This window comes from Electrophorus electricus, chromosome 11 (genome assembly GCF_041902795.1).
Source record: "Electrophorus electricus isolate QZ-2024a chromosome 11, ASM4190279v1, whole genome shotgun sequence".
NCBI classification, from domain to species: Eukaryota; Metazoa; Chordata; class Actinopteri; order Gymnotiformes; family Gymnotidae; genus Electrophorus; species Electrophorus electricus.
In genome coordinates this window covers 11,666,777-11,726,887 of record NC_137507.1, presented here as the reverse complement: position 1 = coordinate 11,726,887, position 60,111 = coordinate 11,666,777, and the positions used below count along the sequence as shown (strand labels likewise).

The window sequence follows — 60,111 nt, the reverse complement described above, 5'->3', positions numbered from 1 at the left end:
TTTACTATTATTTATGTACCGCCGCATGATGGCCTACATTTGTCACGGGCGCAGACCGTGCAGACAAAAAAGTAGGAAGCAAAGGTACACGTCTCCAACTGAAACGTTTAATGAAAGTAACGAAAAGAAACGGTGCACCAACTACAACAAAAGAAGCCACGTAATATAAAAATGACCTACAACGGTCATGAAATTAAAGACGGCTTAAATAGAACTAAACATAATAACCCCCAAATGGTGTGACTACTTATGTTTAATACCCACCACCTGAGGGAGACGTGGACAAACAAACGAAACGTGAAGCAAACATAAGCGCAAACAGAAGTCCACGTTTTCCGTCGCATACCGCTAGCCGTCAACAGGGGGGCCCGCACCGTGACAATATTTATTTATTTGTTGATTTAATTTTGTCCCAAAAACCCTCCATACATAAGCATGTTCCGCTTGAACCTGTTAAGTAAAAATTCGCGTTACATATTACCCCGCGTTAGTTTGAGCTTCCTTCCCCAATTTATTACTGTATCCTTGCTATTGTACCTTTTATTTAATGTTTCTGTTGTAGTAGTTTCGTAGTTAACCGCTATACAACCTGCAATGTGTTAAAAGTTCAAATGACTTATTTTTATGGTTGAAAAAATAATTTATTTTATATATATATATATATATATATATATATATATATATATATATATATATATATATATATATATATATACACACACACATATGCTGTCAAACGTGTGTAAGAGTTCCCCCTAGCTGAACTGTACCCCTCAGGTAAATGATTCTGATAAAAATGGTCCAGGACTTCTCCATTTATAAATAGCGTGTTTGTAGCCACTGTCTGCTTTCATAAATGAGCTGTTGCATCTTTGGTGTAATGCCGCACCCCTTACCTGTGTTGCTCTCCACGTGGTTCCCTCTTTTTTTTTTCTCCTATCATTTCCATGTGTGTTGTATTTAACCTTTTTGTCCCCTCATACAGGTTTCCCTCTGTCCTACTTGTGTTTTCTTTCTTACCTGTATATATCCCTCGTCTCCTAGTCTCTCTTGGCAGTCAGTATTTACATTTGGAGTTTACTGTGTTTGTGTACACCCATTATTGACTATACATGCACCTGCCTTCATAATCTGTTCCCTGCTTTGTTTTCCAATTTCTGTTCAATTTAGCGGTTGAATAAAACAGCTCCCCTGAAATTTATTGGGCTGGGGGGTTGGGGGGTGCCTGTGTGCTCATGCCAACTAGTCCTTGCCTGACTTCTATCTAGATGGGCCAGTTGGTCTGGGAGGACACCCAGGAGTCTGTCTGGCATTGTCTATGTTTCCAGCTTCCAGTGTTGTGTCCTCCACACCATAGCAACCTGCAGGCACTCCCCAGTAAATAGTGAATTTTGAATACCAATTTAATTTACAGAAGATCTATACTGTAAAGTGGCATTTAGTATCTTTTGACAGACACTGAAAAATACAGGATTTCTTTTTAAGAAATGAATTTTGTGAACCAGGAACAACCCATGTCTGACCTGCACCTAACCTGTATCAGAAAACAGGTGCAGAGCATAGAAACGGGCTCTTACTAAACTCTTCATTGTTCAGAGTGACCAGCTATGTACTATGACTATGTAGATAATTGCTAAAGTTAATGTATATGCATATATAAATATATCTTTACTGCAATAATGTAAAGGGAGTTTGAGTCCAAAGAGTATACTTACCTGTTTTATCCAGTGGTGCACAGTATTGAAGGGATTTGAAATTTTTGGTTCACGTTATCGGATCAGGTAATTTTCCAAGCAGAATGGGGGAGGACAAAATCTTGGTTAATGGCTCTATATATTTAGATATGTATATATTTATTTAATAAGGAAGTGCTGTATAACTGGAACATGTTTTTGATAAGCCTTTATCAAGACAAAGACAATATGGGGGAAATATTAAGAACGTAATAATTTAACTACCTGTAAATAGTCCGGTCCAAGGGGCGAAAAGTATATATAAGGAGCGAGGTATTGTAATGGCCCGAGTGCCGCAGGGTGCAGAGCAGGACGCATAGACTCTCTTGACAGTGACAGACGTTTATTGGTAGCCGCACACAACAGTGGCACTTACACATAATGTGAACAGTGAACACGAACAGAAACAATGACCGACCGTGATGCACACAATGACAGGGGTTTAAATACATAAACACAGAACAACACTAACTAGGTACAGGTGTGTGCTAACATGAAGACCCACTGCACGTGACAGGTATAGACACAGGCATCTGGAAGTAGATGGTAGATATGCGCTGATATACTACTATAACTGGAATGAACGTTGAGCTACATTTATTTGGGCTTTTTAATTTTTTTGTTGACTGAATTTATTTTCTTTCTTTGGTAGTTTTCTTTGAAATTTAATTTATTCTATGTCTGCTTATGGCATGATGCCCCCTGTCACAGGAGTTTTGGGAAAATAAATCCCCATCATTTTCAGAAATACCACCTGTATCGCACTCTGTTTGATCTCCCACTGCAATCTTGTTACATTCCCCATCTACAATTTGTAAAAGAAGTTACAGAGGAGGCCCCTACATTAGGACGTGTACAAAATGTTTGGCTTTTGTTTTGTTTTGAGAGGGAGTATGGTCGCTTCTCATAAGTATTTGTGTAAAAAATGTGAAGACACCTAAGAAAAAGCCTGTCTTTAACCTACAGTTTATTTAAATACCTGTGACTAATAATGTTTTAAGGGAAGAAGATGGCTTCATACACCAAGCTCATACTGTCACGGAATGTTCACCTCCCGTGAGGCACGTGGTTTGGCCAGCCATGTGCAGTAGGAGGACCTTTGTTTGTGGCCACATCTGCACACACCTGCACCTCATTTGTTAGTGTGTATGTAAACCCAGGTCAGGGAATGCAGCTGGTCATTGTTACCGTAACGTGTCAATGTGGTGTGTAAATGTTCAATGGTGATGTTAAACATTATGTTTGTTTTTCTTGTTTAATGTTGATCATTTCTCATTTGTATTTATTGTTTGTGAATCTTGTGAGTGCCATTAGTGTTCTATGTTAAATGTTAATAAATGTATGTCCCAGACGTTGTAGTCTGTGCGTCCTGCCCCTCGCCCTGCGGCACTCGGGCCACCACACGTTACACATACCCATTTCTGGAGAGTCCTCAATCTTGATTTTATGCTTTTATTTCGAAGTGTTGATTATAAACTGGACTTCAGTTATTTGTTGACTGTGATGTGCAGAACAAGATGAATTGGAAAGTTCAAATTGAGCATAGGAATACTCCAAAAGTTGTACTTGACATAGAACTTTACTAAACATGTGCAAATCAATAGATTAAAACTTTTGCTATATAAAGTGTTATCATGGCTGCAGATTTGTTGGTTTAGAATATAACCTCAGTTTATTGGAAGCAGAGTACACAGAATACCAACCTCAGAAACATTGAATTGCTGATTATTATCAATGAATCTGCAGACATTTGAATTGTAGACTTGTATCAGTTCCATAACAACACAGTCACAATTATTGTTTTTTTTAGCATAAAGGTTAGCACACTGGTCAATGATGCACTTTGGTTAGAAGGACATTGGTTAAAATCCCATATCAAATTATTATTGGGAAGTATCAGGTACTTTTTTAAATTAATTTATGAGGTGCATGTGTGTTAAGTACGCTATGAATATGTAACCAGTAGCTAGAGATAGCTGAATTAAGGAAGCAGCATTAATCTGTAGATATGTGTATGGAGAGTGTATGTTCACAGGAGACCTCAGAACAGTCCCCAGTGCAAACTTGCCCAGTGCCTGACTGCAGACAGGTGGCCAAACATGTTTCTCTGTTATGTATGTATTTTTCATAAACAGATGTAAAATATCCTATATATTATTTATGAATAATGCAGAAAATATAAAAAGAACATCAATAACTGTTCAGTACCATGGACAGTTCTGAGATCATCTCACCTTTGGAAATAATTACAATATAAGACAATGTCCCTGATCTGTGTTTTTATGTGGGCTTATCTGCTCATTAAAATGTCTGTTTTTACATATATTTACTGCAATTTTGTGTTGTGTTTTGGTGGTTTACGCCAATTATGTTTAGCACAATTTGCAATTATGCAAAGGTGCTGATATTGAAAGGTCACCTTACTAAATTTGCACTTTTAAAACAAATTGCAATTATGGCAGAAGTTATGGCTGTGCAGAAGGTCAGGACCACGGACAGTTCTGTGACCATGTTCAGGACCATGGACGGCCTAACACTATTATTCTTATAACCAAAGGTAATTTAATCATCTCATCATCTTCATCATATAAATTATGTCTAGAATTTGTAATGTAGCAAAATTCATATCAATGATCAATTTTAAATGATTATTAAAAAAAAACCTGATTTCGGAAATTATATACCATACCATGTGAAAACACTTTCACATGCTAAAAATTACAGCCAGATATCATGTGTTATGACTGCTGAACATTTAAATTCGACTTTTGATAATCAGCCATGTTTTTGTTATGAGTTCTCTCCTCTGGGATTGCGGTTTCTGTATTGATGGTCTCCTTGTGGCCTTTGTTTATGTTTTTGTTTTGTTCCTTGGTTTCACTTCTGATTTTGGTTTTGTTCCTGGTTTTCCTTTTTGTTATGTTTTGTTTATCCCCTGGTGTTTCCTGATGTCTTGTAATCCCTTTGTGTATTATGGAAAACAACATAGTGCATCTGAATCAACCATAAGAAAAACTTTGTGTATGTCTTGGATTGGGTAAAAGGAGGGTGGTATATGACATCACCTAGAAATGGCAGTTGCCCAGAAGAGCTGAATATCCTAAAGTAATGAGTGTCTGAGGTCTAATTTGTCTATGATACAATGTTCTCATGTGTCCCATGATTATATAGGTCTGACATATGGACGCAAAATACCTACTGGCTATTTGGCAATAAACAGGATTTGGGCTGCTGTCACGGTACAGCCCCTCCCGCCTCAAGCGTGTGTGTGTGTGTGTGTGTGTGTGAGTGTGTGTGTAAATGTGTGTGTGTGTGTGTTTGTGTTGCCATGCCCTCTCGTGTTGTTCACCTGATCCTTGCTGTGCGTAATTGTCATGCGTGTATATAAGTCTCGTGTCATATCGTCAAAGCTGTCGGTGCTTGACCCAAGTAATGTGTTAATGTGTTTTGAGTCGTGAGTGTTAAATCAACATTAAAACATATGTCTTTGTTTGACATGCCTCGTCCTCGCATCCCTTTAAACCTTAAACGTTACAGAAACACCGACCTACCAAGGATGCCTGAGAAAGGCAAAAAGAAGAAGGGGAGGAAAGGAAGTCAATGCCCTCCCACAGCATGTGCAGTGAAGTCTTTAGTGTTCTTGGGCACCCTCCTGACTCCAGGTGCAGGTCCATGTGCGGAAGAAGGGGAGTCATACGGAACCCCGGCGGGCAACCTGGACTGGTATAATGAGTTCTATTTCTCGGAGTCGGAATCTATGGACTCCTACTGTCTAGCGGAGAGACCTTCCCTCTTCCTGGCCTCGCTTCAAGGATCTACAGGGAGGGAGGAACCCACTGAACAATTTTGGGGGGCCCTGTGCATTGTCTGGGATCGGACATTGTGGAGTCCTATGGAGAACAGCTGGAGCAGGAGGAACAGTACTCGGAGATGGACTCTGCTGGGTCCTACGACCCCTGCCTGGACGATCAATGGGGCTACACAGATTATGGAGAGACAGGGGAGTGCAGCGATTATATACATGTATTGTCATGCATGTATATAAGTCTCATATCATATTGTCAAAGCTGTCGGTGTTTGACCCAAATAGTGTGTTAATGTGTTTTGAGTCGTGAGTGTTAAATCAACATTAAAACATATGTTTTTGTTTGACGTGCCTCGTCCCCGCATCCTCTTTAACCCTTAAACGTTATAGCTGCCCTTTGCAAAGTTTTTAAAGACAATAAAGGACTATATTGCTAACTTTAGACTGTTTCATATATGTTTAGGGCTGCAGTTGATGCTCATGGAATGGGATAATGTGAGTATAAACAAGGTTTCCAGTGGGAGAGATATGCTGGCACATTTGTCTACAACTTATCTGCTTGTGAAATTTTTACACCCAAGTCAGCTGTCTACAGGCTGATCTCAAACCTTAGATTAATTTCCAAGATCCTAGAAAAAGCTGTATCTCAACAGCTAAGCTCCTATCTGAATCAGAACCAGATAGATGAAGTCTTTCAGTCAGGGTTTAGGCATAATTGCAGTACAGAAACTGCACTAATTAAAGTAGTTAATGACATGTTGTTGGCTTCTGACCAGGGTTATGTATCTTTGCTTATATTGCTTGATCTGAGTGCAGCACTTGACACTATAGATCACAACATTTTACTAGATAGACTTCTTTATATATGCGACCTCTATGTGTCATTTTACATGAACACTGTGGTAGTTTCCACTGTTACGCTGATGATGCTCAGCTGTATGTCTCAGAAAAACCAGAGGACATATATCAGCTTAGCATTATTGACGAATACATAAAGGACTTCAGACACCAGATGTTGAGGAACTTTCTCTCACTTAATCCTGACAACAGAGGTGCTTCTATTAGGCTCAGAGACAGCTGGGTACTCACTCTCTAATTACTCAATTAACCTCAATGATCTCCAAATCACATCTCTAACAGTTGAAGCTCTTGAAGTTATGATGGGTCCCAGTCTCACATTTAAAGCTCATGTAAATAATATTTCTAGGACTGCCTTTCTCCACCTTAGGAACATTTCAAAGATTAAGAACATGCTCTCCTCATAATGCAGAAAAGCTAGTCCATGCATTTATTACTTCAAGATTGGACTACTGTATTGCCTTACTGTCTGGCTCTACCATTAAGTGCCTAAACAAGATCCAGCTAGGTCAAAATGCAGCAGCCAGAGTTTTTACTTAAACTAGAAAATTTGATCACTCCTATCTTAGCTACTTTACGTTGGCTCCCAGTAAAATTTTGTATTGATTATAAAATACTTCTAATCACCTACAAAGCACTGAATGGTCTTGCCCTACAGTATCTTAGAGGACTCTTAGTGCATTTTAATCCACCACGTCTGCTTAGATCAAAAGGTGCAGGCTCTTTACTAATAGCGGGGGCAGAGCCTTTTCCTGTAAAGCTCCCACACTATGGAATAACCTTCCTATAAATGTTCAAGACTCAGACACAGTCTCAATATTTAAGGCTGTACAGACAGGCATTTTATTAACTACTTTCTATCTTTGGTAAAGGTGTAGATCTAGGGGTACTTGGGCATTCAGAGTTATGGTAAATTGGGATGTTATGATGCTGTCAATTCAGCTCTATTATTTTTGGAGGAAAAATCAATAGGACTTGAGCCAGATGTGCAGATGAGCGAGCTTTAGTGGTTCTGTCCCTTATGCATCAAGGGAGAGAAGCCTCAAACTTCTCTCTCACATGAGTTCATATACCCCCACCATTCCCCATTGTTCTCTCATGAGCTAATCTCTTGACTCCAGTTGCCAGGCCTCCCAACTGTCCTTGAACATTCTTTCCACATCTGCACACACCTGCACCTCGTTTGTTAGTGTGTATGTAAACCCAGGTCAGGGAATGCAGCTGGTCATTGTTACCGTAACGTGTCAATGTGGTGTGTAAATGTTCAATGGTGATGTTAAACGTTATGTTTGTTTTTCTTGTTTAATGTTGATCGTTTCTCGTTTGTATTTATCGTTTGTGAATCTTGTGAGTGCCGTTAGTGTTCTATGTTAAATGTTAATAAATGTATGTCCCAGACGTTGGAGTCTGTGCGTCCTGCCCCTCGCCCTGCGGCACTCCCTGCTGCTGCACCCCTGCCCAGCAACAGTTTAGCGATAAATGTCATACTCCATCACTTCTCTATTCGCCTTTCTTGCAGACTGGTCAAGATGAGGGCAAAGGTCACATAAAGGTCACATATTCCTTACTTCCTCCTTTAAGTAAGCATTAAGCATTTTCCCTCACAAGGGCCGAGTGCAGTTGTCTGGAGGGAGTGAGTGTGAGTGGCAGGTGGAGGCTGGAGGAGAGTTCTCCTGGACTCCTGCAAACCTCCTCGACCTCTCCTGCAGCTCCAGGGAACAGCTGTCAATCACCTGCTCTGGTATTTGTTTTATTTAACATTCTTAAATAATCTCCTCTAGAATTTGCATTTATTGTGTGATGATTTATGATTTATGAACCTGGAGTTTTTTGTATGGATAAAACATCAGAATTGACTATTTTGGATATCTAAGGTGTAATTGTATATCTACACACAGCGTGCGTGCGTGTGTGTGTGTGTGTGTGTGTGTGTGTGTGTGTGTGCATGCGTGTGTGTGTGTTTAACTCAGCTCACAGCTCTATCAGACTGGTTGGTTCTGGGGGAGACTGTGCAAAAGGGCTGGAGACTTTCCTCAACGGCTCATAAGGGACAGTGTGTAATGACTCATGGTATATTGAGGATACCCAGGTGGTGTTCAGGCAGCTTCAGTGTGGAGTGGGCCTCAGTGCCCACGTACCAGCTTGGTTTGGTCCTGGAACTGGGCCCATATGGCTGAATGAGGTGCAGTGTGAGGGGAGGGAGACATCCCTCTGGAACTGCAGGTATCAGTCTGGAGGATGTAGGGGTCATGTGCTCATGTAAAGTGTGCTCACTGCAGCTGTTTGTCATTTTGTTAATTAAATTGAATAGTGATCAATAAGAATTTAAGTAAGACACATAAGTAGACAAAAGTTTCAAACCTGGATCAAAAATTGCCAAATGCTCAGTTCAAAGACAAAAGTCAAATCTAAACGTTTTTGAAATTTAAGCACACAAGAATGATATATGGTCATTCTGAAGGAAGATGGCACAAAACTGTATGCAATGTAGTCACACTCATTTTATTTTGCTTTTAACTATTTAAATGTTATTATATTAACAAAGCTGAGTTTCATATAGGTTTAGAGCAACATACAAACCAGTAATTAACAGTTATTAACAGAAATGATAGCAACTGTGTATATATGGAAGGCGAAATGTAAGCTCTCACTTAGAAAAAAAAGCAAGAATCAGATGGTATTTTAATGGCTGAGAATGTTAGAGAGACTTACAAAATGAATTTTGCCTACACATCTTTTTCTCACTAGATTTTAAAGAAATGTGTGTGAATGGGTGTGTGAATGGGATGAATGAAAAAACAGTAAATTTGGTTTGTCAAGAGTGGAACTGTGGAAGAACCGGCAGGGAGTCTGGGGCCAGAGCAAGAGTGGAATCATCTCCTAACTGGCTGGATCAGGTGAAATGTAGGAAACATGACTCCACTCTATGGCACTGCCCAACTGAACCCTGGAGGCAGAACAGCTATAATAATCACAATGAGGTGGCTTACATTACCTGCTCAGGTAGGCAGATTCTCTCTTCATGTATTTGGTTTCAAAGTGCATGTGAAGATGCTTGCAGATATCAAGGTCTGATGTTGCAATAAAAGTAGCGGAGAGAATTTCATAATTGAATACTCTTGAATGTTAAATATATAATAATTTATCTTGCCATACTCACTGCAGAGCAGCAATCTTTACAAAAACATGTGAAAAGCTCTTTATTTCCCCATCAAAGACTTCCACTATCCTACTAGTCATTGTACATATTGATGGAATACTCCATATCAGTACTTTATGCAGTGAGACTTGACAAGAAATGTGGTATCTGTTGAACCCAGACAGTTGTGTTACTACACTGTCCTGTGCGATGGTTTCTCCTCATGTCATATATCTGTGGTGTAGATCACCTGCCTCTCAGGCTGAGTGGACCAGAGGGAAGCTGCTCTGAGAGGCTGGAGGTTTATTATAACGTTGTATGGGGTTCCATCTGTGATGATCAGTGGGACATCAGGGATGCTGAGGTGGTCTGCAGACAGCTGGGCTGTGGGAAGGCACTGAGGGCTGATGGGAGTGCTGCCTTTGGTCCTGGTGAAGGGGTGATTTGGCTGAACAGAGTGGAGTGTAGAGGGGATGAGATTCACCTGTGGGACTGCAGTTAAGAGGATGCTGGAGTCACCTGTGCAGGTCAGAGGAGATTGTAGTCATGGTTCTGGATTCAATAAATAACTGCATTAATAAATTCAGTAGCTAAAAAATACAAATTGTATATTTAATGTTTTGATCAATGTTTGTTTAGTGTGTAGGATAATTTTACCTTGTTATGCATCTTTGGATGCTGAACTTGGTGATGGGGGAAACACCTGTGCAGCACATCATCAATAAGTGATTTTGCTTTAAACTGGTGTTTCAGTAAGCAAGGACTCTCATTGGGCAGAGGTTTTGTCACTGAGCCCTCTGTCCGCACATCTCATCCTTGCATCTCTTTGTCACGTCCTTAGAGGGAGAAGCTAAGTCATGAGGAAGAGGTGCAAAGAACTAAGAAAACAATTAACCAAATGAGAAGAACATAGAAATTAAGTTCTTCCTTTCTGACTAATGTACAACCTTGAATATACAAACACTCCCTCTTATTCATCAAAGTAGTATACAATAAACATCTGATCAAAAAATGAGCAAATACAAATGTCATCATCATATAATGCTTCATTATTAATTAAATGCATTTTTGGCTTGTCAGAAGGGTAAAGCACACATTTGGTCAGTGACAATGTAAAGCAGAGTATAACTTTTTAACTACCTAAGAAATGCTGGATTTTTCTATTGAATTTTTATCATCATTATTACTATTATAATTACCATCATCAATAAAAATTATTTAAAAAAACAATAATTACTGGTAAGAAATGTAACTTCAATCATATTTGTAGACAATGTAATTGCTAGGGGCAATCAGAATTTGAGATTGGAGCTAATTACGGATTTATTTAATTAGGGACTTAATTAATTAGGACTTTGATTTTTGATCTTTTCATTCCTGTCTCTCATTTTTTTTTAAACTTTTAAATTAAACTCATGAGTTGCACAGTTTCTCTTCTGCAATTCCCTGCCCAAATGATCAGTCAGAGATGATAACAACCAGTCATCCACTACCTCCACCAGAAGCTGTTCTGTCCACCACTACAGTGGTCCTGCTGGTACTGGGAGTGCTGCTCTTCCTGGCCTTAGTGCTTCTTGCTGGGCTGGTTTACCAGAACACAGTGCTCAGGAGAGGTGAGACACATTCACATATCATCTACTGTTTCCTTAATCCTTCAGTCTGTCACCAATCTTCTGGAACCATGTTTCTGTCTATCTTCTCCTCCAGTGATCTCTAAGAGGAGGCATAAGACTCTGCCTGAAGTAATCTATGAGGAGATTGACCACAGAGTCATCACTAAAAGCACACCTATCTCAGCTCAAAAGCGTGATTGATATGGAAGGGTCATATTCCAGGCAATCATATTGAGGAGGGATAAAGAGATAAAGAGAGAATGACAGATTGAGAGGAAAAGAGAGCGCCTGTGTGTTTGTTCATTTGAAGCTGTGACTATATTACTATACACTTCTTGCTACATTAAGAGATTTGAGCAGTAGCATGATAGAGGTCTGTCTTATCACTGTAAAGCAAGGCAAGTGTAAGGTGGACTTGAGCCCAGGTCAGGTAGGTGATGACACCAACAGCCTACTGGGTGAGCAACCACACTCTAACAATGGTGGGCCATGTGCAGAACAGTTAGATCTTGGATCAGGTAAAACAAAAGGAAAAAAACTAAACACCACGCCGAGCATGGAAAAAGGGAGAACAAAGGATGCCATGGGAAGAAATGGCAACCTCGATGCACTGGGGAAAACCAAACTAAAACATCCGAAACAAAACCAGAAAACAGGGAGGAATTTGAATGGCTAAGGGAAGCCTCAGGAGAGAGACAGACTCGAGAGGGAAAGGGATGTGTAAAACCACGAACACACTCGCAGACAAGAAGTGAGGTGTAGCACAAGGGCTCACAGACCTCAAGACCTGAAGTTAACAGCTATGAGCTTGGCTCAGAACTTTAGCAAAGCTCCAACACTGAATGACCTGGTCACTGGGCTTATATAAGATCTAGCCCAGCTGTTGGGTGTTAAGCCTGATTAGTGGTGTAGTTGACTCGAGGCCTCCCTCTGGTGGCCAGAAGGGGCCTCGGCCTGGTGCCAAGCCTTACAGCAAGTTTATATGTATGGTATATTTCGTGCACAATAGGAAATCAAGGAGTTTTACAAGAATATATAGAAACAATGAATGGAATAAAGTGTTGAATAATAGGCTATTTATATGCTGAGAACTATCACCCCAGAGAGGATTTAAAAAAAAAAAAAAAAAAAAAAGTTAAAGTAAAAACAATTACAAGATAAAGGCACACAAAAACAAGAATGTTGTCCATTGGTAACTTACCAGACTAGTTTATGTTTCTGTATCCTCTGTAAGACTGCAGTCAGCTAGTCAAATATTCTATATTTCTCACAGCTACCCAGCTTCATTATTATCTGTAGACATAGATACTCATGATTTAACATTTCAAACATGTCTCATGATTACTCTGTTCACCTCTGACAGAACTTATCAGCTCTGAAGTACAACATTCTGGTGATGAAGATGTTGGTGAAGAGCTTCTGTCAGGTAAGGGAGGCAGGTACAACCCGCAGAGAAATACTGAAAATTATAGAGGTTATAGTATTAATTAATCAGTCTGCTATAGGTAACTGACTGGAAACATATCCTGATATTTGTTATCTCAGTATGAGATTCTCTTTAATACTGTTGCTCTGTTAGGTTCAGTTCTTCTGAAGGTACTGTAAATTGCCTGTCGGCAATTAGTGAAATGATGCATGTTTACATTAATGACAGTATCCATCATGATTGATCCCATTTCTAAACTTCATCATAGACGAGTTTACATTTGTCATGTTTGAATATACCACAGCTTCTACTGTGAGCCACATTTGCTACCTTGTGGACTTGTGGAGTTTTGGAGCTTATTCTCATAGAATTCACTTTTGGTGCAAAATTTATTTTAAGTGATTTACAAGAAATTCACTTTTTTCTTTTGGTTACAGCAAAATCTGTCAATGAAGAAAAGACTGAATATTATGATGATGCCATCACCAGTAGTGGTCCTACAAGTAAGTTTGTTTAATTCCTCACTTCATTAAAATGAAAGAGATGATGACTGAAAGTACTCTATCAGTTCATTGTATTTGATTTAGGTGACCTAGGCACAGAAAACCTACAGGATAATTATAATGACATCACACATGGACAGACACCTGATACTTCTGGAAAATGTAGTTCTACTAATAACTTCATTACTCACACTACTGCCCAAATAGGTAACTGTAATTTGCAGTCAAAGTTTTGCAGCTTTTTCTGCAAGACTGATATGACTTCAACCTGCTATCAATTATTTTTCTTAAGATATTTTTATTGATTTTTGCATTAATTTGCACTGTCAGTTTTAAGCACATTAATAACACTCAATGACACTAATGTCTGATGGCATTTATATTACATTTTTATATTACATTACATTTACAAGCCCCACCACTGCCAAGTTGCCACTGTTGTCCCCTGAGCAAGGCTCTTAACCCTCAATTGCTCAAGTTGTACTCAGTCATAATTGTAAGTTGCTTTGGATAAAAGCATCCGCTAAGTGATAATGAAATTCTAGGCACAAGAACCAACAGGTTTATAATGTCAGACTTGTTGCTCATGGGCATTAAAACTTGTTTACATGTGCTGGTGTAGCTCTTATGCCAGAGGACTATGATGATGTCATCTCCCCTGGACAGGACTCAGGAGGTGGTACAGGTGAGAATGCAATTTAGGTGGAGCCCATTATAACAGGTTTATGTTTCTCTTTACCTATACATTCTAACTGCATTGCTTATTATTTAATGACTGGACTCTCAATAGCATCTGATGTTTGATGTATTATTGTGTAATGATAATGCTGATGTAAATTTTGAAGAATGTTCTGGGTGTTTAAGGGAATCACCACTTACTGAACAATAGTAAATACTGTACCAAACTGGGTCCTTCAAAGTGGTTTTGCATATGATAAAACATTTGATTACAGCTGAATAACAGTATTGTAATGGTTTGTTACTGTCACAATATTGTCGTTTCGATGTTGGCTGATGTCCTAGAAGGTTTCGATATGCCAAATCCTCTAATAAATTACTGAAATTTCCTTAATTTGTGCTATGAGAATACTGACCTAAAACATTCTAAAACATTCTAGATATGTGTTCTGTGTCCTGAGATTCAGCTAATTTAAAAAGCACCAATAATGTATGTTAAAAATAACTTTAACTATATTATACCCTCTGTTTAGCAGTGTTTTATTACATTGTATAGCATACTGTAATTAGACCATATAGGACTATTACCCAATACAATTTTTTTTTGTCCTCAATTTGCAAATCTAAATTGGTGCATTTCCTCTTGTTCTTTTACTTACAGTCTATGATAACCTGTAAGACACAAAGGAAAGGCTTCAATCAGAGAAGAATGAGAGTGCTTTTGCTCAGTGTCCTGCTGTGTAAAAGAACACATTTGTCAAAATCATTATAAGCATGGAAGCATCATAGAAATACAATAGTAACCCTTTTATATGCATATATTACATACATAATGTTGAATGTGGTAGCATATTGTGGAATTTTGAATAAACAGCAAGTCAGACGTGATTAAAAGAGTAATTTAATAAAGAAAATAAGACATACAAAACACAGCTGTGTGAGAGCTAATACTCTGAAGCAAAGCTCTAAAGGGGTAGACTGGCTCTGCTCCTTATATCTAAACTTCACATCCCGGAAGGGATGTCCTGTCATCCTGTTTACCCGTTTCTTGCTCCTTATCGCGCTAAACACTTTTGCACATACCAGAATGCTCTGTTCCACCAGGACGGACACCGTTTGCTAGTTCCTCTTTATCAGCATTAGTCGCACGACACATGCAAGATCACGAAACAGCTGATTCAGCAGTCGTTTTGTTCACACAATATACAAAGACAGAATGTGCAGACTAAACTATTCATATAGGATTACATAGAGAAAGGATTAACATGATTAAATATGAATCACATGATAATACATGATCGAATAATAATTTCCATCACAATATCTAAGTTAATTCATTCCATGGTTTATTTACAGCCTTTTCTTGCTTCTTTACTTGCTATTATTTACTCTCTGTAGTTACTCAACACTCTTGTTCACCAGTGTAACAAACTCACCAGTGTTACAGGTTTGAATGTTTGCATTTCATTTCTGTGCATTTCAATGTCATATGCTCATAAAGAACTCACATATTGTACAAAATGCAAGTAGAATGTTTATGATTAAAACATTTAGTGTTCGATTTCATATCTGATTAATTGCTGGCCTTCCCAAAAAGAACCAGCTAACTACTGTCTCACACCTTAATCTAGATCACAATTCTATAGTAAATTGGCATGAGGTGCTGCTGTTTTCTTGGCACAAGGCCAAAATAGTCAAGTCAAAGTCATGTGAAATTTATTTACATAGTGCTTTTTACAACTTTGTTTTCATAAAGCAGCTTTACAAATGTTTGAGTACAAGCCCCCAGTGAGCAAGCCAAGGCCGCCAGTAGCAAGGAAAAACTCCCTAAAGCATGAGGAACAAACCTTGAGAGGAACCGAGACTCAAAGGCGGGGCCCATCCTCCTCTGGCCGACAACAGTCACCACAATAGTAACAATATAGACAATAAGGAGCGGAATAAGGAGCGGTGAAATAGAAAAATAAATAAATAAATTTAAAAAAACAGCAATTAATGTCTAGTCCATCCTGCACAAGAATGTCCATGTGGTCCATCCTCACCTGATCCCACATTCTATGGGCTACATCTGCATCCATGTTTGAAACTTAGCCTCATGTTAGTAGTATAGTACCTTATTATCTGTGATGATACAGACCTGTAGCACTGTAGCATGAGCAACCATTTTGTTGTTAAACCCATGCACAAGCATGACATTTGAGACACTGAACATAGCTAGCTTCTCATTCTGATCAATATTTAATTTATTACCGACATACGCAAAGTATGGGGTTTGGGTTTCTGGGTTCCTAATAATTCAGTCTTTTTCTCAATAATACCTACTTTGCTACATTTTGCAACTTTAAAAAAGACAATTTTAGCTATGTAGCTCTGTGATGGATAGCCACTATTCAGTTTTCAGATGCACAAATCCCATTTATTGCCAAATAACCAGTCAGCATTTTGAATCTATATATCAGACCTATATAATCATGGGACAAATTAGATTATTGTATCATAGACAAACGAGACCTCCGAGACTCAAGACTCATGTTTTTAGGCTACTAACAACCATGCAATCTTACATCATGGGCAACTGCCACTTCTAGCTGATGGTCAGATACCATCTCCCTTTTACTCAATCCAAGAGATGCCATTTTCTTATCGTTGATTCGGGTGCACCATGTCCTCCAGCTGAAAAAACAGCTTTGGAAATGTCTACATACATAGCTCTATAGTCCATCTGTGTGTTTAATAATACCTTTTATCTTTTTCAAATCTAATTAGAGGGAATCTGTGATTTTAAAAATGCATATTGAGTTATTTGTAATGAATAAAACATTGACACACTGTATAGATGTCATTGTTGAGGTCAATGAATGAGATCAGTGAAAAGGTAAATACAGTACAGCTGTACTGTAGACATTTACATATAAAGCTGTGCATATGTATGTCCATGTAAAATTGTTTTGTTGTTGTTGCTATTTGTTTGGGGGTTCTTTTTCTTCTCACTCTAAGACTATAACAGTGGGTGAAAGGAGGTAGGACTAAGTAGAGTGATATTAATTAAGGGCAAATCCATAATTGTTGTAGTGACACAGAACAAGGGTGAAAGCCAGCAGTATCAGATACAGAAACAAAGGCAGAGTACATAACAAACAGAAGAAGCAAAACACAAAAGCTAAACACAGAAAACTAAACAGGCTGAAGGAACGAAGCATAGTACAGATGTAGTACAGCTAACAGTGAAACAGGCAAACAAGGCAGTAAGAACACAGAAGCAAAAACACTTGCGACATTGAACAATGACGAACATAAACTAGAAAACACAGGGATTAAATACACGAAGGGTTACAATACAACAAGAAACACCTGCAGATAAACAAAAAAGGAAACAAGGAAAGGAAACCAAAAACATAAACAAAGACCATGAGGTGAACATCACCATGGGAACCGTGGTAATATTTCTTAGCTAGTATAAAGCTTTCGCTGCAATATTAGTTCAATTTTCACAATTTTCAATCAGGATACAATTTCTTAAATTAGACTTTATTATTATTATTTTGAAATATAAAATTGAGCTTTCTAATGAGTTCTGGTGCATTAAGAATTTTACACATAAGTTTTATGATAAAGATGAGATTAAATAACTTTGAATCTTGGCAGTAGGCTGCGTCGCAGTTTATCCGAATATGATGTCATCAAAAGATGCAGAACTGTCCATGGTTCTGAGGTTCTGCCCTTCTGTACTAATTACAAATTGTATTAACAGTGTAAATTGTATAAAAGTGAAATTTCAATATCAGCACCTTTGCCTTAATTGCAAATTGTGCTAAACATAATTGATGTAAACTACCAAAACACAACACATATACACAGTGTGTCTATGAACAAATGCAGCCAAATATTCCTAAGCAGATAAGCCCACAGAAGAACCACACAGGGACACTGTTCTAATACTCTAATCATTGCCAAAGGTGAGATAATCACTGTCCATGGTGCTGAATTGGCAGTTAACGTTGCTTTTGCATCTGCATGCTTGAGCATCTGCATGCTCAGTGCGAACTTTTGGACTTCAACTTTCTCTGCTCATCACAGGCAGCAAGCGTTGCATAGTCACCAATGTCCTATTTATAATCAACACTTGAAAATAAAACCATACCATTCAGGACTCTCCCAATGATAGGCTGAATAATCTGAGTTTGTATTCATTATTTGGTAATAAGGAAACAAAGTCGAATCCATTCTTGACAAGACCCTCTTGCTAGCAGAGCTTGTATTAAACTATAGAGAGTGAATGAAGGGACAATAAGCTAAATGGGTAATTGACCGCACTGCTGATGGTTTACTTAGATAAATCGAATAGCCAGTGTAGAGTTGACCAGTACTTGATTGCTAACAGAGAGCAAGTTATTTTGTACATTTCTTAGTTATACATATCATGCATGAGTGCATCACACAGTATATTAATAATAACCTTTATTTATAATGAACTTTTACAAAAAAGCTAAAACATCAAGTAATATTAAAAATAAAATACATTGAAAATTATGTGAAGTCAATTGAGGTTAAGGATCTGTTATTGGCAGCTGTTGCTGGCCTAGTGAACATCCTTGTCCTCATAGATCTTACTGCACTATTTGATACAGTCTGTCATGACATTTTGTGGCATAGGCTAGAGACCTGGACTGGTGTCACTGACACAGCAATTGCTCGGTTTAGGCCGTATCTCACTGACAGGCAACAATTCATCACTCTGGGTAGCCTCAGGTCAGATACTTCTGCTCTCACTCATGGTGTCCCCAGGGTTCAGTTCTTGCCCCCCTTCTTTTCATAATCTACTATCTTATGCTGATGGTGCACAAGTTTACATCTGCACCAAGCCCTCTGATACCTCCTTGTGCCCCCTGACTCACTGATCAGTTGCCTGGTTGACATTAAAAACTGGACAGCTATGAACTTCCTCAAACTTAATAGTACTAAATCTGAAGCCACTCTCATAGCATCTACCTTCCACACTGATGAAAATTGGTCAACCCAACCTATCTAACCCAGGTTTTATGACGTTCTCTGTGACTCAAATTAACTACCTCGGTGTTATCATGGACTCTACACTCTCTTGAGGCCCACATTAATAACATCATTATAATTGCCTTTTTTCATCTTAGAAATATTGCCAGACTGCATCCCTCACTCCTTGATTCTGTGTCTGAAACTCTAATTCATTATTTTATTACATCCAGACTGGATTACTGCAACTTGCTTCTGGTTGGGCTCCCTGTTAGTCTTTTCAAGAAGCTCCAATATGTGTAGAATTCATAAGTAAAAATTCTCATGTGCACTAGATGATGGAAACACATAACCCCCAAGTTAAAAAACCTACACTGGCTCCTGGTCCATTATCGCATACAGCAACTGCTGATGCTCATTTGCTCTCTGTTAGTCCTGCCAAATTATGCTCTAATGGTGAAAGAGCATTTAGCGTTGCATGCCCAAAGATATGGAACCCCAACGCCATCACTATCCACCTTCACAAAGCTTTTAAAAACTTCTCTTTCCAAATGCTTTTCCTAATTTGTAAAACTTATTTTCTTCTTATTGCCTCACATCTTTTTTATTTTATCATAGTTATGTTTTGTATTGCCATTTTCTTACTGTAACCTTTAAAATGTAATTGTAATCTGTAATTGTATTTGATTTTATTTCCCCACTGCATTATAATTTTATCATTTTTGTTTTTTACTCTGATATTCTCTTCTTATAACACTTAACATGTTTTCACTTGCTCTAATACTGTAAGGTGTCCTTGAGTATCCTGAAAGACACTTACATTTTATTTATATTATTTTTATTATTAATTAGAAGCAAACAGGTAGCTCTAAACAGACTAGTATTGACCTCTAAAGGTGCCTTGATTGTCAAATAGCCCTCCAGTCACTAGACAACGAATTCCACAGCTGTATTAGCAGGTGGTCAATTTTTGTACCATGTATCAGTTATGACTGTTTAATATGTATTTTTCAGAAGTGGATGCAACTGTCCTAAATATTATGCATTTATGTAAGATATAAAAAGAAGTTTTATTCTGCAGCATGGACAGTTCTGAGACTTTGGATAACCTCACCTTTGGCAGTTCCTGTTCTGAATGGTGGTAGGTTGTTTTGTTTTTTTCTTTTTGTTTTTTGTGTGTGTGTGTTTGTGAAAGCATTTTGGTGGTTTGTTTCAGGAGCTTCACAATTATTATGTTAGGTACAATTTGCAATTTCAAGTAAAAAAAAAAAGTTTAACTTATACAGTGCCTTTCACAGACTCAAGATCGCTTTACAATCACAAAGATTGAGAGAATGAAAAGGCATTAATTGACAATCAACAAATTAATTAACAAATATGAATAGGAAGAGATGTTATAAGAAATGTTAAGACAAGTGGTATGTTTTAAGTTGTGATTTGAAAGAGGAAAGTGGAGAGCAGGGATGGAGAGATTGAGGTAAAGTGTTCCGTATTTGACAAAGGCGTGAACCGGTGTCTCAGCATCTAGTTTGGAGAGCATGGGCCTAAGCCTAATGAGGTGAAAAAGCCATTTCACTTTAAAAATGTGCATAGGCCTATTTAAAACAGTTTGCAGTTACTACTAAAATGCTGATACTATTTAGAGTTCAGGACCATGGACCTGCGAATTTGGAAATGTCACCTTGGACAGTTTGTGATGTAGCCCAATATTAGACATGAGAGGTATGAGACATGTATGTATATAAGATGTTGACAATCAAAACTTTCATTAACACTTTACTGAAGGGTAACATGACCACGTGACACCTACATAAACCTTTCATGACACCTCTCTAGACACCCCTCCCACCACTCCGCTCCCCTCCCCTCCCCTCCCCTCCCCTTTCCTTATGTATTCTATTTTAACATTGTGTAATACAAACAGAGGATTGGTTTCTTGGTTTACCAGTCCTGAAGAAACTTTAAGGGTTTTTCAGCAGGATAGGCTCAGCTCATTCAATGGACTTGACATCAGCTGTTTTGTCTTCCCTCAGAGAGCACCTTATACTGATGATTCTCGTACTTTGTGTGGCTCATTTGATGTGCTCATGACACCTCCTCTGGGGGAACACTGTATTCTCTCAAGCACAACAACACTTTGCCTCAAGCTCCAGATTTTCTTGACTCTTTCCACTGCATAGAAGAAAGTTTTTTGGTCAGTATCATCCTCCACTCTTGGAGTCTGTACCACTGTACCTGATACCTGTGACGATGGCCGCACAGGGGAAGCGAGAGGCAGGGTTGAGCCAAAGTGCTCTTTATTCTTCATTGAAAATATGTGACAAAACCACAACAAATAATAAATGAAACTCGGTCCTAACACTCTGTGTAGCGATGTACAGGGTGGAAGTGAGTAGTCCGGCATTCCACTAATGTGCAGCACTTTCTCTCGGGACCTGTGAGTTTAAATAGAGGTAGAAAACAAGGGACAAGTGAAAGTGATTAGTAGGCAGGGGACTGGGAATGAGGCAGGTATGTAATACGATCCCTAGCAGGAATGGGCATGTCCCTCCTTCTGGATGCCCGGCCAACCGTGACAATACCTGATACAGGTATAGCCAAGCTTCAGATATGATTTCACTGACATAAAGCAGAAAGTGAAGCACTGTTGCTGTTTCTTTTTTTTTTCTGACATTAGAGGTGCACACAAATGTTTTATTTCATAAGAAATAAAAACATATGCACTGAAACATTATGTACTTGTTTATTTTTATGACTTAAAAAAAGAAGCTGGGCAGATTGTACACTCCCTAATGTGCGGTCTTCTCTGGAACTTGTTTTACAGATTGTAGATGGAGAATATGACAGCCTGAAAAATCAGTCTGAAGGTTTTTTTTGTTTGTGTGTTACACCTCTCCCACAATGGGCAAGGGTATTCTTGTAACTCCAGAGGTCAAATATTTCACACACTCCTCAGGCAGCATTTTGCAAGTGTTTTCATTTTTACCCCTAGCACACCTTCTGTAGAGGGGCATCAGGCAGGCAGGGGACACCTCCTGTAGACAGGTGGGGATCTGTCATGAGGGAGTAGTAGTCCAGTTCCTTCTCATGAGAGGAATGAGACGATGAGCAAATCTGAAGGAGGTGAGCCTTGTCCCTCCATTGGGGCTTGCAAATCCACCTGCACAGGCAAATCTCAGTCCATTGGCTGATCCAATCTGTCTGCAAACCAATGAGCTGCATGCTGTTTGTTTTTGCTTTCCTCAATAATTTCTGGCATGTCAGCTCACAGCCAGGTATCAAATGACCTGGCAGTGAGTTGACATCTTTTTTTAGGGTCAGTTAATCTGTGACATGCACTTTACATAAAGCAGAGGCAGGACACAGATGCGAGTCATATTGGTTTATTCAATGAATGAAAGGTAAACATACAGGAAAACAAGGCATAGAACAGACTGAGTCCAGTGGTTCTGGACCAATCTTCTGTGGCCAGTCCAGGGCCCCTCCAGAGCTGTTTGGTGGCCCTTGGTGGCCCTTCCTGAGGCGCCCCATCTCATCCGCACTGTTCCTGGACTTTTGCAATCATGATTGTTTAATTTTTGCATGCATACAACCGAACATCAATTTTGTCTTCACATTGTTTTTCTGCATTTTTAAAAAATATATACCAATTTTTATATGTTAAAAGTGTATGTTAATTTAAGAATAGAATTAAACTAACAATCAATTAAGTCAACATCAAGTTAATTTACACGTGAAACTGAAGTGTTTAGATAGTACTTATTTATTTGATGAACAATAAACTTTAATCAAAATGACAAGTGCAACTTTTGTAAGAATGTGCCTAATTACCACAAACACACTCATTCACTTCATTAAAGAACAAAGCAGTTTAAATCATTGCCCATTCACTTTGTGAATTACAAAGCAGAATAAATCAGTGGGTAGTGGTAGCTCAGTTTAGGTACTTGACTTGTAACTGGATGGTTGCTGGTTCAAGCCCCACCACTGCCAAGATGCCACTCTTGGGCCCCTGAGCAAGGCCCTTAATTGCTTGAGCTGTACTCGGTCATAACTGTAAGTCACTTTGGATAAAAGTGTCAGGTAAATGTAAATCAGGGCTCATTCACTTTGTGAAGTATAATATAGTATTAAACAGTGCTCATTTATTTTTGAAAGTACAAATGATTATGAAACAGTGCTCATTCACAACACACAGAACAAATCATGAAAATAGGAATACATATAAAACTATATACAACTATTTACAATGGGGTGAGTGGGGTGGTCAACAGATCACTGACCCTGTCCAACATCTCCTCTCTTCATCTCCTCCATCCACTGCTCCACTGTCTTCCCTGCTGTTGCTGCTGCGCAGAAGTGCACCCCACGAAACCTGCTGTGTCCAAACTCTTTAGTCTTGGGTTGGCCACACTATTTGCAGGCATAGCGTTCATGCTTGCACCGCTTCGTGGGGACGGCCTGTCCATGGGCAGCGGCGGCGGCCTCGGCCTCTGCCTTTTTCTTTCACTGCCATGCTGTGGTCTGGGGCCCAGCCAGCACAGGAGTGGCATTGGTGGCAGAAGCCACGTCGCCTTCTAGACCAGAGCATGTCAGGGTCTCACCAGGAAGAAGAGGAGGCTGGCCTTGGACACGCTGAAAAGCCTGCCCAGACACATCCTGCTGGATGTTAAAGTCAAAAGCAGGGTGTCCGTCAGTCCGACGCTCCAGGAGCTTACTCAGTGCGGGAGGGAGGGGTTCTGGGGCCACCATCGGAGTGTTGGACTGGCCAACGCTCAGGCACAGAACATCCTGTTCCTGCTTTTTCTTCCTGGCATTGGTTCTGTAACACAGAATGCAGCACAGCCTCTTAGGACTCAGCCTGTATAGTCCACAGTGCAAATAAGATCAATCTAAGACCTGGAAAATTCACCACTGGGTCAGTGTCCGCTGATTCAACTAAAAAAAATTGAATACAGGTCCAGGCCATGAGGCCGGGGCTGCCGAGGACTACGTCCCTGATGACACCATAGTCCCTCATGATGGCAGCCCACCTGTTTACCCTGATGCCAGTGATGGTCTGACCAGCCAGGTGAAGCCAACAAGGCGGCTGACGCTGGGACACGAGGAAGGCCCACTGCCTTGTCCAGGGAAGTAGCTGTGAAGATACAAAAGGAGAGACAAACAGACGGACAGAATCAATTAGTCACACAGTTAGAAGTCAAACTTAAGGAAACGTATTACATTACTGTGAGTGTGCTTACCACTTCAGACTCTCTGTTCAAGCTACAACAGAGGTCTTAGAGTGGCTGCTTTTTAAACCATTCCTTGACAAGTCACTCTCTGGCAGTTTTTCCCAGAGAGCAACGATGCTGTCTACCCTCTGCTGTGTCACAAAGGCCTGGTGACGCAGGTCCACCAGACTGTTGGCCAGGTTTACTACGTGATGGTAACCTAGAACAGCAGCAGGTCCCAGGCTCTCCTGAAAATAAAAGAAAGAAAAATACACTTTTTGACTGAAGCACACAAACATTTAATGCTCTCATATATAGTTGAACACCATTTATTTTGGATTGGTTAGGACTTGTGTTGTACTGTACATGTAAACACAAAGTGAACAGAAAGAACTACAATGTACTTATATCCTCCTCATCCCCAGACAAAGCCTGAGTCTGGGTAGCAACAGGGCCATCAGGCACGGTCTGCTTGGTCAGCCCAGACGCAGAGGACTTGGCTCGCTACGACCGGGTCCGCAAAGAAGCAGCCAGAGAACGAGGTCCCACTGCTGCGTGATGGAGATGCGGCAATGGTTCAAGACTCATTGAACCCCACGTCCACATCCTTGAATCCATCGTCCTCCAGCTCTGGAAAGTCCTCATCGCTAAGCCCATCTGGAGCATCTGTATCCCTGCTGACGTCCTAATGCACAGGTACTCCACCCCGATGAGTTCACCTATACAAGTGTGTTGAATACATCCCAGAGGGGAAAAAAGGGCTATATGTGTGTGTGCGCGTGTGTGTGAATATGAGAGAGAGAGAGAGAGAGAGAGAGAGAGAGAGAAAGAGAGAGAGAGCAAGAAAGATGAGAGATTGAGAGGATGTTACATGTATACTTTCCAGGCCTAGTGTAGTCCAGCTGGAGCCTAAGGAGTTGCTCGCTCAGCTGGTTGGCATAGTCCTGCAGCTGGCCGCTGCAACAGACCTAAGTAGGATCACTTCCCTCCACTGCTGCTGCTACTCAGTCCTCGTTCCACCTCACCAACCGTTCAAGCAGGTATGCCTGAAAGTGCAGGGCACTTGCACTTGTACCTGCAGCAGTCAAGGAAAGGAGGCTTTTACTAAACAGTGCTGACATGCATACCGAGAGCAAGAGAGAGGGACTTACCAGGTATGAATGGGTTCAGGTGCAGGTGGAATGACTCCAGAGAAGTGGAACCGTGTGCACAGCGATACACGGGCAGGACGACCCCTCCCCTGGTCACCTGCCCCACCCTCCTGTACAGCTGTACATCAGGAGGGTCCTGAATGCAGTGGAGGTGGCGCCTCTGGGTCTGCCACATGTCCTCCATCTTCTTGCGGTCCAGAAGCCTGACACCCATTGTGTCCGTCACATCCATATAGTCTTCCATCAGCTCCTGGATGAGCAGCTCGGTCTCCTGGGCCCTGTGTGTGCGGCAGAGATGACAGCGCCAAGCCAGCTCCTTGACGGTGGGTCTGCTGAAAGACCCGGCGTCATTCAGGCGGCCTCTGGACTGAGGGGGCCTCCCCGCGCTCCGACTGCTTGGCCTCCTGTAGATGGGCCACATCATCCACGTCCCACTCGAAGACGCAGAAGGAGAGGTAGCCTATGAAGAGGCCGTACAGCTGGTGACTGTCCATGGTGACACCCACCGCGAACCGTCGCATGAAGTGCGACACGTCCAGCCTGACAACCAGCTGGTCCCATTCGTGGAACATAGGCACACAACACGTCACACATGTGACAATCAAGCATATTGTAGAGGTTACTGTTCAGCGGCGTGCGTGCGTGCGTGTTGCACCCTAGCTTATCTTCTTTGTGGAGTCCATCTTGAAAATGGCTCTATAGATGGAGGTAACCCTGGCCTTCAACTGCTCAAGCTGTGACAGCACATCTTGCGCGTATACTGTCAGCAGCCATTTTGGAGTGGGCACCGACACCGTCGGGGGCAGCTGGTGGGTGATGGTGCTGGGGTCGGTGCCCAGGGACAGAAACTTCTTGAGCACGAAGAGGTACTCGGAGGACTTGGCCAGCCACTGCTGTCTGTGCCTGATGCACAGGTCGCACTGTGCAGCGAGGTCACACTGTTCCCCAGAGTGCGACCCCACATCAGGCAAACGACCCCCTTGTCGCAGGACAGGCTAAAGAACGCCAACACAATATCACACAGAGGAACCAACAGATCACACATTAATCCATCACAAAATATCTCTCTCACACACACACACACACACACACACTTGTATGTCAGAACCACTGGGAACTTCGCCCAATGGACGGGGTTCAGCTGATCCAATATGTCCTGCGACTAGCCCGCCACCTTCTTCTTACAGCAGCGGCACTACAGATTCACAGTGGCCATGAAGTACCAGCCGCTGAAGTCCAAAACCCTCCGGAAAGTCTTGTACAGCCCATAGGCCGTCAGCTTATGGCCCAGCCGACGGCACTCGGGTTGTGCGTAAAGCAGCTTGAATGCCCACATGCGGTATGGCATCCACAGGAACAGTCTGCTGTGAAAGAAGGCATTGAGCGAAGACGGAGGTTGCGCGTAACCCGGCCAGGGTCCAGGAGGCGACCACCACAGACGCAGATTCTTGGTCAGCACTGGCCTCCCAGACTGCTCTCTGGTGAAGAGCACCCAGCTGACCCACTAATGCCGCTCTCTGGGCAGCATCAGCTTCCAGCCCTCAGGCAGAAGCACCTTAAACGAACAAACAGATGCATCATATATATGTGCTTGGTGTTTTCCTCAACCTACCACAAAAACACCAGAGGCGGGGTGGTGCTGCTCACCTCAGCAGTGGGCACTGGCTGCATTTGCGAAGTCTGCTTTTCCGGTTCAGCCACCTGCAGGGAGCGCTGGGGTGGTGCAGGGACCTCTGGAGTAGAGGACAAGAGAGCTGGAACAACACACATTAATGAGCTTAGAAAAGGGCAAAAGATGTTACTTGACATCACAGCATGGGTGCACATGAGCCTGCAGGGACGACTAACACAGCCAAGAAGCTGAAAGTATCTAATGTTACTGAAGAGTGAGCTGCTCCCAACCCACCACTCTATGACAACAGCAGTGTAAAGCAAATCTATGTCATTATGTTCAGCTATGGTAATGAAATAAGCAGATGGAATGAAGATGACACACTTTACATTTAGCTGACACTTTTATCCAAAGCAACTTACAATTATTACTGAGCACAAAGATCCTTGCTCAAAGGCCCAACAGTGGCAGTAGTGGGCCTTAAACTAGCAACTTTCCAATTATAAGTCAAATACCTTAACCACTGAGGTACCAGTGCCCTGTTTTAGCCAGCAAACATGAAGAGCACCACAGAATGAATTAATAACCGTGCAGGTCATTCTAACACCACCATCTCACATCACCTACCTGACCGCTTCCAAGTCCTTCCCATTATACCTGCATTACAATGTATCACAACAAAACAAGTTACAGTCAGGACAAACAACAAGACAGATCTTCAATTTTATACTTGAGTAGTTCACTCAGTCCATTCAGCAGCACAACTCACCTTCAGCGTCGAGTTCCATGGACACAGCCAGCAGCTCGGCGTCGGAAGGCTCCTGTGCTTGCCTGGCTTTGGAACTCCGATGGTTGAAGACACCTGCGTACGGACACAAGGAGCAACTTCAGACACCAGAAAGGGATAACATTCAAAGGCACTCAATGAATCAGTCGTCCACACGCACACACGCACCTGTTCTTTTGCAGTGCCTCCATCTTGCTCTGCCGCCAGATCCACAGGACGTAACTGGATTAACAAACGCCGCGTGTAACTGCAAAACCTTCCATGTTCCAATGCTGCTCTGTTCGTCACGCGTGAATTGAACATCTACCTCTTCTAACTGTCCTTGGCTCAGCAGCCATTTAAATGTTTCACCCCGGTACTGGACCGTGCTCTCGCTCAGCACTGGACGCGCGTTCGCGGGATCGACCCACGCTCCCCACCACGCGGTCCTTGGCCTCTTCCGTCATCCTCTCGGCGCTCCAAACCCAAGACGGGGCCGGCCGACGCTTGTAGGCGTTGGACAGCTCCACGGTCTCGGGCGAAGGCTGGAGGGTGAGCTGGCTGGAGGTCTCTCGCCTGAATGCAGGCTTGTAATCCATTCTGTCCAAAATGAAACAAGAGAGGAAAAGACACAAGCGTCGTCTGCGGAGACAAAAGACGACGCGCACACGTAAAACTTTGACAGGCTACTTACTTGAATCGCTAGTTAATACCCAAACTGTAGAAAGAAGAACACACACATCAGTGTCACATATAGAATATTACCAAAACGGTCGCGTTTTGCTTAGTGAACACTTCTAAGGAACGCAGTACACCGCTGCGCGTCTGCAATACATTAAATACATAGAATACAGCATTATAGTCAATCTCGAGCTGTAAAGCACCACTCAAGACGCGCATGCACGCTATCTGGGTCCATTTAATCAGTCATTGTAATGTCATCTAGTCAGACACTGTATTTCGGACATAAACGACCTAGCTCGGTCGGTCGGTTCTAGTTGCTAATTTCGCCCATTAAATTTCACTTTTACAGTACATTCTTGACGTACGTAGACGTAGATAATAAAAGCCATGTAAAGAACAAAAGCGTAAAAGTTACAGAGAAAACGAATCGAAGGGCTAAACTTCAAACAATAGGCGAGCCCGGCGTTACTTACCGCACGCCGTGAGAACTGACAGCAGTGGTGTGACAGCTACGAGACGGCAACTGGATAGCAACGGGAGAGCCAATGAAAAATCGAGAGTCACATTGGAACAGGCCAATGGCGCTCTGCTGACTTTGGAAAAGAATTTGTAACAGACCAATGAGAGGACGCAAGCCTTTTAGAACCACTTGGAACAATTTTGAACAACATTGGAACAAAAGATTGTATGTCATGCACGCAATAGGCATTTAATCTCCCTACCGATTTGTAAAAGGTGTGGAAAGCAACGTTCACATGGAACATTTGTTGGTGGCATGCATTTTGCGTAGCGCATGCCAGTAAACCAGAGGAACATTCTCTCTATACACTTTCTATATAGTAATGTCACTGTAGCTATCCTAATTATAACTCTGCTGTCTCTCACTAGCCGATCAATAAATATGTTCTGTCTCTAACCTCACATATAGCGAATAATCATCACTAAACGCATTGTCAGTCGTGATGTCACTATATCTCTCAAAATCTCTCTCTTCTCACAAAAAACTTCCACAACAAGACTCTCAATTTTTCGTGACGTTTACGGTTCAGACTGATGTATGATCAGGTTTATTTCAGACACCGTCAATTAAACGTAGAAGCTGCCGGTCTTCATGCCACCTGTCGAAACAGGTGAAACGCAACAGAACACCCTTCACCTTTCGGAGCAATGTTTCGAAACACTGCGCTTAAGAAATTCAACACAAGAGTCGAAACATCCGTACCAAAGGTATCATTACTACTGCGAAGTAGTGTTGATTAAAACAGGAATAAAAATGAATCGGAATTCTACTGTTGTGTATTTGTGGAAACTGAAAATTGTAGTGGGCTTGGAAAAAGCCATTATTTTTACAAAGGATTTTATATTTGTATCTGTAACAGGCATGGTACAGACTAAACTAAAAAAATAAACAATGAGGTCTTAGAAGAATGGAACTGTAGTGGTATAAATGGTGTTTCTCTCTTTACTACGCTCAGTTTTAGTATTTTAACCATTTTATAGTATATGTAAAAACAGCTTACGAAACCTTCCGCTTTTGCACTTTTTAGACGGCTCCTTAATGATTTGCTTCTGGAAAGCGTCAGTTATCAGCGTTTCCGATTTTTTTCTCTTGAACGCAATTTCGCGGGCGAACGATGGGAAGTATTTTTATTTTACTGAGAATTCATCGAAAGAACATCATGCTACACTGAATGAAGCGAATAACAAATTTGCAATAGTACAGCGATAGTAATGGCCGCTTTCCACGTGTAGGGTGGGCTGAGTGCTTTCAATGTTCATTTGACACTGTGGGACAAGCCTACAAGTGAAAGACAATACGCTTACATTATTCACGTTATCGCTGACTCACAGGTTAAGGGAAAAAAAGTATATAAAGTAAATTCCGCTTTCAATAATTTGATGGCTACCTACAAAATTCTGAGTGGCGTTTGCCATGAGGCTTTTTTTCTAAAAGTTGAACTATTTTAAAATCCCAATCCTTACAGCATGATTACACCATTGTCTATCATTCTGGATTCTTTTGGTTGGGGCTAATACCTTAATATGTGAATATGATGGAAGTTTCACATGTTTCCTTTGTTCCCTGATTCAGGTTTTAAAAAATAATAATTATATGTTTTAACTCATTTCTACGCATGTGTAGAGGAGTCGCGTTTGGCACCGGTTATTTATCAGTGCTTAGATCAGCTCTGTGCAGGTGGCATTAAAGCTGAATCTACACTGAGTGCTTCCTCTCGCTGAAATCAGTCTCCTGTATGCTGGTGACTTTCTCACCACACTCTCCTCAGTCAGACGACTCTAGAGACGGGAGGTGGAGTTCTATTCATCCGCCCTGACGTTCTTTTGATATATATGGAGAAATTTTTAAAAATACCTTTTTGATTTGTCACTGAAGATGTTTGATGATTATACTTCTCTGTCTAATAAGGTAATAGTGATTGTGATTGGTGGCTGTTAGAAACTCTCTCTCTCTCTCTCTCTCTCTCTCTCTCTCTCTCTCTCTCTCTCTCTCTCTCTCTCTTTATAGGGGGCTAGGGGGACCCAGTTTCTTCAGTCTCTCTGTGGTAGTGGAGTTAAAAATTGTGTTGCCTGCTGAGTTTATTGCCTGCTGCGTTTAACAAAGAGTGTGTGCAGGGCAGAGGAAGATGGACAGCTGTCTGACTTTAATTCTTCTGATGTCCACAGTCACACTCACTACTGCTGGTAAGTCCTCATGTCAAAAACACATTTGAGCACATAATCACATTATTATTATTATTATTATTATTATTATTATTATTATTATTATTATTATTATTATTATTATTATTATTAATAATGTGTTTGCTTATATCTTAACACTATTGTAATTTAGTTATTCCTTGACTTTTTTACATCTGTAGCTACACATAAAAGAAGGGACAGAATAGACAGGCAGGCATACATAGCCATACATAACTCATGTACAGTTAATATGGTCTTTTTATCTCTCTTTTCCTCTATCTCTGTCTCTCTGCCTCTCTTTTTCTATCTCCATCTGGTATCTTCTATTTGGTATGCAGACAGTGTGAGACTGGTGGATGGTGGTCGCTCCTGTGCTGGGAGAGTGGAGGTTCTTGAAAGAGGACAGTGGGGAACAGTGTGTGATACTCACTGGGATATGAAAAAAGCTGCAGTGGTATGTAGAGAGCTGGGCTGTGGGGAGGCTGTAGATGTACTGGGTAATGCTCACTTTGGACCAGGATCAGGACCAATCTGGATGGATCAAAGGATATGTACTGGATCAGAGCCTACATGGGAAACATGTGGAGCTCCTAAAATTTCGAGACGACTTGAATGTAATCATGATAAAGATGCTGGAATGATCTGCTCAGGTAAACCGTACTAATTCTCATTCTCAAATGTAATTAATTTTTTCAGTGGTCCACTTTAAAACTTTGTTTAATTGTAACATACATTTCACATTTTAAACATCACACTTCCTAAAATCTTTTTGCCAACTATCTTATTTATTTATTTATCTATCAAAAAAACAAATGCTAAATGATGAAAAAAGTCTTTAGAAGAAACAATATTAGATGAAATGGAGATACAAAATTACTGAGGCAAATGGAGTCAAACTTTGTTTGGGGATTATATTAGGCCAGGGAACTATCTAATCTTTTCTTGTGTTAATCTCTTTCAAGGTTTACTATTATCTGATAGTGAACAGTAACATTAAATAAAATACAGAAGAATGTATCATGGAACATTATATTTATCTAATATGTATATTGTGTTATTACTATAGTGTTATTTTTTGATCACACTAGGGAACAAAATAACTATTGAAAGACTATGTTGATGTTATAATATTTGCAATCTGATGTATTTGTCCATTTCTGTAGTATGTGTATAATACACTATATAGTAATTATGCTAGGTTAGAATATATACATTTAGAGTCTATTTTAAAAAACACAAAGGTGTATAATTAATAATATAAAGTAATTTATTATTTGTGCAAAGTACATAACAATCCACAATTTGGAATGACCTGAAGATTCCATACAACTGGTAAAGGAGTTTGTTTCCATATGTAGTGTTGTAGTATATGAGACCATAAATTAATTGTCTTGGTCTTAGGGTAGGAGGACTCAAATTTTAAGCTTCACATTTTCACATGATCATCAGCAAATATGACCAGAGCAAGTAAATTATGTTCATAACTGTCACTGTGGTATAGTATTTTGAAAGATGTAGCATTTCCAAAGACAATTGCTTCCAAATGTACAGTTTTAACAGACTAAAACAATCTGCCTTCTCAAAGTATAACAGGTGGTTTCATTTCATGTAACTTAAGTGATAGTGTTCGTATTTGCTTGCTGGTGTGTGGTTATGTGTCCTCAACAAACATAGATGTCAGCTTCGTAAAATTATTATTATTATTATTATTATTAGTAGTAGTAGTAGTAGTAGTAGTAATAGTAGTAGTAGTAGTAGTAGTAGTAGTAGTAGTAGTAGTAATAGTAGTTGTAGTAGTGGTGTTGGTGGTGTTGGTAGTAGTAATATAGCTGCATAATTGTATTATGTATTTCATATATTTGTAGGTTTTATGTATTATCATTATTATTATATCTATGATGATATTACTCAATCTTCCACTTTATCAAAACACGTGGAATTTTACGTAACAGAACGCATGTAATTGATCCTTTCCATAACAGCTTGATTTTTTTCTGTTCATTCATTCATATTACTCCTGTTTTCATTTAATAATACACATGAGTATATGAACCTCTTTGTTTGGTTTAAACTTAGCTGACCTAAATTGAGTTGACTTTACGTTCTGACTTCTGAATAACTTTTATAAAAGTACAGTAGGGACAGAAATGTCTTAATTATATCGTTTGCTTCCATAAGTTTCAATACAGTTGGACTGAAAAAATCATATTTGACTATTTATAGATTATATATTATTTAATGTCACACACAACATACAATATATTATATACACAAATTTAATATTTAGTATATTTGAAGTATAACTAATGCATTTTTACAACATGCAAAAATATCGACGTGGTCATTTTCAACAGTTCCAATGGAGGATGAAATAAAAAAAAAAAATCTAAATCAATCAATAAACAAAACCATGCATAAATGTGAATAAATGGGCACCATAAAAGCAATGTATTTATCGATTTATGGATTTCTTTCTTCACCACGGTAAACCAACATAGTAGAGAAAGCAGTGTGTTCGATTACTCTTGTCTTGTTTTGAATCACGTTGGCACATTAAATATTTCACACCAGAAGTTTTGCGGGGAGGCGAGAAAGACGTCACAGCTTGTCACAACGTTTGCTATTTAACGCCAGCTTTTATCCCCGATGTATGTATGCAGATTTCTATGCTGTGGCGATTCTAACATCTATTGGGGCCCTAAGCAAAAATTCATAGAGGCCCCTCCAACCAGTGTTCATCGCCATTATCTTATAAATAATCTGACACCAACAAGAAATTGCAAAATGTTAACTTTTTATTTCAAAAGTTTTTATTTCAAAACAGTACTATTATTTTCAAAATATAAATATAAATAACGACATTTTAATGAAAGTATATAGTCTTCATTATATTAAAACCACAACAGATATGGGAAATACAATAAAATACACAAACCTCACTGCACATATAGCACAATAATGTATAACAATACACCTCAGTAATTCAGAGTACACTTTTACAAGCTTCTTTCCATCTAAAGTTCATAAGTTAGCATTCATAGCTTGACATTTAGTTCAGTTAGACACAGATTTCATCAGTTAACTAGTGAAAAACTAATGTTCAAATGATCTAATTCCCCCCTCCAAATCACTCCATTACCTATGCTCTGTAAAACTACAGGTAAAACATTACCTACTCTAGAAATTGCAGAGACTGTGTTTATTTCAGTAACAATGCCCAAGAACAAGTTGACTGGTTATGAAGTGTTACTACTAGCTTCTATGTTCTGACAGCCTGGTAGGCTAGCTACACTACTGAGTCAACTAGCTGTCAACTACTGACTCTGACTAATGTCATGGAAAACTGAGCTGGGCACACTAAGATGCTTTGCAAGCTAGGTTAGCTAATATTAAATGTCAAGGTAAACAAATGAAATGTAATTCTAGTGGATGTTATTCAAGTGTGTCTCTCCCTCATTTAAGGCTAGACTTGCAGGAATTAGTTATTAATAATTGTATTTAATTGGTATTATCTGCCCCACTCACTAGTAATGCTTTTTCTCCTCATCCTCTTTTTTCTTCTTTCTCTTTTCACTGCCAGCAGGATAACTCCTCTTAATTTTTGTTCACTGACTTGTGTTGGTGATAACTTGTTGTCATTATTAAACAAATCTTTAACAATACTTGCAACAGGAGGGAGTGGAGTCAGACAGGGCCACTTAGGGAACTGAGATCACAAACTGTCATTGCAAACTTTGCACATTGCCATTGACGTAGTATAAAGTTTGTCAGTTTACAGAATTTAATGATTTTTGCTACAATTTCTCAGCTGTTTTAAGCTGTTACAATATTATGGCACAAATCACAAATGGATTTGGTTTGTGGAGGTTTATAAACCCACTGGTATACCAGTCTGTTGTCTGTGGAATAGGATTACTATCATGCATGCTCTGCAGTGAGACCCCTCTCAAAGGGTTGGAACCAGCTGAGGGAGAGAGAGAAACAAAACAAAACAACCAAAAAAGAATAAATGAAAAAGAAAGTCATGAAGAAAAGGAATAAAAACATGGTTAAAATGAATCAAAAGTTAACATGGTTTTGTGAAATCTGTTTTAGCATTTCTTAGTCATTACATTAAGTTACATTTGTCTCTATTCCTTGTACTAATATTTTAGGAGTGAGGCTGGTCAGTGGTCCTCGCTGCTCTGGGAGGGTAGAGGTGCTTCGTGGGAAAACCTGGGCCACAGTGTGTGATGCTGACTTTGACCAGCAGGATGCAGAGGTTGTGTGTAGAGAGATGGGCTGTGGGCCTCCTGTGGAGATGCTGGGAGCAGCTGCTTTTGGCAGAGGGGATGGCCAGGTGTGGACAGAGGAGCTTCAGTGTAGAGGCAACGAATCTAATATTTACTCTTGTCCGACATCTTCATACAAACACAGTTGCTCTCATGACAATGATGTGGGTCTGTTGTGTGCTGGTAAGAAATATATTTATTTTAAGTAATTACATATTTCCACATCTCCCTTTGCTTATGTACAACACTTTCACATTTAGAATAGATTGTCTTCACTCTATTCATTCTGTCTCCCACAGACAGTGTGAGACTGGTGGATGGTAGTACTCACTGTGCTGGGAGAGTAGAAGTTCTTCACAGAGGACAGTGGGGAACAGTGTGTGATGATGACTGGGATATGAGAGATGCTGCAGTGGTGTGTAGAGAGCTGGGCTGTGGGGAGGCTGTAGATGTACTGGTTAATTCTCACTTTGGACAAGGATCAGGATTAATCTGGATGGATGATGTGGACTGTAGTGGATCAGAGTCTACACTGAAGAACTGTAGATCAGCAGGTTGGGGTAAACATAACTGTAATCAAACTAAAAATGCTGGAGTTATCTGCTCAGGTAAACTGCACTACGTCTGCATATGACATCTATACTGATTGTAATTCACAACCTAATATAGTATTAGTCACTATGGCTCTACTTTAAAATGTCTTTGGCAAATTTGGGTGTTTTTATATGTATTAAATTTCTTAAACTTTTCTGACTATTTGTGTTTGTCATGTCTTATATGTTGGCAGTATTTTGTACATAAAGGTTTTTACTGATATTTTATGACATTAAAGAAAACCACATGAACCAAGCATTAATTAGAGCATTACCATAATATTAATCTATTTAAGCATTACTTGGTCATCACAATAAGTTATATGTGTCTCTATTCCCCATACTAATGTTTTAGGAGTTAGGCTGGTTGGTGGTCTTCGCTGCACTGGTAGAGTGGAGGTGCTTCATGGGAAGACGTGGACCACAGTGTGTGATGCTGACTTTGACCAGCAGGATGCAGAGGTTGTGTGTAGAGAGCTGGGCTGTGGGCTTCCTGTGGAGGTGCTGGGAGCAGCTGCTTTTGGCAGAGGGGAGGGCCAGGTATGGACAAAGGAGCTTCAGTGTAGAGGCAACGAATCCCAGATTCACCTCTGTCCAAAATCATATACTCTCAAACATGACTGCTCCCATGACAATGATGTCGGACTGGTGTGTGCTGGTAAGAAATGCATCATTCATATTTAATCTTGTATTTTTCTGACACTAATCATGTATGTTATTTATAATTTAAACCCATTCTGTTATAGAATTTTATCTATATATGAATTATATATCATTTTAGCATTTTCTCTTTGTAATGGTGATGCTGAAGCTTTTTCTACTGATTTGTTTCCATACCTCTCTGCCTCTTTCTTTCTTCCTAATTTTCATTTTGCACAGACAGTGTAAGGCTGGTGGACGGTGGTGGACACTGTTCTGGGAGAGTGGAGGTTCTTCATAGAGGACAGTGGGGAACACTGTGTGATGATGACTGGGATATGAGAGATGCTGCAGTGGTGTGTAGAGAGCTGGGCTGTGGGGAGGCTGTAGATGTACTGGGTAATTCTCACTTTGGACCAGGATCAGGACCAATCTGGATGGATGATGTGGACTGTAGTGGATCAGAGTCTACACTGAAGACCTGTACATCAGCAGGTTGGGGTAAACATGACTGTAATCAAACCAAAAATGCTGGAGTCAGCTGCTCAGGTAAGATGCTCTAAATCTCAATATAAAACTCAAATAATACAGTTTACTACTCAACATTTATTAATTTCTTTGCCTTTGTCATTTATGAATCTAAAAATATAATACATATTATTGTATTCTTCCCACCTCCAACTCAAAATTTTCCATGACGTTTAAGGGTTGAGACTTTAATGGTCCAGCAAATACACTCACATTTCAACATGTGAATAATAATTATTAGGAATCACAAAATTTTCTTTGTTCTTTCAAGTTAATAATTTAGGGGTCAGATTGGTTGGTGGTCCTCGTTGCTCTGGGAGAGTAGAGGTGCTTCATGGGAAGACCTGGGCCACAGTGTGTGATGCTGACTTTGACCAGCAGGATGCAGAGGTTGTGTGTAGAGAGCTGGGCTGTGGGGCTCCTGTGGAGGTGCTGGGAGCAGCTGCTTTTGGCAGAGGTGAGGGCCAGGTGTGGACAAAGGAGCTTCAGTGTAGAGGCAACGAATCCCAGATTCACCTCTGTCCAAAGTCATCTACTCTCAAACATGACTGCTCCCATGACAATGATGTCGGACTGGTGTGTGCTGGTAAGAAATGCATCATTCATATTTAATCTTGTATTTTTCTGACACTAATCATGTATGTTATTTATAATTTAAACCCATTCTGTTATAGAATTTTATCTATATATGAATTATATATCATTTTAACATTTTCTTTTTGTAATGGTGATGCTGAAGCTGGAGAAGTATTATGATTAATTTACAAATGTTTTGCTGTAGAAATAGTTAAAGAACACAGAGCAACAATACATGTAGTCTTAACAAGTAGAGAGGCAGAAAACCAGGGAATTATTCGATATCAGGCAGCAGTGCCAAAATACAAATGGCTAAGATAACAAACCATTAAAAAAGGAGGGTCAGAAACAAAAAGAGCCAAATGCATCAGATAAACAGCTCAGAAATGCAGACAGAGAAAAGTGGCAAGACTTCAGAATAAAACAAGCGAGTTTAAATAATACAGTTAAGGAGTCCCAAACAGTTCATTGGTCTGCTGTGTTACGAACCATGAGAACCAGCCAGTATTGCGGAGCAGGTGAGCACTGGTGGTGGATGTGGCAAGTGTCTGAGGCCTCCATCTGGTGGCCTGTGTCTAACAATAATGACAATCATGACAATTACGTGTATGTGTCCCCCCCCCCCAACTTAATCACTCTCTCTCTCTCTCTCTCTCTCTCTCTCTCTCTCTCTCTCTCTCTCCATGACATATAGACATGGTGAGGCTGGTGGATGGTAGCAGTCGCTGTGCTGGGAGAGTGGAGGTTCTTCATAGAGGACAGTGGGGAACAGTGTGTGATGATGACTGGGATATGAGAGATGCTGCAGTGGTGTGTAGAGAGCTGGGCTGTGGGGAGGCTGTAGATGCAGTGGGTAATGCTCACTTTGGACCAGGATCAGGACCAATCTGGATGAATAAAGTGGTCTGTAGTGGATCAGAGTCTACACTGAAGAACTGTGGTTCAAGTGGAAGGGTTAGTGACTGTCAACATGCAGGAGTTATCTGCTCAGGTAAATTATACTAATCTTTAGAATGGATATATTTACCTCGACTGGCATTTCTTCATATTTGCCAACCTTCAGACTTTGTTATACCAGTTATGACATTACAAATTTTGTGCATCTCAGTTGTATATTTGTTTAATAAAAGGAAAGCATGGCATCATTATCATTAGAAGCCTCTATGGACATGAACCTATGAATGTGACATGCATGATAGATCAGTTTTTAACAATTCTTGTGCAGTTCCTTTTTCAGATAGAACAGCTGTGCTTTCTTTCTTCAACATTTGTAAAGAAAATTAAATTATCCTTTGTCACTTATTAGACCACCAACAAAATCTATTTTCTAATAATATATTTCCTTTTTTGCTGTAATTAATGAAGAACCATGCATTAACTAGTGCAATATTATAAAATCAATAATGTAAGTAGTTTCTCTGTCACTAGAATGTGTTCCATGGTCTCTATTCCCCATACTAATATTTTAGGAGTGAGGCTGGTTGGTGGTCCTCACTGTGCTGGGAGAGTTGAGGTGATTCATGGGAAGACCTGGACCACAGTGTGTGATGCTGACTTTGACCAGCAGGATGCAGAGGTTGTGTGTAGAGAGCTGGGCTGTGGGCCTCCTGTGGAGGTGCTAGGAGCAGCTGCTTTTGGCAGAGGGGAGGGCCAGTTGTGGACAGAGGAACTTCAGTGTAGAGGCAACGAATCGGATATTTACGCCTGTCCAACATCTTCTACAGTCAAACATGACTGTTCTCATGACAGTGATGTGGCACTGGTGTGTGCTGGTAAGAGTTGTGTTTTTTAAAACTGATTTCACATTTTACATAAAACATTTTCTGTGTTAAAAATAAATTGTACATGATGATCTGTCTCTGTCGGGACCGCTTTGTCATTATCTATTTTCATTTTTGGTCATACACAGACAGTGTGAGGCTGGTGGATGGTGGTACTCGCTGTGCTGGGCGAGTGGAGGTTCTTCACAGAGGACAGTGGGGAACAGTGTGTGTTGAGGGTGCAAGTGTAATAGCTGCAGTAGTGGTTTGTAGACAGCTGGGCTGTGGAGGGATACTGAGTGCTACTGTAAGTGACACAGCAGGATCTGGACCAATTTGGATGAGTCAACTCACCTGCAGTGGCTCAGAGTCTACACTGAAAAACTGTGGATCATTGGGCTGGGGTAAACATAGATGTAGTCATTTGGACGATGCTGAATTAATCTGCTCAGGTACATTTCAATAATGCTTAATGGCAATCAATAGTCTGTTAAGAGCACAAGATACAAAATATACTGTCAGTGTTTATCATTTTACTTTTTATATCATTAATTTTATGATTTGTTAACTTGAGTGCTCTTCTAGATGTATCTGATTTAGTCTTAATTCTAGACTCACTACCGACAGAATATAGATCAGACAATAATAACCATGGTATTAATGATGTTACTTCACACATAGGTCACAAAATGCCCAGACTTAAAGATGGTCCTCACCTGTGCTCTGGGAGAGTAGAGGTGCTTCATGGGAAGACCTGGTCCACAGTGTGTGATGCTGACTTTGACCAGCAGGATGCAGAGGTTGTGTGTAGAGAGCTGGGCTGTGGGCTTCCTGTTGAGGTGCTGGGAGCAGCTGCTTTTGGCAGAGGGGAGGGCCAGGTGTGGAGAGAGGAGCTTCAGTGTAGAGGCAACGAATCTGATATTTACTCATGTCCAACATCTTTAGTCAAAAAGAACTGCTCCCATTACCGTGATGTGGGACTAATATGCTCAGGTTAAATATTATCTTTATCTTTGTTGCCAGTGAACTAGTAACTATGAGATACTATGACAACAATTGTGCTTGTTCTGTTTACATACCTGTAATCAGTTTTGTGTTTTACAGGTTACACAGCTGCACGTCTTGTGAACGGCTGGGACTCCTGTTCTGGTCGAGTGGAGCTCCAGTACCTCAGTGACTGGGGCTCAGTTTGTGGTGATAGCTGGGATATGAGAGCTGCCAGTGTCCTCTGTGGGCAGCTGAAGTGTGGGAGTGCTGTGGCTGTGTTGGGGGTGGACTGGTTTGGGGAGGGAAGTGATCACATCCGGGCTGATGTGTTTGACTGTCATGGGAATGAGACACACCTGTCAGAATGTCCCATCTCATCATGGAGTCGAGCAGCATGCTCTCATAAACAAGATGTTGGAGTCATCTGCAGCAGTGAGCATTTTTATACCACATTACTTAAAAATAAATTTTATGGGAAAATGCCCTCCTCTGGCAATCTGCGAAAGTAAACATTAGATTATATCTACTGCATTCTCAGAAAAAAATATACACATAAGTATATAGCTATATACCCATATTTTTATGCATCTTTCTGTTTCAGTTTCCTCTCAGGCCTTTCATGAGGGCCGAGTGCAGTTGTCTGGAGGGAGTGAGTGTGAGGGGCAGGTGGAGGTTTACTTTAGCCTGGGCTGGAGGAGAGTTCTCCTGGACTCCTGGAGTGTATCGGAAGCCTCTGTGGTCTGCAGACAGCTGGGCTGTGGCTCTGTGCTGAACTTCTCCAGCTCCTCTCCATCCAGTCCTGAACAACACAGCCACATCTGTATGATGGGTTTCAATTGTTCTGGGAGTGAAGCTCATCTGGGGAACTGCAGCAGTGCAAATCTCCTCAACCTCTCCTGCAGCTCTGGGGAACAGCTGTCAATCACCTGCTCTGGTATGTGTTGTATTTAACATTCTTAAACAATCTCCTCTAAAATTACCATTTTTGTGTGATGATTTATGATTTATGAACCTGGAGTTTGTTAAAGGTACATTTCCATGTATTAACAAAATAACAGAGTTGACTATCTTGGACATCTAAGGTGTAACTGCATATCTACACACAGTGTGTGTGTGTGTGTGTGTGTGTGTGTGTGTGTGTGTTTAACTCAGCCCACAGCTCTATCAGACTGGTTGGTTCTGGTGGAGATTGTGCAGGAAGGCTGGAGGTTTTCCTCAACGGCTCATGGGGGACAGTGTGTGATGACTCATGGGATATTGAGGATGCCCAGGTGGTGTGCAGGCAGCTTCAGTGTGGAGTGGCCCTCAGTGCCCACGTACCAGCCTGGTTTGGTCCAGGAACCGGGCCCATATGGCTGAATGAGGTGCAGTGTGAGGGGAGGGACACGTCCCTGTGGAACTGCAGGTATCAGTCTGGGGGAAAGCATGACTGCAGACACAAGGAGGACGTAGGGGTCGTGTGCTCAGGTGAAGTGTGCTGACTGCAGCTGTTTGTCATTTTGTTAATTAAACTGTTTAGTGATCACTAAAAATGTAAGTAAGACACATAAGTAGACAGAATTTTCAAACCTGGATCAAGAATTGCCAAATGTTCAGTTTAAAGACAAAAGTCAAATCTAAAGGTTTATGAAATTTAAGCACACAAGAATGATAAATGGTCATTCTGAAAGAAGATAGCACAAAACTGTATGCAATATAGTAACACTCATTTTATTTTGGTTTTAGCTATTTACATTTTATTATATTAGCAAATCTGAGTTTCATATGGGTGTAAGCAACATACAAACCAGTAATTAACAGTTATTAACAGACAATGATAGCAACTGTGTATATATGGTAGGCGAAAAGTAAGCTCTCATTTTGCCTACACATCTTTTTCTCAGCAGATTTTAAAGAAATCAGACTCACTAAGGGGTGTGAAGGGAATCTGGAAGTGTTCTACAATGGAACCTGGGGAAATGTGTGTGTGAATGGGATGAATGAGGAAACAGTAAATTTGATCTGTCAAGAGCTGAACTGTGGAAGAACAGGTAGTGAGTCCACATCCAGAGCAAAATTGGAATCATCTCCTAACTGGCTGGATCAGGTGAAATGTAGGAAACATGACTCCACTCTATGGCACTGCCCATCTGATCCTTGGGGGCACAATAAGTGTGATAATGGCAAGGAGGTGGCTCACATTACCTGTTCAGGTAGGCAGATTCTCCCTGCATGTAAAGATTCTTGCAGATATCAAGTAGCTGAGAAGTTAATAATTAAATGCTCATGAGTGTTAAATCTGCAATCATAATTTATATTACCATACTCACAGAAGAGCAGAAACATTTACAAAAACATGTGAAATGCTCCTCATTTCCCCATCAAAGACAGTGCTCAGGTAAGGATGCGGTAATTAATGAGAGCATTAATCAATGTTCTTCCAATATCCTAATCTAGTCATTGTAAATTTTAATTGTAAATTTTGTAAATTTAAATTTTAATTTAATTGTAAATTTTAACTCAACATCAATACTTCACGCAGTCAAAGCTGTCACGAAATGTGGTATCTGCTGAACCCAGACAGTTATGTTACTGCCCTAACTGTCCTGTGCAGTATTTTCTCCTCATGTCATATGTCTGTGGTGTAGTTCACCTGCCTCTCAGGCTGAGTGGACCAGAGGGAAGCTGCTCTGGAAGGCTGGAGGTTTATCATAATGCTGTGTGGGGCTCCATCTGTGATGATCAGTGGGACATCAGGGATGCTGAGGTGGTCTGCAGGCAGCTGGGCTGTGGGAAGGCACTGAGTGCTAATGGGAGTGCTGCCTTTGGTGCTGGTGAAGGGGTGATCTGGTTGAACAGAGTGGAGTGTAGAGGGGATGAGTTTCACCTGTGGGACTGCAGTTATTCACTGAAGAACCACACTGATTGCTCCCACAAAGAGGATGCTGGCATCACTTGTGCAGGTCAGAGGATACCTCAGACAGGGTTTTGGATTCAATAAATAACTACCTTGACAAATTCAGTAGTTGAAAAATAGAAATTGTGCTTGCAATGTTTTGATGTTTTTTTAGTTTGTAGTCTAATTACACCTTGTTATGCATCTCTGGGTGTTGAACCTGGTGATGAGGGATACACCTGTGCAGCACATCATCAATTAGTCATGTTGCTTTAAACTTGTGCTTCAGTAAGCAAGGACTCTGGGTGGAAGTTTTGTCACTGAGCCCTCTGTCCTCACATCTCATCCTTGCATCATTTTGTCATGTCCCTAGAGGGAGGAGCTAAGTCATGAGAAAGAGATGCAAAGAAGTGAGATAACAGTTAAAGAAAGAACCGATTAATTAAGTTCTTCCCTCGTAACTAATGTATAGCCCTGAAAATACACGTCCTTATACATTGAGGTAGCATTAGTATACAGTCAAATCTGATCAAAAAATGAGCAAATATAAATGTCATCCACAGCTTCATTATTCATGAATAGCTTTTTGGCTTACCAGAACTGCCAACCTTAAAATTAAATATTGACATTTGGTCCATGACAATGTACATCAGTGACAATGATACATTTTTTTAATAACCTGAGAAATGCTGGATTTTGCAGGTAAATCATTATCATCATTATGTGTGTCAACATCAATAACAACAACAATAATAATAATAATAATAATAATATCAAAAATGTCTAGAAAGAAATGTAATTTAAATGATATAACAGACATATACTTGCTAGGGTCAATTAGAGAATAGAGCTAATTATGGCTTTGATTTTGTATGTGTGTGTGAGTTCTGTGTCCACCTAACTGATTTAGTTCTCTATTTCTAGACATCTCCCTGACCCCTGTTATTACAAGCAAAGTAACCACCAACTCCATCTCAGGTCCTCTTTTCATTCCTCTCCCTCATTTTTCTAAAATGTTCAAATGAAAAATACTGTTTATACAGTTTCTCTTTTGCAATTTCCAGTTGGTAAATCTGAGATGATAACAACCAGTCGACCTCTACCTCAACCAGCTACCTCTCCAGTGGTCCTGCTGGTACTGGGAGTGCTGCTCTTCCTGGCCTTAGTGCTTCTCTCTGGGCTGGTTTACCAGAACAGAGTACTCAGGAAAGGTAGGGCACATTCACATATAATCCACAGTTTCAGACATCTTATATCATAGACATCTTATAATCCTTCAGTCTGTCATTAATTTGCTGGAGCCATGTTTCCTCCTGTCTTCACACCCAGTACTCTCTAAGAGGAGGCATATGACTTTACCTGAAGTAATCTATGAGGAGATTGACCACAGAATCACTAATGAAAGAACTCCCATCTCAGCTCAAAAGGGTGAGTAATATAGAAGGGTAATATTGCAGGCATTCCTAGTGTGTATGACAGAGATTAAAAAAAATAATAATTACAGAGTGAGAGAAAAATGAGAGCTTGTGTGTTATATTTGTTATTTTGAAGCTGTGTGACTGTATCAAACTCTTTTCATACCTTTCACATCTTGCTGCTCACTACATTAAGAGATCTGAACAGTATCATGATAAATGTCGGCCTTATTACTATAAGGCAAGGCAAGTTTTAATATGTAGTAACTTTCATGCACAATAGGAATTCAAAGTACTTTGCTCAAATTTATAGAAACATTGAGTGGGAAAAAAAAGTTTTAAATAATAAAGGCTGAGATCTGTCACCTCAGAAAGGGCTTTTCAAAAAAATAGAAGTAGAGTTAAAGTAAAGTCAAATTAGAAGATAAAAGATAAAGGCACAAGAAAACAAGAACATTGTCAATTTAGACTTAAAAACAATGATATTTGGGGTATATCTAACATCAAGAAGGTTGTGATTGCTTTTAGCATCATACTGTCTAAAAGTTGCCTCACCATATTTGGTTCTGATTCTAGGCAGCATTAGCTGACTAGCCTGACTGGCCTATTGGGTTTGTACTCTTCCAGTAGATCAGAGATGTTTTTTGGTTCTAGGCCATTCAGTGATTTATATACAATTGTTTGTATATAATTATATATAGAAGTACCAAAAATGAAGAACTTTGAAATGAATTGGTAGTGGATGTAAGAATGTGAAAACTGGAATCAATGTGCTCAACTTTATTTGTTTTGGTAAGATTTCTGGCAGCTGCCTTTTAAATAATCTGTAATGGTTTAATTGTAAACTTGACCCATATAAAGACTAGTGCAGTAATCTTGTCTGTAGGACAAAACATACTTCATTGGTATGTTGGACTCTATCCTACTGTACTGTACTAGGATATTCTATGACAAAGCACTTTTGTAAGTCGCTCTGGATAAGAGCGTCTGCTAAATGCCATAAATGTAAATGTAAATATATGAGAAAAAGGCATGTATTAGTTTCTCTATGCCCTGCTTAGACATGAAGTCTTTACCCTTTGATATATTCTTTAGATAGTTAACAGTTGTTCTTTGTTAATGATTTGATGTAACCTGAAGTTCTGATCAGAATCAACATTCTGATTTCTGACTTTTTCTTTAGTCTTCAGGGCTCTAGTGTCAAGACGAGAACTGAGCTCAAGTCAGTCATTGCTGTTAATGGCCAAATATAATCTCCTGTCTTTTCCTTGTTTAATTTGGTGCCTTTCCAGTTTTTTTATCTCTAGGCAATTTTTTACATGCTGAATATGTAAATGTGATGTAAAGTAATATATTTAAAGAATTATATAGTTGAGTGGGCAAGTGGTAATTGTGGGCATACTGCTAAGCAGTATCTGATTAGGCAAAGTTGGAGTGTGTAATTCTTCTAATTCTCCACTTAGTAGAAGTGTATGCTCACACCTTTTGGCTTTTGTCTCAAGTGTATGCTTGAGTGTGTTAGTATGTGTGAGGGAGAGAGACAGAGAGTGAAATAAAGAACAAGAAGGGGAAAGAGAGATAAGTTGAGTGTGTGCATGATTGTTTGAGTTGGTTTGAGTGTGTGAGAGAAGCAGAGATACATAGAAAGAGCAATAGGAAGAGGTAAGGGGTTAAATCTTTGTGTGACTGCGTGTGGCTCCGACAGACAGAAAGACTAAGAGGATAAAGGTTAGACAGAGTGTGTGCACATGTTTGTGTGTTTTTATTTGCATGTGTGGTGCAGGGGTACTTCAAGACTCTTGTCTAAACTGAGACACACACAGAATGAAGGAGGGTATAGCTTAGCCCCTTTGTTTGGCAGTCAGGAGGGGCAGAACTGTGCCTATGCTTTTCTGTTGCTCCTTTCCCTGCTCTGTTTTACTCTCTCTCTTACTCCTTCTACCTGTTCTACATATGCTTTCATGCTTTCTCTCTCTTCTTCTTCTCTTCTCACTCTTGTTCCCTGCTCTCTCACTTCTGTCATGTGAAAAGTAATTTACATTTAATACATGTTACATTTAAGAACTTACATTTCACTTTAATACTATTTTCACATGTTCTCATCAAATAATCTTATGAAATGTTTCCTTTGAGAGATAAAACTACATGTGAATTGTGATTTTGTTTTTGCATCACCAGTTCATGCTAACTAAATAACACAAATGTGCAAAATGAATAGTTTACTGGTTATATTTCTCATTTTATAAGTTTTTATACATTGTTAATATATTTTGTACATACATAGAATACATATATATATATATATATATATATATATATATATATATATATATATATATATATATATATATATATATATATATATATTTATCTTTGCATATATATATTTCACATATAGAGAATATGTATATTTCTCTAAGCACCCCTGTTTTCTTTTCCTCAGTTTGGACAGAGCACTCTCCACCATTTCACTGCGAGTTATACTGTGTATGACTGTGTATTTGATGAAAAAACCAAACTTGAACTTGAACTTGAACTTGTGTTATCTAGTTAGCAGTGCCCCCTTGTTAACTTAACCAGTGCCTTCATTTTAATGGTTCAATATGTGTTTTTTGGTAAGTGAAATGGTTATAAGTGAGTAGATTTTAAATGATCATTGTCTTCTGACTTGCTTTTAAATACTGGCATCACTATTATTATTAGCTGCTCAAACGTTTGGAAAGATACTAGGTCATTATGGGACCTGTAGTCTCTGTAGTGAATTTATATAGTATAGTTCTACTCAACAGGTTAAAATGTAAAGCATTATGGATTTTGTACTGAATTTTAGCTCAGTGACTTTTACCAGTGATTATAGTGGGGCATGGAAACATTTCAGTGGGGCATATGCTCCATTAAATTGGGTCTAGTGACACCCCTGGATTATTGTATTTGTATTGTATGGAGACATGGCAGTCAACTGGACAAATATTCTGTTTTTCTCACAGCTCATTATTATCCCTGAAGGAAGATGCTCATGATTTTCTGTTTCAAGCATGTTTCATGATTGCTCTGTTCTCTTCTGACAGAATATATTGACTCAGAGGCTCAGCATTCTGGTTATGAAGATGTTGGTAAAGAGCTTTTCTCAGGTAAGGGTGGGATTACATCTCACAGAGAAATATTAGAAATTATAGAAATCATAGCATTCTTTAATAATCTTATACTTCCAATCAATTCTGTTTTGTCGTACTTTTTAAAAACTCCTTAATCAGTGTGCTGTGGGTGCCAGATGTGGTAGCTTGTGGATGTGTTACCTTGTAGAGTTTTGGTGACTGTTCTCATAGATAATTCTCTTTGGATGCAACATATATCTTAATATAATTTACAAGAAATTCACTTTTCTTTTGGTTACAGCAAAATCTGTCAGTGAAGAAAAGACTGAGTATTATGATGATGCTGTCACCAGTAGTGGTCTGTCAATTAAATTTGTTTAATTCCTCACTTCATTAAAATGAAAGAGATGATGACTGAAATTACTCTATCAACTCATTTTATTTGATTTAGGTGATCTAGGGACAGAAAATCCACAGGATAATTACAGTGACATCACACATGGACAGACACCTGATACTGTAGCAAGTATGCTTGAATAAAACCCCCTTGCTTCTGAAAAATGTAGTTCTACTAATAATTTCATTAGTCACACTACTGCCCAAATAGGTAACTGTAATTTGCTGTCAATTTGCAACAGTGATAAAAAACTTCAACCTTGTGCAGCTTTGTCTTGTAACATTGACAGTGATACATATATAACATTGTCTTGTAACATTGACAGTGATACATATATATAAGCTATTTTTGTTCATTTTTACATCAATTTGCACTCTCAGTTTTAAACACATTAATAACACTCAACAACACTGATGTCTGATGGTATTTATCTTACATTTTGATAGAGGATGTGGTAGAGATCTATGATGATGCCATTACTGTTGGACCAAACTCACATCTTACAACAGGTTGGTTTCTTTTAAAATGATAAAGGAATTCTAAGCACAAGAATTATCACATTAATAATGTCAGACTTGTTGCTCATTGGCATTAAAACTTGTTTACATGTGTTGGCGTGGCTCTCACTGCAGAGTACTATGATGATGTCATCTCCGCTGGACAAGATTCTTTAAGTGGTACAGGTGAGAATACAGTGGTGGTTTAGGTGGAGCCCATTATAACAGGTTTCTATTTCTCTTTACTTGCACATTCCAGCTGCACTGCTTATTAATAATAAAAGAGAGACTGGCCTTTCTGTATCATCTGACACATGATGTATTGTAGTGTAATGATAATGTGTGCTGTGAGAATACTGACCAATCTAAAACATTATAGACATGTGATCTGTGTGCTTTGAGGAATCACCAAATCTAAAAAGCATCAATAATTTATGTTTAAAAAAACATTTAACTGTATTATATCATCTGTTCATTTTGTTACATTGCAAGGCATCCTGTATTTGGAACATACATAAATATCAATTTGCAAAACTAAATTGGTATATTTATTCTTGTTCTTTTACTTGCAGACTATGATAACCTGTAAGACACAGAGGAAAGGCTTCAGTCGAAGAAAACCTCATGAATGAGAATGCTTTTGCTCAGGAAATGACATTTGACCTCTTCAAACTCAAACAGTGTTTAGATCATAAATGGTTCAATGTCTTGCTTCACCCTTTTGCCAGAACACATTTTTGAAAATCATTTTAAACATAGAAGCATCATAGAAATACAATATTAATCCTTTTATATACATATATTACATGCATGATGTTGAATTCGGTAGCTTAAAATGGCTGATATGTTATTTGTTGCAAGGGCTCATTTATCAGTATTCAGTGTATGTGCTCCCTGGGAATCAAACCCATGACCATGGTGATATTAGCACCATGTTCATAAGATTATTATGCTTTTATACAGTTTTATACACAGTTAGCCAGCATTTAGATTCTGTTTTGTTCTGGTTTTGTTTTGTATAAAGATGCACACCTCTGTATAGGCCTACAACAAAGTCATCAGTGTTAAAGGATTGATTCACTACTGAATCCTATAAATATGCACAATAGATACCTTGACCTGCCTTGACAACCGCCTTGTGAGTGAAAACGTTGTAATGAATAAAGGATTATTACACAGTTACGAATGACTTTCATTTCTGTGCATTTTGTCCTCTGCTAATAAAGAACTCACATATTGTACAAGCTAAAAGTAGAACATTTATGATTAAAACAACTAATGTTCCATTTAATGTCTGTTTTATTACTTGCCTTCCCATAAAGACAGCCAACTAATGACTGTTTCACATCCTTAAACTAGATGTCACTTTGTAACAGAATTATTAATTAATAATGTTGTACTTTCACAGTCAATGCTGTATTGTCATAAACATACAACTTTTTAAATTCTTTCTCAGCAAAATATGTCAATGAAGAAAAGAATATTATGATGATGCCATCACCAGCAGTGGTCTGACAAGTAAATTTGTTTAATTCGTCAATTCATTAAAATTAAAGAGATGATTACAGAAATTACTGTATCAGATCATTTTTCTTTCTTACTTTTTAATCTGTTTAGAGGGAAATTGTGCTAAAAATAAATATAAAAGCACACTGACATATTTGGAATTAATAAAAGCATATTTTACACAGTCTGTGTGGATTTCATTGTCCAATGTATCAGATCAGTGAATAGTTAAATGAGGCAGGGCCCATACAGCTCTTCTGTAAACAGTTACATTTAGAGCTGTGCATATGCATGTCCATGTAAAGACTTTTTATGTTGCTGTTGTCATTTTAGTTGCTAAATTACTGATCATCAAACATCTAAACATTTAACCTGGACTGATAAATTGTACTAAAGTGGCCTTTTTAGTATCAGCACCTTTGCTGCAATTATAAATTGTGCTATAAAACATTGGTATGAATCATCAAAACACAACACAAAAATGCTGCATGTTTATTCACAAATAGACAAATATTCTTCATCAGATAAGCCCACAGAAAGAACTCACAGATCAGGGACACTGTCCTAACACTCTATTTATTGCCATTATTGCCAGCAATGGGTATTCATGTAAAGTGTGAACACATTATCGCCATACGCATATTTATAGGGTTTTTCTACCTGCTTATTCCAACTACCTTCACCTAATAACACATTGTAATAACACTGTGTAATAATACATTTTAATAACAATGTAATTATGTATTGTAATAACACTTTTAATAACACATTGTAATTACATATAGCAATAACAATGTAATAACACAATGTAATAACATTTTATTAACACCATGTTAATAACAGCAATAATAATAAAGTTAATGAGAGGACAAAACAAATATATATATATATATATATATATATATATATATATATATATATATATATATATATATATATATATAGATAGATAGATAGATAGATAGATAGATAGATAGATAGATATAATGTCGCCTAAAACAGTTCCAGTTTGATTTATTGTCTACATTCATTGTATCAAATATAACTACTACAATGCATTGGACAGTGGACCTTGGTAGGAAACAGCTTCCTGTTGACAGTAATATGTTCTTCTGGCTTGTAACACATATTACAGTTACATACAAAACATTGCCAAATGTTGCAGCAAATCTGTAAAGCTTCACACATTCGACCCAGGTGTCATCAAAGGACAACTGCTGCAGTCTTCTGAGATTCTATGCTGTATGAAGAGAAGTAAAAAAAATAAATGTAAATTGCACATAAAAAATAGCAGTCAAAATTCAAAACGTTTTTTTTTTCTAAACACCAGCAAAAGCTCACAAAAAAGGTACTTCACAAACAAGAGATATGATATGCAAGGTGCCATATCTCTTGAAAAAAGTCTATCTATCTATCTATCTATCTATCTATCTATCTATCTATCTATCTATCTATCTATCTATCTATCTATCTATCTATCTATCTATCTATTTCTCTCTCTCTCTCTAATATATATATATATATATATATATATATATATATATATATATATATATATATATATATATATATATATTCCTTCTGCTACATTAAAATTTTCTTTTTTTTTACATTTTGTATGTTTTGCCAAAAGCTGTCAACTGTGGGATCTGCTTTGCTTCAGTTGACCTACATAATGAACAGTGAACGTTTTCTGGCGTGGGACTCAAATTATTACATTTATGAAAAGTAGCTTGCAATATATACTTTTCTGTGAGGTTCACACATCACATGAACTGTAAAATCAGCTCGTGCTCCTAATATGTGCATGATTAATTAGAAAGTAAATAAGAAAGTAATAAGAAAGTAAAATATGGTTAGATATCAATTATATTCTAAGAAAAAAAATGGCTAGCTAGCTACGTAGCTATAAACTACAAGCACTAGAAACATAAATGCAGCAGCTGAATTGAACTCAGGGTGTGCAGGAAGGCATGCCCTATGTTGTGGCATATTTTCAAGATTCTAAAGGTTCTGAGGTTATAAAAATTAAGGTTTATTATTGATTTTACATATTGATATTTATTTTGACCACATACAGGTGCATTTGTTAGCTGGGCAATGAAGCATATCTAGCTACATAGCCAGCCAGTCTGACTAATTGGTCACCTAATTGCAATGTAAATAGAATGAAAAGTAAAATGTCTAGTAAGTGACCTTTGGCAAGAGCTTGGAATATTCCCAGAAACTGTACTAATCACAAAACGATTACCAAATCCAGTGTGATGCTTGTGTGTTATGTCATATACACAATGTTTAGCCGATATGAAAAACCTTATGTAGCTTAAACATAACACATGAAGTAAGTAGGACAAAGACCCAGAGCAAAGAAAAAGCTGTTTGTAAGAATTTCTGCATGCTGAATCCAAATATGTTTTTAGAATTTCTCTATTAACCTTTTGTTGTTGTTTATGTTATTGTTGTTGTTCTCATTCCATTATATTTGCATCTACATGTATGGCATTTAGCAGAAATCTACCAAAGTGCTTTTAGTTGTCTAGTTAACTGTACCAAGAAAAGTGCAGGCAAACTATTACTGGAGAAATGTTCAAGATTGTACATATTAAATTTAAGTGTAATAACAGCCTTATTTATTAATAAGTAATATATACTTCATGTAATTCACTTAAAAACCTTGAAACCTTGAAAGAAACATCTTTAAAAGTGATTTGAATTCAGTATAAAAATTATGAGGGCCTCATATTTTATTTTGAGGGACACAGAAGTAAAATTGTTGCCTTGTGTTAGTAAATGATTTCCAGTGAAGAAACTCACAACTTGAGTAGTCTTTTCAACATATACTTTATTACTTTCACTAAAGTAATAATTTAAATGAGTACTTTTATTTCTACTTGAGCAATTTTTATTTTAAAGTAACAGTACTTTTACTTGAGTAGAGTTTTTGGTTACTTCACGCACCTCTGTTGGTGTGTAGTGGGTAGAACAGTGATCTACTGCAGAAATTCATAAGAAGAAAAATTATAAGGTCAACATTAAATTGATGTGAAATTACAGTTGCATGCACTAATGAGAAAAAATGCAGAAGAGCTATCAGGCTATCAGTGTAAATTTTATGAGTCGGTAACTAACTGAGGGAGCCATACTGAACAGAGTCAGAGAGAGAGAGAGAGAGAGAGAGAGAGAGAGAGAGAGAGAGAGAGTGAGAGTGAGAGAAAGTGAGTGTTTGTATGTGTGGTGTGTTGGGGTGCATACAGTACAGCTGAGAACCAAGAACATGATAAACAAGGCAATGCATATTATCTCCCTAAGAGAGACACTGTGGCAATGGAAGAAAAAACAAATTAAATGCTTTTATCTTTAGTAAACAAAGTTTTTTTGTTTGTTTTTTTATCATTTTTATTTATGCTTATCTGTCATATCCCTGCATATCTGTAAAAAGAGCATATATATAATACATCCAAAACAAAAATTCCCCCAAACAATTGAACCACAGCTCCACAGTATTTCTTAATGAAAAAGTATTGTATCGGTATAAATACACCTACAGTAGACTCTCACAAAGCCCTGTGAGCAATTTCAACCACTGCGGACAATGAGACTGCAATAATCATGCTATGGTAGTGAGTGCTGTGCTGCCATGAGCTTATAAGGTAACAGCAGTGATGGTCGAGTTTATACACCTTGGTTGTATGATGGGCCACTAAGAAACTACTACAACTGAAATATTACATAAAGGTACAACAGCATGGATTCAGTAATACACTGGAGGAGCGTGAGGCTCAAACTAAAATATAACTCCGCAGGGATTCTCCCTTGGTGATGGACACCGCGTCGGCGGATTCCGAGAGCGAAGGTCCTCCCGTGCCCAAAGTACCACCCAAGGCTCCGCCCAGGAGGCGCCGCTCCAAAACAAGTAGGCTGCCCAGTGGGGCTTGCAGGGAGGCATCAGCATCCGATGAGGACACTCCTGCCGCGAAGGCTCGCAGCCCCAGAGCTCAAACACCTACACCTAAGCTTCGTAAAGCCAAGAAAGCAGCCTCACCAGTGCCTGCACCCGACAAATCAGCTGGTGCGTCTCCGTATACGCATGTGCCAAAGCCGGAGCCACCGCCACCACACAAGCTGGCGAAGGAGGATCAGTTGCTTTGCCCCCCTTTGTGTCTGTACCTGTGCCCATCAGTACGTCCCTGTGTCTGTTGTTGTCCTGGTCCCTGTCTTCCTCCCCTCTGTCTTGCTCGCGCTGGCACGTGTCGGGTCTCTTGGTCCCCTCGTCTCGCCATTTGGCATTGGTTTCGGGGCTGTAGTCTGATAGGCTGGCGCGCCGGGATTCGCGCAGTTGGGTGGGGGCTCTGTCACGGTATGGCCCCTCCTCCCAAACATCTCCCTGTGTCTGTGTGAGTGTGTTCGTTCATCCGTATGGCCACGCACTCCTTGTTTCACATCTGCTCCTCGTTGTGTATCGTTAGTGTGCATGTATATAAGTGTGGTGTTTAAGTGTGAATGTTGTTGATGTTTGAACCCTGTTAGCCTGCGAGTCAAATAGTCGTTATTGTGTGTGTTAATAAACGTGTTCTGTGTTCCACAGCTCGTACCTGCATCCTGCTGTGCCTCCTCAGCGTAACATAAACATAAAAGAAAAGACAGAATAAACAGCTGTCTGCAGGCAAACAGCTATTTCTAATTCCTGAGCAGTTAATGTGGTCTTCTATATTTTTTCTCAATGTTTCTCTCTCCCTCTCTCTCTTTATGGTGGGCAGTCAGTGTGAGGCTGGTGGATGGTAGTAGTCACTGTGCTGGGAGAGTGGAGGTTCTTCATAGAGGACAGTGGGGAACAGTGTGCGATGATGACTGGGATATGAGAGATGCTGCAGTGGTGTGTAGAGAGCTGGGCTGTGGGGAGGCTGTAGATGTACTGGGTAATAGTCACTTTGGACCAGGATCAGGACCAATCTGGCTGAATCAAAGGGTCTGTGGAGGTGATAAAATGCGGAGACTGTGTGATGGATGTAATCAAAATAAAGATGATGGAATGATCTGCTCAGATAAAATGTGTTAATTCTCATTCTCAAATTTAATGAGTCTTTGTCAATTGTACACTTTAATTTTTTTTTGTTTAATTACAACATATTTCACATTATATACTTCATGAAGTCTGTTTGTTATTTATATATGTATTTAAAAGGCTTACAGGGACACAGACCATTGAAGTAGCTGTTCATTTACAGGAAGGCCCTATTAAGACAAAAGTATGATTAGTTAAAATTAAAGTGTGATAGAGGCAGGGAGTGAGTGAGACGCGAGTGTGGTTGAGCATTGTATTTATTCTCCATAACGATAAAGACAAACCAAAAGGCACAACATTAAGCCGGGTAAACAATGCAGCAAATTCAAGTAACCAAGTACAATGGCAGTAAGGCTCATAGTATGGTGATGGTAGAGAGCAGGCTAGTCATGAATTGACGTCTTTAAGATGCTGTTAGAGATCAATGCACAGTACTGGAGGAGAGTACCTGGGGTTTATATAGAGAAAGAATAAATAAGACACAGGTGCTCATAGTTACTTGATCAGGTGATTGGGAGTGGGGCAAGCGCAGTGTGTATGTGTGTGTGTGTGTGTGTGTGTGTGTGTGTGTGTTTCATTGGGCATGCCACTCCTGCTGTGTTCCCTGCGCATCATGACAAAGCCAAAACATGCAATTAAAAAGAACATAAGAGATAAAACAGATATCATTACTATAGTAAATAGTACAAAACAAATCAGTATTAAGTATTAAGCGATTTTTTGCCAGTAATATATTGTAACTATGAGTTACTAAGATAAGCATTGTTTATATATCTGTAATCAGTTCTTTGTTGTTTTACAGGCCACACTGCAGCAAGACTGGTGAACGACTCGGACTCCTGTCCTGGTCGAGTGGAGCTGCAGTACCTCAGTGAATGGGGCTCAGTTTGTGGTGCTAGCTGGGATATGAGAGCTGCCAGTGTCCACCGTGGACAGCTGAAGTGTGGGGGTGCTGTGGCTGTGTTGGGGGTGGACTGGTTTGGGGAGGGGAGTGGCAACATTTGAGCTGATGTGTTTGATTGTCATAGGAACGAGACACACCTGTCAGAATGTCCCATCTCATCATGGAGTTGAGCAGCATGCTCTCATAAACAGGATGCTGGAGTCATCTGCAGCGGTGAGCATTTTTACACCACAATACTTAAAAATACATTTTATGGGAAAATGCCTCCTCTGTTATTCTGTAAAAGTAAACATTAAATTATATCTACTGCATTCTCTGAAAATATATACGCATAGCTATATACCCATATTTTTATGCATCTTTCTGTTTCAGTTTCCTCTCAGGCCTTTCATGAGAGGCCGAGTGCAGTTGTCTGGAGGGAGTGAGTGTGAGGGGCAGGTAGAGGTTTACTTTAGCTCGGGCTGGAGGAGAGTTCTTCTGGACTCCTGGAGTGTATCTGAAGCCTCTGTGGTGTGCAGACAGCTGGGCTGTGGCTCTGTGCTGAACTTCTCCAGCTCCTTTCCATCCAATCCTGAACAACACAGCCACGTGTGTGACGGGTTTCAATTGTTCTGGGAGTGAAGCTCATCTGGAGCAAACCTCCTCAACCTCTCCTGCAGCTCCAGGGAACAGCTGTCAATCACCTGCTCTGGTATGTGTTGCATTTAAAATTCTTAAATAATCTCCTCTAAAATTTGCATTTATTGTGTGATGATTTATGAACCTGTGTGCTGTACAGTGTGCTTTGGTTTGGTTTGTCTCGTTGGATTATCATCTGGTTGGTTAAGGTAGGCTCTGAGTTCACTTACTTTTGTCTTAGATTCTGTGAAATTCAAGGCTTGTTGTCTAAACCTAGTTGTTAGTTGCCTGGTAGCGGTAATTATTCAATACAGGTGTAGTTTCGCCCTGACCTTAAGTGTGAATTGAGGGGCGGGCTCAGCATTTATTGAACTGAGTTAAATTAGGACGACTCAACATCTGGAGAAGGTTTGGTGGTGTTCTCAATCAGTTCATCTACATCTCACCTACAGGACTTCACAAACTGGGCTAAGTATCTTCTCATATTATCTCAATCCTTTATCTCATACATCCACAAATCAAGCATCTGAAATGTGCTTCACAATTCCTGTCCACATATCCCACAGATCTCCTCGACACAATCATAGATGTCGTAATCTCAGCAACCTCACTGACTCACACCATGCTTCACACCATCACATATCATGGTGGCAGGAGGGCTCTGGAACTGCCAATCTGCTGTCCAGAAGGCTGACTTCATCTCAGCATTAGCATCCCTCCACTTACTAGACTTCCTGGCTCTGACAGAAACATGGATCACCCCTGAGAACTCTGGCTGCCCTGTCCTCTGCCTTCTCATTTACGCATTCTCCGAGGCGTCTTGGCAGGGGTGGTGGCACAGGTTTACTAATGTCTCGAGAGTGGTGTTTCGCTCCACATTGCTTCTCTACACTTTCCATCTCCTCTTTTGAATTTCATGCCATTATAGTGTCTTTCCCCACCAAACTTCTTATCATTGCCATCTACCACCCTCCAGGTTCCCTTGATCACTTCATTGATGAGCTCGACATCCTTCTGAGTCATTTCCCCATTGAAGGACATCCACTCATTCTCCTTGGTGACTTCAACCTTCCATCAGACAAGCTGCGTTGCTCCTGCATCCTGCCGCTGTTGATAGCATTTGACCTCACCCTCAACCACTCTCCTCTGACTCACAAAGCAGGCAATGTTCTGGACCTGATCTTCACCCGTACCACCACAACATCGGACATCGCAGTCACCCCCCTCGACCTCTCGGACCATCACTTTCTATCCTTCTCTCTCTCCCTTCTTTCTCTTTCCATCCAGTCCTCTCCAACATATTCCTCCTCCCTCCATCGCAATCTGCACTCCATAACTCCCTCTTCCCTTACTTCTACTATTTTGTCCACCCTTCCTCACACTGACTCTCTATCTTCTCTCTCTTTGGATACAGTTACAAATACTTTCATTTCTACACTATCCTCATCAATGTATCTTCTGTGCCGTCTCGCCTCTAGACCTCCTAAGTCCTCCCCACCTGCCCCCTGTCTAACAGAAACACTTCACTGCCACAGGAGAGAACTAAGGACTGCAGAGAGGCAGTGGAGGAAATCTCGTGGAGATTCAGACCTCAGCTCATACAAGTCTCTCCTTTCTCACTGGAAGTAACCTCTGCAAAGTCATCCTACTACAGAGAGAAATTTGAATCATCATCATCTGATCCATGCAAGCTCTTCACTCTTTTTTCTTCTATCCTAAATCCTCCCCTCCCCCTCCTTCCTCATCTCTTACTCCGGAGGATTTTATTACCTTCTTTGAGGAGAAGGTTGCAGCAATCTGCCAGTCCTTTTCCTCTGTTCCCACTCCTCCAACCAATGTGCATTCCCCAACATCCAACTCTCTGACTTCTTTTTGTCCTCTCTCCACAGATGAAATTCTTCAACTCCTGACTTCCAGCAATCCGACTACGTGTCCACTGGATCCAATTCCTTCTGCTCTGTTCCAGACAATCGCAAGAGATCTGCTTCCTTTCATCCCTGTCATCATCAACAACTCCTTATCTTCTGGATATGTGCTTACTGCATTCAAAACTGCCAGGGTGGTACCAATCCTCAAGAAGGCCACACTTGACAGGTCCAATGTTACCAACTACAGACTGGTATCACTTCTCTCTTTGCTCTCAAAAGCTCTTGAACAAGCAATTTATAATAAATTGTCTTTTTCTCACCCAGAACCAGCTGCATGATCCCAATCAGTCTGGTTACAAACCAGCAAATTCTACAGAAACAGCCCTCATAGCAGTGACTGAGAAACTTCATGCCACTAAAGCTGCCAGTCAGTCATCTATTTTGATTCTTCTAGACCTTTCAGCAGCCTTTGACACAGTGAACCACAACATTCTTCTCTCTGTTCTTTCCAGGCTTGGTGTGACTGGCTCTGCTTGGAGATGGTTTCAGTCCTATCTGGAGGGATGGTCTTATCAGGTGACATGGAGAGGATCCACATCCAAACCGTGTATACTCTCCACTGGTGTTCCACAAGGCACAGTATTGGGCCCCCTTCTCTTCTTTGTATACTCGTTCTCTTGGTGATGTAATATCTTTTCATGGTTTCTCCTATCACTGCTATGCCGATGACACTCAATTATTTCTTTATTTTCTACCCTCTGACACGCAGGTCTCCAGACGTATCTTGGCATGCTTGACTGACATTGCATCATGGATGACAGCCCACCACTTGAAGCTCAACCCCAGTAAATCCAAGCTTCTGTTCATCCCAGATAATCCAAACCCTTACCATGACCTCACAGTTTCCTTTGAGAACTCCCTGGTATCACCATCTGAAGCTGTCCATAGCCTGGGCATAACTTTGGACAACCAGTTGTCGTTCTCAACTCATGTTTCTAATCTAATCCGGTCTTGCAGATTCCTCCTTTGTAACATACAAAGGATTCAACCCTTTCTTTCGCAGGAAGCTACCTAGGTGCTTGTGCAGTCTCTTGTGATCTCAAAGCTAGACTACTGCAACTCGCTACTTGCTGGTCTTCCTCTAAGAACCATCAAACCTCTACAACTTGTCCAGAATGCAGCAGCACGACTGGTCTTCAATCTTTCAAAGTTCACACGTTACTCCACTGCTGCGCTCCCTTCATTGGCTCCCTGTAGCTGCATGCATCAAATTTAAAACCTTGATGCTTGCCTACAAAGCCAAAAATGGACCAGCCCCTTCATACATGAGGTCAGTGGTCAAAGCCCCATCCGTACTTCGAACCTCATGAATGGCTCGGCTTGAAATACCTTGCTTTGGTTCTCATGGACGACATCTGTCCTGGCTCCAAGATGGTGGAATGAACTCTCACTTGCTGTCCAGACAGTGGAGTCCCTTGCAGTCTTCAAACGCAGACTGAAGACCCACCTATTTGCAGAATATTTAAAGGACAACTGACACTGCACCCTTATTGACTGACTAATTTAGTACTTATTGTAGGTCACTGTTTATGTTTTTTAACAAACTCTAGCAATTATTATTTATAGCATTTATCATTGTAGACCTTA

General features: G+C 39.8%; 2 protein-coding genes across 6 annotated transcripts; one reads left to right on the top strand and one right to left on the bottom strand.

Moving 5' to 3' along the window:
- Positions 1–22,117: 22,117 nt before the first annotated feature.
- LOC113569085 (uncharacterized) lies at positions 22,118–28,800 on the bottom strand. Of its 5 annotated transcripts, XM_081723299.1 has the most exons (9): positions 28,644–28,800; positions 28,181–28,204; positions 27,815–28,086; positions 27,676–27,729; positions 27,490–27,582; positions 27,348–27,377; positions 26,756–26,862; positions 25,109–26,663; positions 24,750–25,032 (listed from the first exon to the last, which is right to left on the bottom strand). In XM_081723299.1, the coding sequence occupies exons 3-8, from the start codon at positions 27,843–27,845 to the stop codon at positions 26,613–26,615; spliced, it is 366 nt and encodes a 121-aa protein (XP_081579425.1). In that variant the 5' UTR covers positions 27,846–28,086; positions 28,181–28,204; positions 28,644–28,800; the 3' UTR covers positions 24,750–25,032; positions 25,109–26,612. The 5 variants fall into 5 exon arrangements, with proteins under 5 accessions (XP_081579422.1, XP_081579425.1, XP_081579424.1 ...); XM_081723298.1 differs by having other exon boundaries at positions 27,815–28,204; XM_081723297.1 differs by lacking the exon at positions 28,644–28,800 and having other exon boundaries at positions 27,815–28,637.
- A 1,940-nt stretch (positions 28,801–30,740) lies between these two features.
- On the top strand, positions 30,741–49,674 carry LOC118241712 (scavenger receptor cysteine-rich type 1 protein M130-like). Its single transcript, XM_081723248.1, has 26 exons — positions 30,741–30,873; positions 31,212–31,523; positions 35,028–35,327; positions 35,444–35,752; positions 36,093–36,395; positions 36,617–36,925; positions 37,176–37,490; positions 38,175–38,471; positions 38,950–39,252; positions 39,390–39,692; positions 39,922–40,233; positions 40,345–40,659; positions 40,829–41,161; positions 41,380–41,694; positions 42,114–42,419; positions 42,539–42,604; positions 42,855–43,169; positions 44,027–44,080; positions 44,167–44,313; positions 44,432–44,530; positions 47,586–47,648; positions 47,914–47,970; positions 48,064–48,138; positions 48,456–48,518; positions 48,642–48,692; positions 49,079–49,674. The coding sequence occupies exons 1-26, from the start codon at positions 30,816–30,818 to the stop codon at positions 49,093–49,095; spliced, it is 5,397 nt and encodes a 1,798-aa protein (XP_081579374.1). The 5' UTR covers positions 30,741–30,815; the 3' UTR covers positions 49,096–49,674.
- Positions 49,675–60,111: the final 10,437 nt, after the last annotated feature.

Coding starts and splice junctions, on each gene's coding strand:
- LOC113569085 (XM_081723296.1), bottom strand. CDS start 25,532: ATGATGTGGCCCATCTACAGGAGGCCAAGCAGTCGGAGCGCGGGGAGG. Junction 25,033..25,108: donor CCTGAACCCATTCATACCTG/GTAAGTCCCTCT, acceptor TGACTGCTGCAG/GTACAAGTGCAAGTGCCCTG.
- LOC118241712 (XM_081723248.1), top strand. CDS start 30,816: ATGGACAGCTGTCTGACTTTAATTCTTCTGATGTCCACAGTCACACTC. Junction 38,472..38,949: donor TGCAGGAGTTATCTGCTCAG/GTAAATTATACT, acceptor CTAATATTTTAG/GAGTGAGGCTGGTTGGTGGT. Junction 42,420..42,538: donor GGCTCACATTACCTGTTCAG/GTAGGCAGATTC, acceptor CCATACTCACAG/AAGAGCAGAAACATTTACAA.